Source organism: Biomphalaria glabrata, chromosome 3, assembly GCF_947242115.1.
Source record: "Biomphalaria glabrata chromosome 3, xgBioGlab47.1, whole genome shotgun sequence".
In the NCBI taxonomy this organism is placed as follows: Eukaryota; Metazoa; Mollusca; class Gastropoda; family Planorbidae; genus Biomphalaria; species Biomphalaria glabrata.
Genome location: NC_074713.1, coordinates 24203616 through 24275704, shown reverse-complemented (window position 1 = coordinate 24275704; position 72089 = coordinate 24203616). Strand labels below are relative to the sequence as shown.

General features: G+C 37.1%; 2 protein-coding genes and 1 non-coding gene across 5 annotated transcripts; 1 reads left to right on the top strand and 2 right to left on the bottom strand.

Annotated features, from left to right (window-relative positions):
* Positions 1–4793: 4793 nt before the first annotated feature.
* On the bottom strand, positions 4794–26177 carry LOC106078241 (uncharacterized). 3 transcript variants are annotated; one of them, XM_013239066.2, is made up of 5 exons: positions 25963–26177; positions 22635–22860; positions 20423–20578; positions 19149–19259; positions 4794–13988 (listed from the first exon to the last, which is right to left on the bottom strand). In XM_013239066.2, the coding sequence occupies exons 2-5, from the start codon at positions 22821–22823 to the stop codon at positions 12771–12773; spliced, it is 1674 nt and encodes a 557-aa protein (XP_013094520.1). In that variant the 5' UTR covers positions 22824–22860; positions 25963–26177; the 3' UTR covers positions 4794–12770. The 3 variants fall into 3 exon arrangements, with proteins under 3 accessions (XP_013094520.1, XP_013094518.2, XP_013094519.2); XM_013239064.2 differs by having other exon boundaries at positions 19149–19256; XM_013239065.2 differs by having other exon boundaries at positions 22641–22860; positions 25963–26176.
* Positions 26178–42557: 16380 nt separating this feature from the next.
* LOC106078242 (uncharacterized) lies at positions 42558–53510 on the bottom strand. The gene is made up of 4 exons (XM_013239067.2): positions 53317–53510; positions 50856–51548; positions 48829–48936; positions 42558–45641 (listed from the first exon to the last, which is right to left on the bottom strand). The coding sequence occupies exons 2-4, from the start codon at positions 51531–51533 to the stop codon at positions 44946–44948; spliced, it is 1482 nt and encodes a 493-aa protein (XP_013094521.2). The 5' UTR covers positions 51534–51548; positions 53317–53510; the 3' UTR covers positions 42558–44945.
* Positions 53511–70737: 17227 nt separating this feature from the next.
* On the top strand, positions 70738–70858 carry Trnal-caa (transfer RNA leucine (anticodon CAA)). The gene is made up of 2 exons: positions 70738–70775; positions 70813–70858. It is a non-coding gene; the product is annotated as a tRNA-Leu (tRNA).
* The last annotated feature ends 1231 nt before the right edge of the window (positions 70859–72089 follow it).

Sequence of the window (72089 nt, the reverse complement as noted above, 5' to 3'; positions counted from 1 at the left end):
TAAATGTCGTACTCTCAGTTTAAGCAGAAGTTGCACCTCTGCATATTGCCCCCCCCCCTTTCCCGCCATGTTTCTGTTTCCTTCCGGGAGCTGCAGCACGCGCTGTTGTCACCTCTCTTGTACCCTATTGGTCACTTGGATATATTACGTCGCTGATCGATATCTGGGTCATGGCCGGACTCGGCAGAGCAATGGCGGCTAGGATATATTCGATGCTGACGACTGTATCAGTGAATCCCGTGTTTTCATTGGCCGGGCAAGCCGTCAGCTATTGATTGTTCTTGGTTTAGCATGCCCGCTTGACAATTGGCGCTGAAAGAGAGGGGGATGGAGTGGGGGGAAGTGTAATAAAGTAAAATAAAAAAAAGTAAGGTGGCTGCTGAAGGTGGGTTCGGGGGTTCGGAGAAGTTTTGGCGGACTAAGCGCAGCATGCCCAAGATTCAGTTGATTATTTAAGGAGGATTATACATAATTTGTCAATATTAAACTATCATTACTATTGGAGGAAAAAAAAAATCCCTACATTATATATTTGATTAGTTTTAACTCCTCAAAAGTTGTTATAATTGACTAGCAACAGTTTTTTTTTTAAATCGGGTCACTGGGAAGCGGGGGGGGGGGGGATAAATTGCGAAGCATCCCTAGAATGTGCATTTCTCTGATGTTAGGGGCACGCGCACGTAGCGCGCAGCGACACCGTCATAGATAATGCAGGATTAGATATTAAGCAAATAGCCTTGACCTTGATGGCCCATTGCATTAGCTTTATTCACTTGAGTTCGCTAGTCCTTGTTTGTTGTTGTTGTTTTTTTTTGTTGGTAAAATAGAAAAGCTATAAGTGCAAGACTATACTTAGATATTAATGTCTTTATGGAAGTAACAATTTATTCACAGCAGTAGGGCCTACTTTAAGCCTCAAAAGGGTCAGCCTATGGGTGGGGCCAGACGAGACCAGATCGGCGTTTGCACACCCCCCAGTTACCCGTAAGGCAGGGACTTGAGGACCCCATTATGGCAAAACCTATGAGGCTAGTTTGGTAGTTTGGAGTCTTGAACAACAGTCCTGAATTAGACCTTAAGTCAGGAGGCACAGACCATGAGACACACCACAACGACATAGCTTGGACATTCAGTGAGATCTGACAATGGTCAATAGTTATATAAATGTATGTATATATATATATATGTGTGTGTGTATATATATGCATATAAATGCCTTTATATATTACGTAACGTTAGCCCTGATAGTGCTCGCTGGTTTGTGTACAGTTGCGACCTGCATATTTTGCAATTTTAAGAATGGATATTAGCTATATTTCAGATGAACTAATGCACTTTTCAAAATAAACATATTGAAATTTTGGGGCAGACGTGATTGTATGAGAAGTTACCTTCCCTTGTCCTGTAGTCTGTTGGGGCACCACATGTGATCTGAAAGCCGTCTCTCTCATTTCCTCTCTATCTTTTGCCAGGATTAGTCTCCTCCTTAGTGTGTCTGATGCAATCAGGAGCAACATTATGACAGATAATCTGTATTACCTGAATGAAGTATGATGCAATCAGGAGCAACATTATGACAGATAATCTGTATTACCTGAATGAAGTATGATGCAATCAGGAGCAACATTATGACAGATAATCTGTATTACCTGAATGAAATATGATGCAATCAGAAGCAACATTATGACAGATAATCTGTATTACCTGAATAAAGTATGATGCTATCAGGAGCAAAATTATGACAGATAATCTGTATTACCTGAATAATGTCTGATGTAACCACGAGTAAATGTATGCCAGATGAGGTTATAATTAGGTCAGTGAACGTTGAAGTGAGAGGACAATCCACAGACTCAGAGACGTGTAGTTTCAATCGAGTTGTAGTTTGTTTAAACTGTTCAAGATGTTACTATTTCATTTGTATGTCTACATACATCTACAATGAAGTAAAATGATGTGTATATTGTTCATAAAAGTCTTATTCATTTTAAAAAGAAGTTTATTTCATATTTGTTCAACTTCTGCATTAATAAAAAAAAATAAAAAACAAAACCTTCTACAAGAGAGAATAGACACAACACACAAACACAAAACATGGACACAACACACAAACACAAAACATAGACACAACGCACAAACACAAAACATAGACACAACGCATAGAGAAATCCATTTCTTGATGTTCTCCTTCCTTCACGTCCAGTGACACCATTAGTTTAACGATTAGCATTAGCGAGGGCTCTGTCAGATTTATTTAAAAGACAAAAAAAAACCTCTGAAAAAACAATGAACATATTTAGATGTTCAAATTGTATGATCGAGTTGTATGTAGCCTTGTCCCCCCCTGACCTAGGTATATTAGTTTATCACCATAGACCCGCAAATCACACATTTTATATTTTACAAGTTAGTAGCAGTAATCTGCTCTTTATCTACACTTTCATTTTTAAATGATCAAGTTTTAGTTCTTTTATTAAGTACTTTTTTTTTGTGAAGAAAAGAAGAGAAGGCTATTTGAAGAGATGTGGTGACGATATAATACAACCTAAAGAAAAAAAAAACGAGGTAAGAAAGTGAAAAGAGGAAAATAATATACGTTACTTTATAATGAAGGCGCGGTGGCTGAGTGGTAAAGTGCTTGGTTTCCGAACCCAGAGGTCCCGAGTTTTAATCCTGGGTTTTTAATTTCGGGATATTTAGGGCGCCTCTGAGTCCACCATTGGGTACCTGACATAAGTTGGGGAAAAGTAAAGGCGGTTGGCCGTTGTGCTGGCCACATGACACCCTCGTTAACCGTTGGCCACAAAAAAAAAAAACAACAGATGGCTTTTACATCATTTGCCCCATAGATCGCAAGGTCTGAAAGGGAAACTCAAGTTTTTTACTGCAAAGAGACAGCTTAAAATTTTGACCCTAAAATGCTGAAAAGTGCATAAAAATGAATTTTTACATGGCTCATTAAAATAATTTGCAGATTAATGATTCCGTATTCTATACACCCTATACACCTCCATGTATGAAAATCTGTGATAGACAAATATATATATATGATCAAGTGACTTCATTCAAAATGAAATGAAAATTAAAAAAGGTGAGGTAGTAGCTTGTAGTCAAACTGAATTTCCATTTGACTGGACCAATAAAAATTATCTTATTTTATCTAAAACAAACAAACAAACAAACAAACAAAAACAAATGTTTCTCTGCACTAGAGATTTTTTTTAATCTCAAAGCGGCCAACTTTAAACGGGAAAAAAAAAAGAGAGAGTAGGCCTATGGGAACGGGGTGCTGCCAACTTCAATGGGAGGCGAAGCTATCCAAGATAACGTGAATTACATACTGGGTAAAATGTTTCATAAAGGAACATTTGGATTATATATTGACATTTCATAGTGAAACTCAAGGTGTCAGGATTTATTACATAGTTGCCCGCAGTGATAGTGTTTAAGAAAAAGCAACGGAAAAGAGAGATTCAATACTGACACATTCCTGTTTACACACACACAGCTCGATGTCCACAGTGTGTTTAACGTTGATGCTTACTGTTTTGTAGATTTTGTTACACACCATTCCCAATACGATCTAGTCTGATTGTGTAGCTCTCTGAGCGTTCAGAAACAAATAACTGTTTACATTGCTGAAGGGGGCACAACTTAAATAATAAATATCCCGGTTGCTTCTCCTAGCGAACTACTACTTTCTCCCGCATCTCGCGTGCATTTCTATAAAACTCGATCGAATCAATTACAGAATCACTCTTAACCTCTGCATTCTAAATAACTAGTTAATTTATTTCATTCAAAACTCTGCTTCACATGTATGCAATGGAACCAATGAATCGTGGTCGAGAGGCTAAGTACGCTTGAACTTGGCTTGACTACCTATGAAGGGGGCGCGAGATTCGACACCCGACTCGGGCAGATTTGTGTTTACTGAGCGCCTAAAGGCAGCACGGAAAACATTCTCACATTTACACCCCTCCCCCACCCCGCTTGTCCACAAATGAGATTGGACAGCGCTCTGAGCATGCTGTAAGCATTAAAGTAGCGCTATATAAAAGCTATTATTGTTATTACTATTATCTGTTCTTCTACCCAGTCAATGCTTCGAGATCTCAATGGGGCGCAACCCCAATAGGGAAGCAAAAAAAAATTTAAAAATCTAAGGACCGAGCTTTCTTCACTCGACATTTGGTGCATTGAGTCAAGACCTTGCTGTGTTTTCATTCTACAAGGAATTGAAACTTTCAACAACAAAAAAAAAACTTCCCCTGAAAGTATTTTTTTTATAACGTGCAATACACACAAGAAATGGAACTCGAGCTAAAAAGTTGTCTACAACATGATATAAGTTGACTAAACACCACTCATTCACTTTGCTCATAGCAAAAATCATTTAGAGATTACAGCTGTAAGACTGCCATACAAAACCATTTAGAGATTACAGCTGTAAGACTACCATACAAAATCATTTAGAGATTACAGCTGTAAGACTGCCATACAAAATCATTTAGAGATTACAGCTGTAAGACTGCCATACAAAATCATTTAGAGATTACAGCTGTAAGACTGCCATACAAAACCATTTACAGATTACAGCTGTAAGACTGCCATACAAAATCATTTAGAGATTACAGCTGTAAGACTGCCATACAAAACCATTTAGAGATTACAGCTGTAAGACTACCATACAAAATCATTTAGAGATTACAGCTGTAAGACTGCCATACAAAATCATTTACAGATTACAGCTGTAAGACTACCATACCTAATGAAAAAGAAAGACGAGCAAGTAAATGAAAATAAAATTCTTTATTGTATTTCCATAAGTCAATCAACAAATTAGTTTGAGCAGAATGTGTGAGAGAACTATGTTTGCATGTTAAAGCCATTTTCTTATTTACAACAATATGGGCAGAACAGAGCAATGGGCTGATTACACACACACACACACAACTCATCATGTTCCAACCAATTGCACAAACCATGTAGTTTTAATCCATAAGATTTTTTTTTTTGAATGAGTGAATTACAAACAAATTTTTATTTACTAATTTTAATTTTAATAATAATCTTTATTATCTGTAAGGAAATTTGTCTTACAATTTGTGCATTACACCAAACAAAAAACATTATAACTATAAGAAACCAAAGTGTACATTCACACCAGACTCACTCATAATTTACATGTGACAAAGTTTATACCAGATTGTTCTTATTTAATGATTTGATTGCCAGGGGAACAAAAGAGTGTTTGTGTCTGTTTGTCTTTGCTATCGGTGTCTTGTATCTCTTTTGTGATGGTAAAATCACAAAATCCTGACACAAAGGGCGATTCTTTATTTCGAGGATCTTGTTAGCTTTTTTATAGATGTTTGTCTCAAACAACTGCCCAAATGGGGTTTGTTTTTTGCCAATGATTTTGCCAGCAGCATTTAGGATTCTATTAAATGTATACAATGTATAGAAAATGAAATACAATTTTCATTAATCTGTTTACTAAAATTGTTACATTATTTTAGGTCTACATTAGTATTCAAGAAAATGATGAAAACATGGATCGATAAATAAAATAAAATAACTAGATCTTCCTAATTTAAATGTTAAAATGTAGGCATTCAGCAAAAACCAAACACACGTTTAAAAATTATTCTTTACAGAGTTATCTGAAGTTATTATCCACAGGATTATATATTCTTAGTACTAATGAAACATATTTCCATGTTAGTTTGAAAGAATTTCATGCTAATGGTACACTCTAGTCAAGGCTCCTGTATTTTCAGGCCCAACCCCAAATTAAATGATAAAAAAAAAAAATAAAAGAAAAAGAAAATCAAACAATGGCATCTCCTTGAGTGATATGTTGCAGTGACCAAACAATTCATGGTATTCTTTATCAGATTAATATCAGACAACAAGCATCACTCATTGTATTAACACCAGACAACATGCATCACTCAGTTTATCAACATCAGACAACATGCATCACTCAGTGTAACAACACCAGACAACATGCATCACTCAGTTTATCAACATCAGACAACATGCATCACTCAGTGTAACAACACCAGACAACATGCATCACTCAGTTTATCAACATCAGACAACATGCATCACTCAGTTTATCAACACCAGACAACATGCATCACTCAGTTTATCAACATCAGACAACATGCATCACTCATTGTATCAACACCACACAACATGCATCACTCAGTTTATCAACATCAGACGACATGCATCACTCAGCCTATCAACACCAGACAACATGCATCACTCAGTTTATCAACATCTGACAACATGCATCACTAAGTTTATCACCCTCAAACGACACGCATCACTCAGTTTATCAACAATTACACATGATTTATTTTTGAAAATCCCAAATAAAACAAAAAAAGCGTATCAAAGCAAAATTGATCAAAGTTCACTAAGCTTCAACATCCGGTTCATTCATGACTTAGAGCCAAATTTTCTAAACAGTGATAGCTTGTACATTCATCATCAGAATTCAAGCTTCTAAGATACTTAATAACACACAAGATCAAAGCATTGACTCAGTAATGGCTGCCACATTTCTCAGAGCTCAAAAAAAAAAAGACCAAAATAAAAATAGAATATATAAATATATATATAAAAGTTTGTATGCCAACAATTGCAAAAAAATGGGGGTGGGGGAGATGGACAAATCTGTATAAAAAACTTTCCATTAGTTTGTTTTCACAAGAGACAAGGGCAGTAACAACTGGACTGATCAAGTTCAAAAGTGTTAGGAGAAGACAGAGTCATTTTTTGAAAGAATAGACAGATTGACTAATGCTTCATGTTTCAAATGCAAGTCGTTTCAATGACATAGTGGTGACCAAACTTTATCAGGCGGGGGCCTTATGAATTTCTTACACATGTCACGGCCGCATCACAGCCAAAAACTCTTGAAGTCCAATGGAGCAGATATTCTAAAGCTACATTGTAAACTGTAGACAGATGTTTCGAGGGCCACAGTGCAATGGGACTGATATGGTCCACAGGCTGAAGTTTGAGCAGTTTAGAAAAGTGAATTAATTTAGCAGGCTAAAAAAAGGGAGACAAATAGAAAAAAAAGTTGATTTTTAAAAACTACCCCATTGCTGCTAGCTGTTGTATCAAAGTGCTGATGTAATGAGGTAAGAAATACATTCTTGAAACAATTGTCAAACAGTTTCATTATAAATAAACATTCTTGTCACATACACAGCTAAGTCATTCAAGACTGGCTATCTATAAATAGATTCTTCACATAGTATTTCAGTTTACAGTCATTAAATTTCATGAAATTAAAAAAAAAACAAAGTAACATTAGTGCAAAGAAGTTTTTCATGTAAATTCTTATATGTTTGTATAATAATTGTTTTGGAACAACTTTCATTAGTTTTGCAAAGTTTCAGGCCATTTAATTAGGAAACAAAAAAAGTATTTTAATGCATGGTTATACAATAAGCAACTTCAAAAAAGAGAACAGAAAGAAAACAAAAAATCACTTCACAGCAACAAGATGTAGGAATGGTAGGGGAGGGTAAGGGATTAAATTGTATTTACAAACAAAACAGGTGGCCTCTGGTTTGAAAATCACAATTTTCTTTTCAAAAAATACAGAAAACTTTATAAACCATTTACTTTTGATACAATGAATCTTTGGGCTGCACTATTCTTTTTCATTATACATGAGAAATTACACTATTTTAAAATTAAAACTAAAGACCACCAGAAATTTTACAGGACAGTTTAAAGTGACCAAAAAAAAAGTATATACATATTTTGTATGTTTTTCCTGCAAAGATGCCAGGTAGGCCTTAAAAAAAATAAATAAAAAAATACATGGTATTCTATAAACTATTTTAAAACAAATAGCACATACCAATAGAGCAACATAGTTGTTAACAAAAAAAAAAAAAAAGAATATGATATAAAACAAAAACTTGTGATAGATTATTATGTTCTTCTAAACCAAGATAAAACTACTAAGCAAAAAATAAAAAAACATATGCCCTAGAGAAATATTTGCATCAACGTGAACAAAATGTCAATTAAACAATTAAAAATTAAAGGTTCTTTTTTCCCAATTGCAGAAAAATAGATTACAATTGTATTACATTTATCAGATTATACTTTGCAAGAATAGTGACACACAATTATTTTGTAACAATAAAATACTCTCATAGGATGGACATGTTTAAACTTATTAAAATTAGCAGAAATAAACAATTACTCAATTCTTATGAAGATTTTTAAGTAAGATCACAACATATAGTTCAGTGATGGTGCCATATTTCACTGTCATTGTCTTTGTATTTCATGTAGATCTAATAGTCTAGGTCATATATTTTAATATTTTTTATGTGTTCATTACCATTCCTATTTGCAATACAAATATGCTTCTATGTAAAAAAAAGTATTATTACTTTCTAGAAAAAAAAAACACAAAAAAAACTAAGTCATTCAACTGAACTACATTGGTTCAGAAGAACACATATGTCACTAACCAAGATGTTTTGCGAATAGATTAGTTTGGAAATAAACAATTTAAGAAACTGCTTGATCTGGGCACCATGTACGTAATCAATAAATATATACATCTATGCACACTAGTAAAACATCCAAAACGGCAGCATAACAAAATAAGCCAGTTTCCTAATTTATAATATCCACAAGAATCAAATTTCAAGTGTTTGTTGTTAAAATAAAATATTAATATAATTAATTTCAACAAAAGTGATAAAAATGTGTTTCTTGAAAAGGAATATATTGAATGCTATAATTCAAAGCAAAGACAAATGTCTATTAATGTATAATGCCATTTATGCTGGGCAGGAAAAATTGCAGATCAAACAATGATGTCAACAAAGTAAAAAAAAACTAGCTATAAAATCAATAAGATTTCTCAGTTATTTGCTTAGAACTAATGGAATTATTTTAAAAGAGTTATTGTTTTCTTTGCTCTATAAATAGCATTCCTTTTTTTTTTTAAACATTAAGAACATACATTTCAAATGTTAACAAAGGATTTTTACCTGTGAACAAAATATGTTTCTAGGCACCATATTTAATTATGCACATCTCTAGTTTCCAGGGTGCATGCCTACAATAATATACAAAGTTCAGAGGTGGCCTTAGGAGGTGGTGAGCAGGGCAACCACATCCCATGCCCTGCACCTTGATCTTTTGTCTCCTTCAGCCCACTGTAAAAATATTTGTGGCCCTAATAAGACAATCGCCCAGACCCCCACCACTGCTAATGCACCTCTGCAGAGTACACAATTTCCAAATGCATATATATATATATATGTATATATATATAACTTTTTTTCATGCATGTAAACAATTTTTAGAACATAACAGCTGACCGGAAAGAAACTTTTCTAGGAAAAAAAAAGAAAAACACACCAGAAAAAAAATCTCAAGCAAAAACTAATATTCTCTCAGTAACATTTGATGTTACAAACTATAGTGTAAATCTAGTATATACTTCTCAACACAAAAAAAAAAAGGTAGAAAATAAATGTACTGACTCAACTGCTGCCTGTATATGAAGTAAACTGTATTAAGTCTATTTACAGCAAAAAATGTGAAAAACTTGCAACTAAAACTCTACGAAACAATAAAAGAGCTCCACCTCAACATATGAATCATGTTTTCTTTTTATAAGTAGCATTGAATATTTGGTAAGAGTGAGTCCATAGTTTATCAATGGACATGTGACATGTACTCAATGTTGTTAGATGTAAATGTGCAGCTTGTACACAAACATTTCACTGTATGCAGTACAAACAAATTATTTCTCAATTCTAGAGTTTTTTAACTATGAAAGTAAAACAAAACAAACAATATTACAACCACTCATACATATTGGTCTTAAATCCATTTTCTAAATAAAAGTGTAATAATAATTTTTTAAAAAATAACACTACTAATAACCTTCAAATACTAATAAAAAAAAAGACTAAATAAAAAATTTATAGATAACTGTTTGCATTAGCCTATAAGATTCTTACAAATACGAAATTTCAGATTCCTGTGAGGTTAAATTTGATTGGCTTAACATGAGATTACTTCTGCATAGCAAGTAACCTAATTTAATGAACAAACAAGAAACAAACTACTCATGTATTATCAATAAACAAAAATATTATGCTAATAGTCATAAATCTAACTGGAAAAAATATAAAAAATATCCAAAATTCATCCTATACATGTCAGCAGCAAGTACTGAACAATAGATACATTAATAAAGAAAAAAACAAATAACAGTAAGTCCTAAATAAACAGATGTTTCTGTTCACTACAAGGTTCTACAAGTAGATCTGAGCATATTCATAGGTGAGCATTTACCCCACATAACTAATAATGCTAATGATAATCAGTGAATTTTTAATATGTATGATCCAGCAGGGGAGATAAATCTACTCACTCTATTTAATGGATCTAACAAAAAAAGGTTTACATTTGAGGACATTTATTGTATTGGATTCATTTCTTTAAATAGTTTTTAAATAATTAGCCTCCAGGCTGGCAGGAAGTAATATATGTCAACTATTAGCCTTCTTGTACTCTATTACCCATATTTAAATAAATAAATATTTTTTTGCAACAAACTTTGCTACTTTTTACCAAGCTCATATATCAATTTACTCTGACTGGTTAAAATCTTGTACATGTTATATCTCCCACTTTCCAGTCTTGGATCAAGTTGGCACTTGCACGATTATTCATTGTCGATGACAACACATCAATCAATCAAATATTTACACATTTTTAATCAATTTGTTGTAATTTATAAATTCTCTTTATTATGGAGAACTGTACTAAGCCTTAAGCAATAATGAGAGATATGGCAGCAATTGAGCAGTGCACCCCAACAATCAAACACAGCCGGTGATCCGTGACCCAGTTCACTCTATATCAGCGTTATTTTTAAAAACGTATATTTTACTTGTTTTCTCTATGACTTACAGTAACGCCAACATTAAGCTAGTACTCAAGTCAAATTAGGTATGCCCGAGTTCAGCAATGTCAAAGATCTGGGATCTAAAGATCAAATACTTATCCATAAAAGCTTTTGTTTTGTATTATTTCACATCACAGGTATAGCAAGTCTAATGACATCCTGACATTTGAGAAGGAACAGGTCATTATGTTAATACCACAACCCCAACATTTGTCCCCAGAAACAGATGAACATCACATTAACTTGCAACTTGGAGTTTTAGGTCTAAAAGACTGATTGTATTCAAATAGATGCCAAGCGTTTTTCTTCTAACAGGTGGAAACAATAAATGCATAAGGGAGGTAACCAAAAGACAAGAGAGATGACAAAACAAAAGTTAAACTTTAGCTAAGAATTCTTCAACCTAAGTCAAGAAAAGGAGTACAATTTAATTAGGCTAATTTTTTTTTTACTTTCTATTTCTATCCTTTTAGGGATAATTAAAAATGGGAAATAGAAAAATATAAATTCACTTAAGTTGGAATAAGTTAAAGTGCAGAAACCTATTTTGAAAAGATAAGAATGTCAGAAGTCATTCAATTGGGATACAGGATACATTTCTATATATAAACATGGGGGAAAATAGAAAAACACTATTTATTTCAGTAGCAAAATTTTTTCTTAAATTGGAAAAAAAAGACAAAAATATTAATTCTACTCTAATCATATTCTAAGATCAACTGTTTCTAACCATATTCTAAAATAATCTGTTTCTAATCATATTCTAAGATAAACTGTTTCTAATCATATTCTAAAATAAACTGTTTCTAATATTCTAAGATAAACTTTCTAATCATATTCTAAGATAAACTGTTTCTAACCATATTCTAAGATAAACTGTATCTAACCATATTCTAATATAAACTGTTTCTAATCATATTCTAAGATAAACTGTTTCTAACCATATTCTAAGATAAACTGTTTCTAACCATATTCTAACATAAACTGTTTCTAATCATATTCTAAGATAAACTGTTTTGCTTCATTTACATTGGTAATTTCCTTAGTGGCCACCTGCAGTGTGTCAGAATGTTAAATACACAGAATAAAAAAAAATTGTCACATTCAAAAATACATTGAATAAAATAAACCTGATCCAGAACCTAGGGTTTAAGAAATGCACAAACTCTTGTTAACTCTTTCTCTCCGTAATTAGTTACCACATTCTGTTGGAATCAAGGCCGGTATCGTCAGTTAGGAGAGAAGGAGTTAAGAAAAAAACAACAGAAAAAGTTGACAAGAAGTGAATGATTTATAAAGGTATATCACAAGAACATAATGAACAAAAGAAAATTGGCAGCCTATTCTTAACCAACAGTCAAACTAAGATAATAGCATCACAAAACCAAGAAGAATGTCAACATAAGAGTTGGAAATCTTTTTGTGCACTTGAGAAAACATAATCTTTTGTAAAAATAAATTAATAGTTATGCTCGGCATAGATTACTTTTGGTATCATACATCAGTTCACAATTATTGTAGCAATAGGAAATAAAACAGCTAACTTGATATGAAATACAAAAATACAGGATCTAAAGTAATACAGAAAAAAAAATATTATCGTTAATAACATTTGCACTAAACTACTGAACCAGACTTCAAATGTATGTATATTACATATATTAAAAGTAATTATTTCCATTTAAAGACATAATGCTAGAGAAAGTAACAGTTCAAGCAGTTTAAAATTCATTATAAAATGCATGAAAATTCAAAAAGTGTTATGTGTAGCTTAAAAAGAAAAGAATCATTATCTAAATGGATCCACTGAATGGCTGGAATATTTTGAAGATGTTTTGCTTAAATGCTGAGAGCTGCTACTAAAACTACTCATTTGTGACAAGTCACCGTCATCATCAGTAGAAACTTCTTTGCTGAGGTTAAGAGGTTCTGGGAAGGATGAATGGTCATCGACCGACCACCTCCTCTCTATACCACGTGCAGTACCTCCAAATCTTGAGCCAGCAGGTGGCCAGGTATCTGTTTGTCCAATGCGAAAGTGTTTCTCAAAGTCACTGCTTGTCTCTGATGTCTTTTTTACCACAAGGTCAAGAGGTGAGTCAGTGGTATAGGACTTGCTGCCTGTATGTAAAGATGGTACGGGTGTTGGTAACACTTCATAGTATTTGTATGTCGCTGTTGGTTCCACTGCCAAATTGTCAGAGGTAAAAGAGCTCTGCAGTGGCGAGTCCAAATTTGACCTTGTCTCACTGCTAGAGCATGGAAAAGAAAAACTTCGCTCCAGGGTCACCCTGGTAGAGCGAATACTGAACGATGAGGAAGATGTCTCAGATGATGGAACTTTGGGCGGGTCAGTGGACGACTGTTTCCTGTGCTTCATTAGTTTGTGCTTGTACTGGAAGAACTCTTCATCTTCAACACTCTCCTCACCCCCATGCATAGAGCTGCGCCGTTTAGGTATGGCTGAACGAGGTGCTGGAAGCAAGGGAGAGTCAAAGGATACCGATTGGGAACTAGATAGCTGCGGAGATGGACTGCTGCCAAAAGTTTGATAAGCACAGGAACTTAAAACGGGAGGGGATTCTTCTATTTTTACAGAAGATTTAGGACTAGGTTTTACTGCCACAGAATCTGCCTGAATCACCTTCCCACTCAAACCAACAACAAGCGGTGACATCTGGCAGCTGGTGAATGGAGAATAATGCTCATCTTTAATGACCACAGGTGGACTGGAACATTGAGGTGGTGAACATGAGTGCTCACCACCTGTGCTAATGTATAAAGAAGACACACCAGGGAGGTCCTGGTGCATTGAAGATGATATCGGGAAACCCAGCATTTCTAACACACGTTGAGACATGCCGACTGCTGCATTCTGGGTAGCTTGATAATCTGAGCACTGCTTCATGTGCTGCCTCAGGGTATCAATGATTCTATTTCTTTGTTCTGTCAGTCCCCCTAAGATGCTAAACAATTCAGAGTTCTGTGTTTGAAGTTTACGAATTTCCTAAAAGAACAAAAAAAAAAAAAAAAAAAAAAAGCGATTAAAATGAGGAATAAAATAAGAATATTATCTGAAACATTTGATAAAAAATTCTTTTGACAACCAATACTTAATTGACCACATCCAATATTTTGACCCACATCAGCACACACATTCCTACAAAGGATAAAACTGGAGCAGTTATGATACTTATGCTGGGTTGTTGTAGTAGTAGGCTCCATCTGAGGTGAATAAAATTGGGGAATTGAAAGAGAGAATGACTGACAGTTTAGTAAGGGCATATCAATATTAACAAAGCTCTAGATCTGAATTCCGTTTTTGAAAAACATCTTTTTAAAATTATTAATTATTTTAAAAGGAATATCCTAAAGCCTATACTCATGCTATTTTAAAAGGAATATCCTATAGCCTATACTCATGATATTTTAAAATAGTGGTATAAGCTAATTAGTTTGCTGGAACATTTTTATTTATCCTAAAATAGAGCAGTCCCTTATTATAACACCCCACCCAAGCATTTTTACTCAGTATATGGTAAAGCTTATAATACCCAGCAACTCAACATTCTCAACCAAAACTTACAAATACAAAACCACAAACTAATGAAATACCCAAAAAGACACCAAGAAAAAGGCGAGAGGCAGTCAGAGAAAGTGATGGAAAGACAACTCAGAGGAATGGACAGGCCAGCCATTGAGGGAGATTCAGTCCACGGCAAAAGATAAGAGAGAAATGGAGAAGGATGGTCAAAAGATCTTGTGTGGTACCCCAACAGACCAAATGTGTGAAGTGTTCTTTTAGAGAAACCACTGGTCTAAAGGATAGCTGAAGGTGTAGATTGTTTAAAAATCATGAATTATCAATCTTTATCTGGTTTATGTGTGTTTCAAGTATTTTCTTCTGTTACTGTTGCAAAAAATCCTTTTCATCAATTTTTTTTTTTAAATGTGCAATTTCTTAAAACTATTTTAATTCTCTCTTTAATATTGCACCTGGTTGAGAGTAGAGCAGGTGCAGCAACATCTTTATTGTTGTTATTGGGCCTGGGAAAGTCCTAGATAGAAATATGGACTTTTTTTTTTCAAATCACATCTCAATAAAACAGAAGTGAGAATTAAACGATATTTATATACACACTTTTAGCTTAATTTTTTATAATAATTATAACTATTGTTTTTAAAAACAAAAAAAAACAAAAATATGCTTACCACATTCCTGACAAATATATGCTAATTAATTGAATACAATAATTTTATTTTTAACTATGCCTGACACTTCTTTTTTTTTTTTTTTGATAGATAAATTGGACTTTTCAGAAAAAAACAACATAACTGCACAAGGGGATAGAATTACTCAATTTAACATACCTTTTTCATTTTATTTTATAATCTAACATATTTAAGGCAAATGAAGAATCTAAAAATGTTTAATATAAATATAATATTCAAGAAAATGTGTTTTCATTTAAACTCAGTACAGAAAAAGGACATGTATATAAAATTAATAATAAATCAATATACTGAAATTTGGAACTTAATACATATTGAAAAATGATCAAAGAAAACACATTCCGACACTTAAAATGTAATAATAGATGAATCAATGCACTAAGATGGTGGATTTTGCAGTTACTTCAGTCCCGTAAATAAACTTTTAAAAAAATAGAGCCACTAAAATGATGTTATTTTTTTGTAAAAAAAATGTGTACTTCTAGCATCCAATTTACAACTAAAACAAAGAATAGTCACTTCAGAAAATAAAAAGAAAAAAAAGAGAATTAAATTTGTATAACATTATAAGGATAGTGAAACAAATATTATACATCAAGTTGTGGGAAGCGTGGTCGAGATGTCAAGTAAGCTTGAAAGTAGCGCTTTATAAAAGCTGAAAGAGTTAAACTGTTAAATAATCTAATCTTTTTAGTAAAGAAAACTAAACATTTTTACTTTTAGTGTAACAGGGCTGATAAACATCTTTGTTGGAAAGAGATGTCCAAACATTTGTTTGTTTGTTTTACATACAGCCATCCACTTTTTATCAACTCTCCCTTATCATACAAAAAAAATGTATAACATATTAAATAAAAAGGGAAATAGCTGAAACAACTCTTAGAAAAAAAAATTAATTAACACTCCAAAAAAACATAATTGGCCCCTTTTTTTTTTAAACTTAATTTGCATTATACATATATATGTAGATAGATTAGATAGATAGATGATTAATAGATATTAATAGGTCACAGAATGATATACAAAATACAGTAACATTCTCAATTGAGTTTTTTTTTTTCAACTTTTTTAATGTGTAACAAATATGATGGAAATATTTGTAGACTAAACATACTGTTGTATTTTTTTTTTGACAGAATAATGAGATTCAAAAACCATATTTAAACTGACTTAACCCATTAGATCCTATTTCAAAAATGTTCATTATACCCTATTTAAATAGACTTTTTAAAATTTTTTAAAAATGTTTACTTTCAATATCTTCCGAATATAAAAAAGCTTAAAGAAATACTTAATGTCTCAGGTAGGGCAGGGGCTATGCATTAGGGTATGGGCACTTTCATTTTTAAAAAACGCAGAAAAAAAAAAAGCTATACACATCTTGTTTTCACTTCTTGTTCTGACGAAAAGTGGGCAAGCCTAAGCAAACCTGGAAGGGGTCAGTCATCAGAGAAACTGAGGATACTGGAATGACAAGGGTTCCACGACAATTCGTTCACTGACATTTCGTTCACCGACAAATCGCTCACGACTTTTCGTTCACGCGACTATTCGTTCACCAGACATTTCGTTCATCCGACAATTCGTTCACGCGACTATTCGTTCACGCGACATATCGCTCACGGACTATTCGCTCACAGACAACTTGTTCACCGACAACTTGTTCACCGACAGTTGGTTCACGACAAATCGTTCACGCGACTATTCGTTCACGGCACGGACAAATCGTTCACTGGATAGTAACATATTGTTTATATTATATATTCTCGTCGCGTGTTTAATTTATTTACATTAAAACTTTAGTAGCTATTATTTCCAAATGCAAAAACAATTCTATAGAGATCAGGTCAAATCCGAGTTTATTTAATTTCGTAGTTGTTGTTGTTGTTGTTAATATTTTGTTGATGAGGACAGTATGTGATAAAAATTATACTTAAAATAAAAATAAATAAATAAATAAGAGATCTTACAAGCTAGCTGAAAAATTTTAACGGGCCCTCACTTTACTATAGGTAACATTTTTACTTTCACCTTTAATATACCTTTACACCCCCCTCTTTTTTTTCATCTACCGGGAATTTACCCATTCATCTGGATACTCTAGTTAACACCTAGTTGAGTGCTAGACAGACTGGCTCCTCTGGAAGTCATAAAACTTTATTGGACATTGCCTATGCACATGTTCAATCTGTTAACATTGAAAATATCTACTAGACACTAGTATAGTACTTTCCATCAAGTTTAAAAGAAGTTTTATTTTATTTTTATTTTAGTTAACTTGTTTCTATATGTGACCACCCATTGGTAGACTAATTTGATTGCTTGGACTTCAATAACAAATTTATTGAAACAATTTTATTTTGTTCTATTAAATTGCGATAAATTTATAACTTTTTGATAGGGAACCAAAATATTTCCTAGTGTTGTAAATGTAATTTTTTTTTTCCAGATGTCTTAATTGATAAGTATTAACCTTAGATCTGTATCTAGTATGTGACGTTCAGAGTTGAACAGTGAAACCATGTATTGTACCAAATCTAGTACCATTGTTAAAAATCTAAATTATGTCTCGTAAAAACACTGACAGGATTGTGGAAAAAATACTAGTGTGTCTGAGCTAGCCAAGAAAACCAGTAACCAGAAACCAGAAATTGAGTAATTGGTTAATATGCATGACTGAATGCATGACGCGTAGGACGTAATCATCTTCTTTTTTTGAAGAAACGTCTGTATTATATAAGATAAGATTTGTTTTTGTTAATAAAATATCAATAAAATGGGTATGTTAATTAAACATCTGGACCGCTATTAAGAAGATAAGTAAATATGGGTAGGGCGAACAAGACTACAAGAGTGTAAAAGAAGGCCTACATGTTGAAAGTAAAAATGTTACCTATAGTAAAGTGAGGGCCCATTTAAATGTTTCAGCTTGCTTGTAAGATTTCTTTTTTCTTTTAAGTATAATTTTTTAATACATACTGTCCTCATTAACAAAATATTAATAACAAACAAACAAAAAAATTAACAAAGAATTTCGGATCACGCCCGACTCTGGCAATTTTTTGTTTTTTGAAATATCCAGTGAACGATTTGTCTGTGAACAATTTGTCTGTGAACGAATTGTTAATGAACGATTAGTCGCGTGAACGATTTGTCGTGAACCAACTGTCGGTGAACAAGTTGTCGGTGAACAAGTTGTCTGTGAGCGAATAATCCGTGAGCGATATGTCGCGTGAACGAATAGTCGCGTGAGCGAATAGTCGCGTGAACGAATTGTCTGGTGAACGAAATGTCTGGTGAACGAATAGTCGCGTGAACGAAAAGTCGTGAACGATTTGTCGGTGAACGAAATGTCAGTGAACGAATTGTCGTGTCCCCAATGACAAGGGAGCAGATGAAGAGAGCTGCTCATAACTGAGTACAATGGAGAGGTGTGGTTGCAGCCCTATGCTCTCCTGGAAGTTCACAGGATAAAGTCAAGTCTCATTCTGAACAAGATATTATGAACTTTTCTTATTTGAAAAATTAAAAAAACTGCTACTAGCGTCCTAACGAAACTTAATGCATAAGAATTTACTGTAAACAATGCATCCTACCACGGTAGGAGCATATGGGTTAAATGAATGAATATAAGATTTTTTTTTTTTAAAGTTTGAATAGACTAAATTAAGGTAATTAAAAATAAAAAGAATATTAAATTTTTTTTCAGCTTTAGATACATCTATTTTTGTTCTCCATTAAAACAATTTTTTTTTTCTAAAAAAAAAATAATAAATTAATTCAATGTTAATTTAGCTTAAACATTAACACATTAAAAATTATATCTAAGCCACATTTTAACCTTACTTAGTGTGTATATTTGTCAATCGTCAATATTATCAATGACATGTTTATAACCAAAGAATGTTGAAAATATACGAAATGACCATCATACCTCAACCAACATGTCTTTTCGTTTTTGACCTTTTTCTCGTGACCTTCGAGCTGCCAGCCTGTTCAGCTCTCTTCGACGTGCCCTCTTGGTCAATTCTTCTAAAGTTAACTGCTGGACAATTTTATTTAAAAAAAGAAATTTAATTTCATGAGCAAAAATATCAAGAAGTTGATGCTTGATATTTAACTACTTTACAAGAGCAATGCAACTTCAAGGAAAGTCAACACCAGATTAGGAGTTTGAAAAGAATCATGCCCTTGCAAACAAAAAGAAAGAATTACATTTTACCAAAGGATTTAAAAATCAAATATAATTTTCTTGATGTCCTATTTGGTGGGATGAACCTTCCTGCCTAGTTATCATAAAAGATAAAAGAGAGCTCTTTAAAAGATTAGATAAATGGTCCATTGATAAAAATTGATATAATGATTTTTACCTTAGAGCTAAAAATAAAGTCAGTGTAACCATCATCACATGTGAATGGGGGCTTGAGAATCTCAAATCCTCTCTTCCAAAGCCCTGGACAAAAACCCTACTTTGTGTCACCTTTCAAGTAAGGAGAATGTGGTTTTCCAGAATTTTCTAAATGAAATTCACCAAGTCTATGGTGTCGTGACTTGTTAGTACATTATTAGAAAGTTAAGAAGTGAAGACATGTTTTCACCATTATCCAGAAAGTGAGGCGGAAGTGATCTAGTTTAATGATGTCATGTATTACATAAATATTTATACATTTGGATGCAACAGATTACAATAATAATTATGATAATTCCTCCTTGGACACTGACAAAGGAATTACAATGAATTTTGTTTCTCTTTAAAGAAACTCGACCCTGGCAATGCCAGAGAATGAATACACAAAGAATATACGACAAGGTTTCTCAACGCAGCATGGACACTGCAAGCCAAAGTTCGGCTTTAACCATGCTAAACAACCCAATGGAACATTGGCTCACTCAGCACTGTGCAATAGTAGTACACTCCTAACTAGAGAAACCTCTGGAACTTATTTCTTTCCAACACTAAGACAACAACATGATTACAAGTCATGTTACCAGATCAGTCTCAACAACTTGGAAAATCAGCAAGTGTCAAACCTGTATTGTCTAGTTTGCTTTTTTCCCCTTGTACATTTGATTTCACCATTTAATTCACAGTATTTTACCCTTCAAATTTTATCACATCCAACTATTTATGTTGTGTTATTATTTACCCAACCCCCACTTTGGTATCGTCATATTCACAGTTCTTAAATAATGTTGTATGACTCTTACCTCTTCTTTAACTGGTTTCTTGAATTCTACCTGCAGTTCTGCTTTACCCTCAGCTTTCCGTCGAGACTGGATGATCCATTTCAGATCTTGTTTAATCAGGTTACTTGGGTTGCCAGAGTCTAGGGTAGCTAGAGTAGCCACAACCAGTTTCTCATCCTGTAAATAAAGAAATAGTAATAAAAAAATGGTCAATACTTTCATTGACATCTAAACTTCAATTGTGAACCAGAAGTCTTAAAAACATCTCAAAAGGAATGTGGTTACAGTGAAAACAAAACTCAATTTTTATCGAGTTGGTAAATAGATGGAGAATATATATATATTGCCTTGATCAATGGTAAATAGATCATATAAACATAAAAGATTATATCATGATTGTTTGAATTAGGTTGAGGGAAAGTTTAAACCCGAAGTATTTCGTAAATGGGGAATGGCATTTGTGTTATTCTGGTCCTGATACAATTCAGGTGAATTTTTGTTCAACAGTACCCAGAATTAGCATGGGAATCAAAGGAGCAGTAAGTCAAAGTGAAGTGATAAGTCTCTAGAGACAACTTTGTAGATCAATGACTTAGCAGTGTTAAACATCAAGCCATTAGAAGAGATTCTATATCCAAATATCCAAAAGACCTGAAATGGTAATTTAACTGTTCTCCTCTTATAAGTAGATACACTTACTGGCTAACACCCCACCAAAAGTAACTTAGTAAAAAGTTAAGACATTAAAACATATATATCTGGCTCAAGTTTGTTTTAAAAGAGTTTATCACAAATTTTGTACTATCTGTAAAAACCATGAATTTCAACATTAAAAATTACTAAATAGAAATATATATTTATATATAAATATATATATTTATGATATTTATACCATTCAAAGTTCATGCTTTTCTAACAGTTGGTTAATGAAATATCAAAAAGACAGAACAATAAATACGAAGTATATTAAAGATCTACTACTCTCTATTTTGAAATATGTTGAAATAGCAAGCATCAACAAGTTATCACATTTGATGTTTATCTCTACAATGTAATTAAAGACAGTAAGTACAAAGAAAGAAAAAAAAAATGTGATAGTGTATCATTAGTTTCTTGCTAGCCATCTCTCGCAACAAGCATACACTTGAGAGTTGATTATTACCCCAATGTAACAGATGCACTTGTTATTAGAAATACTGATAACAGGCTACTAACAATCTTCAAAAAAAGTCAAGATAAGAGGCTAGAAATTGTAACTGACGCATACAAATGAATCATTCAAAAAATGTTATTGAGTTTACTTATCCTGAGTTTTAATCTAATGCTTACCAACATACAATTGATTAATGTTCAATTTTTCTTCTTCAATGCAACATTTTTCTGACTTTAAAAATATGCTTAAATTTAGAAACCATTTAATATATCAGCCTGATCTTTTAAAGTGAGGATTCAGAACCATAAGTAACAACAAATTTCTCTTTCAAGGGAGATTTCTTGAACAATTTCAGTCCGTATTATCTGGATCCAAAAATGGAGTTTTCCAGAAGAAAAAAAAAATTTGGGGGGGGGGGGGGGGGGGGGGGTAAAGTGTACTAGAACTAACCTAACTTTTTTATTTTATTATATAACCTATCATGTGTGATTTTATTTTCAAGTAAAATGAATTGGCTACAAAAGTGTAATAGATAAAATAAATTATTTAACAAAATATTTCTTTTAATAAGTTAAAATTGAGTACAGCAAAACAAAATGTATAAAAAAAATTGATCAAAATAGATATTCTGAAATATTTAACTTTATAATTCTACATTTAATCCATAAATATTGACAAATCACAAACCTAAACAATATTTGTCAGTTTAAATTTAATACAAGATGAAAAAATGCACGTTTTCTTTTTTAACACTAACCAATTGGAAAAGAAAACTATTTTGAAAATGGAGGCATGGATAAAGTTTACATTTAAAAGTTTGGATTGTAGGCATAGCAGCCTGGTCATGTGGTATAGGCTTTGATGGTCCCAAATTCAAACTCTGCCCACAGTCATCACAACAGAAGCTTCCAAAACATTTGAAATTTCTAAGAAACACAAAGTTATTAAATACTGTGATTTTTTTTTGTTATGAGTAGTAGAGATCCAAATCTTATGAGAAATAGAATTGTTCTTCTTTCAAAACCTATACAATTAAAACAAAAGTTACTATGAACAAAAATAAAAGATGTACAAGATCACCTGTACCAAATTTCGTGAATTGAGTAATCCAGACATGCCTGTCATGGAGACGGGGGAAGACAGCATCGACCTGGAGGTGTGTGATGGCATGGGTGAAGTGTCGCAGGAGGTATCTGAGGCATGGCTGCTGATGCTGCCTTTCATAGAGACGAGGACTGATGTGGAATGAGTGGTGACAGAGGTGGTCATGATGAGGATGAAAAGGATGAACTGTAAGATCAGGCATCTGGAAAGACAAACACATTGAGAATACATTTATTAACATTAAATAACAGCAGTTTTCAGCCACTAGTTGTAATAGCCGTGTTTTCATGGTGTTTTCTTTCACCCACTCACCACACGGCAACTTAATGAAGAAGAAACTAAAATCAACCAACTTTATTAATTAACTACAAGCCTTTATATAGATTCTAGGCCTACATATTCCTAGCACTTTCCGCTTCGAATATAAACAACCTAGACTCTAGCAAAACATTTTATCAGTTGAGCCAGTCAGCCTGTGTTCCCACACAGGCCATTAAGGTCAGACAGTAGACATACAGATGTCATAATTACTGCTACACTAATCATTCCATGGTAGATGCGAGCCAAATAAATTGATTTCAAGAGACATAGATTGCATCAAACTACAACAAGAGTTGATGAAGATCAGGCAAAAAGAGTAATTCAGAAGACAAAAAGAAATGATAAGCTTAAAAGCTTTATTTTTCTTTTTATACTAACCCATTGCAATGTTTTTTACAAACTATTCTAAAAGCCTCTTAAAAGTACAAGTAACTATTGTAAGTATTTATAATGAATGTGTTAAACATCAACATTTTATGACTTAAAAAAAAAATCAAGCAGTGATTGGGCTCATTGCTGTACGAAGAAGAGGACAACTCTGGCTCTTGTCCATTGAGTATCAACGTGTCAAATGTCAAGTAATGTTGACCTATTGTTGCTTATGCTGGCCTCTTGTCCATTTTCCTGGTAATTTACTTTGCAGATCTATGTCTTTAAAAGTCTTCCAGAAAGTCTTGGCTTTGGACACAAGAAGCTAAGTAATTACACCTAGATATTGCTTCATATGGGAAACTTTACAGCAAGACTCTTGTAAGTTACCATTTTGTTCACACTGTGAGCTTAGGGGAAACAGCTGAGTCAGAAAACCATCAGGTTTACAAACTCAATGGAATTGTTAATTAAAACTGATTACAAGGTTCTTGGCCTGCAATGTTTAAAAAAAAAAATATTTAAAAATTCAACTAAATCTTTGAAATTATTTTGATAGTTTGAAGATTTTTTGTGTATTATTGTATTGGTTAATATTGTGATTATTCTAAAAGGCATGCAGATGCTGGCAAATGTTTAAATTTAAATAAAATTCTTCTGGGGTTTCAATAAAAATAATAATATATAAAAGGACACTGTCCAGAGAGAAAGATGTAAGCCTAATATACATTTTAATATAAGCAATAAAAAATGAATAGATCTCAAAGTATGGTGCCATTCACTCAACACAATGAGCAAAAAATTATTATTAAGTTGGTTTTTTTTGGTGACAGACAGCCTTATTTGACAGGAGGCTATCATAAATATTTACTTGATTTACAAATATAACTATTTTCATCATTACTATATGTTCACTTTAATAAATAACGTTTTCATCATTCAATTTTTTTTTTCATTTCATCTGTATCTAAAATGATGACAAGATGGCACTAGACTGCATTACCGTTGCTTTTAAAAATAATTTTGGTATTAGGTTCACTCAGACTCTAGTCATTGTGGTGAATTAGAAAATATATAAAGTATACCTTTAAATTCCTACCAAAGAAATCATATTCCCTGATACATATTTTATTACTTGGACCCAAATCCAAATCAAGAAATGCTGTTCAATGTCCCAGTCAAAATTTAAAATAAAAATGTTATATACTTTAAATGATAGAATATTTTTCAACTTGTTTGAAACATAAAATAGTATAAAAAATATTCTTTTTGTTTAATTAATCAGGAATAAAAAAAAAAAGAAGAAGTTCTTCAAGTGTGCATATATCTGTGTTAGAGAAAATGCCAGGGGTTCTTGAACAAAAACCTATGTTGACTGGCCAGAGAATTTAAACCATCATTTTGTTTATTAGTTCTAGATAAAAAAAACAACAACAATATTTTAACTTCTTGCTCAAATGTACAATTTTTCAAGCCTTATCACTAGTATATATATTATATGATTAAGATATAGTAATGTTTTATAAGAAAAAAACAACATACAATTTAAAAATTTGGTTGATTCAATAGTTTGTAAAGAATGCTTTGTTAAATGTATAATCTAATGCCAGATCTACATACTTGCTACAAGATATCATACAATAAAGTTTTTAAGGATGATATATATATATGCTAAGAAGCAGTGAAGTATTGATGAAACCTAGAATAGAAGTACTAGTCTAATTAGCATTGTAATTAATCAAAGAAAATCTGGTCAAGGTTATGTATATTTGTTACTAATGATCCTGCAGCTAAAAATAGACCTACTGTATATAAAAAATAGTTTCAATGAAAGAGACTGTCTCTAAAAAAAATTAAAAAAAAAAAATTCAGGTCTAGGGCTATGGAAAAGAAAGTGTCATTCCCGCCTTCCTATTACTCAGTCCCTGTCTGAATTATTTTTTTTTTTAAACACTCCACCACACCGCTTAAAAATAAGTGTCACTGGCGAGGTGGCTAAAGCTGAGCTGTCTGCAACAAGTACGGTATATCATATGTGTATGCCTAAGTAAAGCCAGTCAAATACTAGAGAGGCAGAAAAATAAGTTTAACAGGCTTGGGGAAAAAATAAGGTCATTCATTCTGAAACATGAATAGAGCTGCCGCTTGTTCACATTCCTATCTTGACTCATTATCTAAAAATAGCCATGAGATAACTGTTAGAAGGAATCCGATTGGCTTACACTGTGTACCAGTGTGTCAATCATGATTTTTTTTTCTCTCAAAAGCAACGACATGTTCAGCCGGGGAGCAAAGAGCTGAACCTATTGTCGATTATGGCAGTTAAAGTGTTAGAAATGATTGTGTGTACAAAGCGCTCATTAATATTTCAAAATTTAAAATAGAATGTCTGACTGTTAAAACAGAGCTTAAAATGGTTGAACACATCGGGGGATGTGGGAATGCTAAATTTATCGATGATACGTGGGAACACAGTGATCTCCCCTTTCCACTACGGCTTGTGGCGTAGTACGTGTGTGCCAGGACGGCGGGGTCGATAGCAGCCGAAAGCATACAAACCTCGAAATATCGTATTTTTACGGAAGTTTTGAATTTAAATACAATCTCTACTTACCAATGCTAATGTCAGGATACCATTATTCAAGCAATTTTGCTAAAAGCAAGACGTATTTTGCAGATAACATTGTTTCTTTGCACCGAAACAACGCCAGACGCCTTTCCACGAATCACTAGGTGGCCGCGCTAAAGGGGAGAGCAATCTCGTCGACGTTTTTAGACTTTGCAATGAAAACAAAACCCAGTTAGGTCTAATACATTAGCCACTAGTCTAGCCTAACGCTTACCGTTTTAAACTGAGAAGCCAATCCGATAACTTGAATTTGAAAAGCCCTTGACAAGTTGTTGGTTATTACCGACTCTGTACCTCAGGCCTACCTTTTTTTTAAAAACATGACAGTAATAGTGTCTTTAGCTGAAATGAATATGACTATTTTATGACACTACCCGCACAGGACAGCAAAAAGAAAATACAAATTTATGTAGATCTGCATTCATTAATTCTATTTATTTAAAAAGAAAACGTCTGTTGTTCCTATCGTTACTAGATCTAGATCCATTATTATATATAGATCTATTAGACCATCGAATGGGTTGTCTGGATCTGTCGGAAAGTCATATTGATTAACATGCATGATCAGATAATTCAGATTGAAACATGGATATATGTGTAGGACATAATTATCTTCTCTTTTGAAGTAACGTTTGTAATTTAAGATAAGATAGATTTAAATAATTCGTTAATAATGTTGCCAACAAAATAAGTCAACAGCAGCAGCATAACTTGTGAAAATTTTAACTTGATTTGCTGCTATAGGGTCAAAATTGAACTTTTTCGGCTAGTCGAATCTAAGTCGATATAATAGGCCTATATATGCATATAGGCATACAGTTATATAATTACAGCAATAATTTTAGTAGGCAAATTAATAGATCTAGCACAGTCACGGTCGCTTATGGATGGTAGATCCAGACTTGATCTAGCTTCGCGGTAACCTATGTTTAAAAAAAATGATTTGTTCTAAACTCTTATTAGGCATATACCCATATATTATGACAGTTCATAGTGCCTAAAAATAAAATAATTACTTAATATAGGCCTATCCATTTGTAACTCATGTATGGGACAACATATATCTCAAAATAAAAAGATCAAGAATGTTTATTTGTCTAGATACTTTGTGCTAGATCTACTTTCACGTGTAGAAATAAACACTTAGTCTAGGCCTATATTATATGTTCAACACTGTCCTTCTATTAAACGTATTCCTATTTTATTTATTCTTAATCTAGCTGTTCTCAGTGTATTCTTATAAATTCGCTAATCAAACCACATTCAAAAACAAGAGTAGGCCATACTATTATTGTATAGTTTACGTCTGTGCACAGAAAAAATAAGAGAAGCCAAACGGGAATGGAATCGTACACGTAGTCCCTCTCTAAGGGGTGGGGTCGGGGTTAAGTTATCCCCTCCCACCTCAGCTTCCTCAACTGCTTCCATATTTCCTCCCGCCTCACACTCCCTTGTATGTTGATTCTACTGTCTTTGAAACCCATTCTTAATAGTGCAAGCACTGAATTCCCCAATGGCTTTCGTGTGTCGGGCAAGGTTGTCAGTCGTTCATTCATACAACTAAAACAATCTGAATGAAAACAGAGCGGATGTTATGAATGAGTGGCGATCATCTTGTGTACAACTGTGAATGTTATGAATGAGTGGCGATCATCTTGTGTACAACTGTGAATGTTATGAATGAAAGGATGGTCATTAGATCGTGTACACGACTGCACACTGTGGGTGTAATGAATGAGTGGCCACCAGCTCGTGTACACGACTACACACTGTGGATGTTATGAATGAGTGGCCACCAGCTCGTGTACACGACTGCACACTGTGGGTGTAATGAATGAGTGGCCACCAGCTCGTGTACACGACTGCACACTGTGGGTGTAATGAATGAGTGGCCACCAGCTCGTGTACACGACTACACACTGTGGATGTTATGAATGAGTGGCTATCGACTAAAGTACTTTACGTTTCATCCCGCCAGCTATCACTAACCTACATAAGAGCACCTCTCCCACCCCACACCTTCTAGTCAGTCTTCAAAGTTCTCTGCCAAACAGCTGCGCATGACGTGGAGTTGAAGTCCAGAAAACTATCTGGTATTGGCGTAGCTAGTCAGCGACTCTAAAATTTGATGTTTGGGAAAACTGAACTGCACCCTCTTCAATCCACGACACTGAGCTGTCCCCCATTAATTCCATGATCAGGCACCGCTAACAAGGATGTACTTTTTATTTTCTCTTGTTTTGTCAAATGTTTTCCATGTTTCGGATGTTCCTTCAGAGTTGAAGATAATTTACTTCCTATTCTAAACCTCCCGCAGGACTATGGGGGATGGGAACGGGCAGGGTTTGAACCCGGGACCAGCGATAAGTCCGAACGACAGTCCAGCGCCCAAACTGCACTACCAAACAGCCATCTTGATAGATATCAACTATCATTTAGAAAGGAACAACTTTCAGTGGAAGCGAAGGCGTAGCCTACAATATGGGCTTTTTATTTTCTCTTGCGGGCTATCCACTATCATTTTGAAAGGAGCGATTTTCAGTTTGAAGCAACGGCGTAGCCTACAAGATGGGGCTTTTTGGCATCCTCTTGTTATGGCAGTCTCGAATTGCATCATGGTGACAACACATCGCCCATATACTGCACAGTTGTGTGTCGTAAACGTCTTCAACGCAAACTCCGTTTACATTAATCTGCAGCAGCATTTCATGAAGATAGACAGGCCTGCAAGAGATCCTGTACCCTCTACCTCAGCTACCTCTCTAGATACACCTGCCAAGAGAGGCCTGCAAGAGATCATGTACCCTCTACCTCAGCTGCCTCTCTAGATACACCTGCCAAGAGAGGCCTGCAAGAGATCATGTACCCTCTACCTCAGCTGCCTCTCTAGATACACCTGCCAAGAGAGGCCTGCAAGAGATCCTGCACCCTCTACCCCAGCTGCCTCTATAGATACACCTGCCAAGAGAGGCCTGCAAGAGATCATGTACCCTCTACCCCAGCTGCCTCTCTAGATACACCTGCCAAGAGAGGCCTGCAAGAGATCCTGTACCCTCTACCTCAGCTGCCTCTCTAGATACACCTGCCAAGAGAGGCCTGCAAGAGATCATGTACCATCTACCTCAGCTGCCTCTCTAGATACACCTGCCAAGAGAGGCCTGCAAGAGATCATGTACCCTCTACCTCAGCTGCCTCTCTAGATACACCTGCCAAGACAGGCCTGCAAGAGATCATGTACCCTCTACCCCAGCTGCCTCTCTAGATACACCTGCCAAGAGAGGCCTGCAAGAGATCCTGTACCCTCTACCCCAGCTGCCTCTCTAGATACACCTGCAAAGAGAGGCCTGCAAGAGATCCTGTTCCCTCTACCCCAGCTGCCTCTCTAGATACACCTGCCAAAAGAGGCCTGCAAGAGATCCTGTACCCTCTACCCCAGCTGCCTCTCTAGATACACCTGCCAAAAGAGGCCTGCAAGAGATCATGTACCCTCTACCCCAGCTACCTCTCTAGATACACCTGCCAAGAGAGGCCTGCAAGAGATTATGTACCCTCTACCCCAGCTGCCTCTCTAGATACACCTGCCAAGAGAGGCCTGCAAGAGATCATGTACCCTCTACCCCAGCTGCCTCTCTAGATACACCTGCCAAGAGAGGCCTGCAAGAGATCATGAACCCTCTACCCCAGCTGCCTCTCTAGATACACCTGCCAAGAGAGGCCTGCAAGAGATCCTGTATCCTCTACCCCAGCTGCCTCTCTAGATACACCTGCCAAGAGAGGCCTGCAAGAGATCATGTACCCTCTACCCCAGCTGACTCTCTAGATACACCTGCCAAGACAGGCCTGCAAGAGATCATGTACCCTCTACCCCAGCTGCCTCTCTAGATACACCTGCCAAGAGAGGCCTGCAAGAGATCCTGCACCCTCTACCCCAGCTGCCTCTCTAGATACACCTGCCAAGAGAGGCCTGCAAGAGATCCTGTACCCTCTACCCCAGCTGCCTCTCTAGATACACCTGCCAAGAGAGGCCTACAAGAGATCCTGTACCCTCTACCCCAGCTGCCTCTCTAGATACACATGCCAAGAGAGGCCTGCAAGAGATCCTGCACCCTCTACCCCAGCTGCCTCTCTAGATACACCTGCCAAGAGAGGCCTGCAAGAGATCCTGTACCCTCTACCCCAGCTGCCTCTCTAGATACACCTGCCAAGAGAGGCCTGCAAGAGATCATGTACCCTCTACCCCAGCTGCCTCTCTAGATACACCTGCCAAGACAGGCCTGCAAGAGATCATGTACCCTCTACCCCAGCTGCCTCTCTAGATACACCTGCCAAGACAGGCCTGCAAGAGATCATGTACCCTCTACCCCAGCTGCCTCTCTAGATACACCTGCCAAGAGAGGCCTGCAAGAGATCCTGCACCCTCTACCCCAGCTGCCTCTCTAGATACACCTGCCAAGAGAGGCCTGCAAGAGATCCTGTACCCTCTACCCCAGCTGCCTCTCTAGATACACCTGCCAAGAGAGGCCTGCAAGAGATCATGTACCCTCTACCCCAGCTGCCTCTCTAGATACACCTGCCAAGAGAGGCCTGCAAGAGATCATGTACCCTCTACCCCAGCTGCCTCTCTAGATACACCTGCCAAGAGAGGCCTGCAAGAGATCCTGCTCCCTCTACCCCAGCTGCCTCTCTAGATACACCTGCCAAGAGAGGCCTGCAAGAGATCCTGCACCCTCTACCCCAGCTGCCTCTCTAGATACACCTGCCAAGAGAGGCCTGCAAGAGATCATGTACCCTCTACCCCAGCTGCCTCTCTAGATACACCTGCCAAGAGAGGCCTGCAAGAGATCCTGCACCCTCTACCCCAGCTGCCTCTCTAGATACACCTGCCAAGAGAGGCCTGCAAGAGATCCTGCACCCTCTACCCCAGCTGCCTCTCTAGATACACCTGCCAAGAGAGGCCTGCAAGAGATCATGTACCCTCTACCCCAGCTGCCTCTCTAGATACACCTGCCAAGAGAGGCCTGCAAGAGATCATGTACCCTCTACCCCAGCTGCCTCTCTAGATACACCTGCCAAGAGAGGCCTGCAAGAGATCATGTACCCTCTACCCCAGCTGCCTCTCTAGATACACCTGCCAAGAGAGGCCTGCAAGAGATCCTGTTCCCTCTACCCCAGCTGCCTCTCTAGATACACCTGCCAAGAGAGGCCTGCAAGAGATCCTGTACCCTCTACCCCAGCTGCCTCTCTAGATACACCTGCCAAGAGAGGCCTGCAAGAGATCATGTACCCTCTACCCCAGCTGCCTCTCTAGATACACCTGCCAAGAGAGGCCTGCAAGAGATCATGTACCCTCTACCTCAGCTGCCTTTCCAGACTTACTTGCGCCAGTATCTCCAGCACCTTCTGAAGCTTCTTCCTTCCACTAAGCCTGTTCTTTCTTTTTTTTTTTTTTTTTGTACAAAGCTAATATCAATTCACTCTGTCTGTCTGTCTGTTTTGTACAATATTTGTACACGTTATTTCTCCCATACCCAATCTCGGATCAAGTTGAAATTTTGAACAATTATTTTTGTACTTGACAAAATTATAATCAATTTTTAAAAATTAATTAATTAGTTAACTAATTATTGTTAATTAATTAATTTGTTTGATATTGAATAAAGATAAAGAAAAGAAATTGTACTTGGCAGTTGAATAAGACCACTTAAACTTTGTGTAGATAATTAGATCGTCGCTTAAAAGTTTGAAACGAACAATAGGTAGCCATGAGACCTTTTTCATAAGCACTTCACTGGCACAGTGGTTGAGGAGACTTAGCCATCGAGTTCGAATTCAAGTCGTTCAACTTTTGTTTAATAAGATACTTTTAAAAAGCGATCACGGTAGACTTCAGAAAGATACACTCTTCTTCCCCCCCCCCCCTTTTTTTTTAAATTCCCGACTAGTCCAGACAAACGATCAAGGCATATTGAGAAAGTTAAAATGAGATTGGGCTAAACAAAATAATGGGTAAAACTAGTTATAATCGCACAGATTTATTATTGTTAATCTAGATCTATTACAAATTTAATTACATTACTGATCCAAACTAATTGATACAATTACACTTAATATAAGCTTTATTTTTTTGAAGTATTTTTTATTTACTTATTATGTTTTGTTTTTTTTCTTCCTTGATGTGTTTATCTGCTAATTACCCATGGTACTGTGCTAGGATAGTGTGCTTCCTTGATGTGTTTATCTGCTCATTACCCATGGTACTGTGCTAGGATAGGGTACGTGATAACGTACAGTAGGTTCCAACCTATACACCGATGATTGGTTGACGACGCGACGTAGGAACTGGTCAACATCGTAACCCGAGGACCCACTGCCTGTCTTTCATGAACACATTGCTGGGCTTTAGATAAAAGGATTCTAGGATCATGCCTCAGGGTACCTTACCTTTCAATATCTTGCTGATCTCCTCCAAAGGAAAACTATGCAAGACTTTTGGCAATGTTTGGTTGCAGGTGTTGTCGGTAGGATTTAAGCCTGAGCATCCCGAGGAAGTGGACATTGGACATCAGAGTACCCCTCTCCTACGTGATTTGTATTACTAGGCTGACAAGCCGAGACCAATCTGTGACGTGGCAACGAGCTATTGGCCGAAACTGTCCACAGGTTGTGACGTTGCGGGTCAGTGTCGATGCCTTTAAAAACGAATGGTCTTGGACGAGCACCATTAGTCCGAAGTTTCGGATTTAAAGACAAGCATCCTGTCCAGCAGGATTTACAAGCCAAAAGAGAGGGTTGTGTGTTCGACGTCAGAGGCTGATACATAGAATATCATTTAGGAGGATTAACGCTTAACACTGTTGAATGCCTTTGAGACATCGCGCTGGATAGGCTATTAGTGCATCAGTTATTGATGTACCCTTAGCAAAGTTCTAAGTGAAACTTAAGTTTTAACTCTGTAAAAAAAGTAATCAAATGGGGCCGGATTTCACCTTAAAAAGGACTGGATATGAGCCGCAGACAGTTATCTTGATCAAGGTTGTACATCACTACGAATTTTGGCGTTCATGAAATGTTTCGTAAACAGGAACGACATGACCCAGAAGAGTTTGAATTTAATGGGAAGTAATCCAGCAATAAATTATGGTTACCTTTCGAGAAATAGTTGTCTTCCTTTGATAAAATTGGCCTCTCTCTGAACTAAACATTAAAAAACAAAACATTTCCTGTATTTTTATGCGACATTGGAAAAGAGTCAAAGGACGCCTCGGAAAGTTTAACCTGGCTGCCTAGTGGTGTGAATTGCGCTACCATTCCCCCGTCGTTCTTCGGGAGGTTTGGACTAGGAAGTGTGTAACTTTTGTAACTCTGAAGAAACATCCGAAACATGCAGAAAAAAAAAAAAAAAACAAGTTTTTGGGTGCATTGTATTTGCATTGTAGTTATTTTATATTTTAGTATTAGTAAGGTTAAAAACTACATCACTACCTAATTTTAGGAAATTTAATGATTAATTTAAGAGGCGTCTTTCATCTTGAAAGTAGAACCTTTCTCAGAATGGTCAAAATTCTCTCAAGTGCTTACCATCGTTAAGTTGACGACCTTTGTGTGACAAAAACTAAAAAGTTCGCGGCAAGGTTTCTTACTTAACAAAAAGATTATCTTAGCTTCTCCCACTCCTTTATACTTAAACATTGACATGGGCTCTTCTTACTACGGGAAGACAAATACGTTGCAGACGCCAGAGAACGAATGCATGAAGCTAAGAACGAAGGAAAACGCTTGGAGGAACTCACGGCGCTTTCCCAGACTTGCTGGATGTAGAGGGAACCCGATGTCTCTCTGGTACTTTCTGCACAAAGACCTTTTTCGGTTATACAAAACAATAATTCATACGGATGGAGAAACAGTAGTTCAAAAGCCGCGTTATGGACTAGTCATGTCTTAGTTGAAGTACCGATATAAAATGCTTTATGACCTAGTTGACCTAACGATATAAAGCACTTTATGACCTAGTTCAGGATTCGATCTATCTACACTATCCATACACAAGGTGTATACACGAGGTTAGGGCGCACAGACTATTGTCAATGGAGCTAAGCAAAGAATAAAAAATAACTCCCTCTAATGCATGCCATGTACCTTAAATTCTAAACGAAGAATTCGCCGTCTTATTGTATTCTTTGGAGGAAACATATCATGCTGAGATGTAGCGACGTACTTGGATGTAGAGATTACTGCAATGTTACTATGCCCCAAAAACATTGCCCCGAATTATTTGTATGCAGCTGTAGAAGTCTAACTGTTTAAACACAGACCTCTGTACCAACACAGGCTAACGCAAAGACCATTGTTAACTCAAGCGGGACAACAATATTGCTGACATGTCCTGATTTGATTAAACTGAAATCAGACCAAAGTACGGTGTTGCATTGTTTTGAATAGCAAACTACAGAAATGATCACCCAGTGTGGGAGGATAGCGATCAAAAGTCAAGGCAAAAAAGATTCGAATAAGTGTTGTCAGCATATCCGTTTTTCTTCACTCTGCCTCTTTTTTTTTATATACCGTACTAGACAGATATTGCCCGCGGGTCTTAACTCGCGTATTGCTGATGTAGTCACCGGTATTGTTGCATTGTTTTGAATAGCAAACTACAGAAATGATCACCCAGTGTGGGAGGATAGCGATCAAAAGTCAAGGCAAAAAAGATTCGAATAAGTGTTGTCAGCATATCCGTTTTTCTTCACTCTGCCTCTTTTTTTTTATATACCGTACTAGACAGATATTGCCCGCGGGTCTTAACTCGCGTATTGCTGATGTAGTCACTGGTATTGTGCATTAGAAACATTTAAAGAAAATAATAATGTTATAAGTAAAGCGAATGCATGAATTAATGAATAAAAAAATATTATGAATGGAGCTAAAAATAGATAATTGACCTGAATTCAATTTTTTATGAAAATATTGGCGAACGAATGTAGATCTATGTAAAAATGCTTTAGAAAAACAAATTTGAATGTTAATTTAATTAAAATATGAAATGAATGGACTATAATTAATATATTTATGTGTTTAATTATAAAAACTATCTTTGCGAAGAGAAATTGTATCATCTTAGAGTGGATTTAGTTTTAGACCTAGGAATAGAGAGATGTGTAACATTTCGCGTAATGTCTAAAGAAAGAATGTTCGTCAGGAATTCTAAATTTGCAGATATAAAGAACGAATTTATGTAAAAATGCTTTTGAAACACAAATTTGAAGGTTAATTTTATTAAATAATACATCGACATCTACCCATAATTTGAAAGTTGTTTCCCTTATTCGATATCAAACAAAATAAGTAATTACCAATAATGAATTGCCTAATTGAGAATTTTTGTTAATTGATTCATGTGTTGTTAATTAAAATAAATAATTGTTTAAGGTATCAGCTTGATCCGAGAATGCATGAGAAAGAAATAGTTTATCAGTTATATGAGGGGACTAAACCCAACAAACTTAGCCCTATCTATGAATAGTACTAAAGCATTAGTTTCCCTTGTTGTTATTAAACAAAATAATGAATTGTCAGTAATTAATTGTCTCATTTGTTACTTTTTTTCATTGACTCATTTCTTGTCTATGTCAATGAATAATTGCACAAAGTTTCAGCTTTTTAAAGAATGGGTGTGGGCGACATAACGTGTTCCCACTTGTTACCAGACAGAGTAAGTTTCAATAAGCTTTGTAACTAGCAACCACTACGTCGTAAAATAAAGTATCTTTAGTTACAATACGCATACAAAATATAATCTTCCCATTCCCTTAAAACAGGGGTTCTCAACCTGTGGGTCGCGACCCCCTTGGGGTCGATTTACCATTTGCCAGGGGTCGCCTAAGACCGTCGAAAATATGGATTAGTATTGTCTACTCTTCAATTGCTGTATGTGTGTCTTTGTGTGTGTGTGTGGGGGGGGGAGGTGGTCGCGGCAGAGTGGGGGATTGTAAAAAGGGGTCGCCGAGTTTAAAAGGTTGAGAACCGCTGCCTTAAAATATTGCAGAAAGTGCTTATAAATGTGTGCGTTTTGTGTGTGTGTGTGTGTGTGTAGTAAGTATATAGAAGGGGACCATTTTTTTATTTAAAAAATACTTAATAGTTTTATAATGTATAAATATATTTTATATTTCAAGTTAAACAAACTTTATGTTGGCCTAATGGCCTAATTATATTTAAAAAAAACAACAACAGCACAATCTGTATCAATCTATTTATACTCTACTAAAATCTAGTTAGTCGATCTCTAAGTTGGCAACAATTCCTTCACATGAACAAGACCAATGACTATCCTAGAATGGTTTTTCCAACCGTCCTTGTATTCTTTGGACTCGTTCTAAAATACTCCAAAGCAATATCTGCCGTGGTCGTACACTAGGGATCGAGGGCGGATCCGACACGTTTTTAAGGCTACATACACATTAAACAAAAAAAAAAGAATATCAATTCTTAGACCTAAATAGTTTAGGATTATTTGAGATTTTCAGATAAACTAAATAATCTTAACGACGCATAATTAAACCTCAGACTTGCAAACTAAATAAAAAAAACAATTAACTATGTTATTCAGTGCACTAAGGAACATTCGAAATACGTAACACATTTAGCAACATTTTTTTTTTGCCGATTTGTTTTTCAATACGTTTAAAGTAATATAGTAAATGCTTTCTTTACACTGAAGTTGTTGCTTTTAATTTTATTTGTGTTCTACACACGGAATAAGAGGTTTAGAGAGAATGTAATTCTGTCGTCTGCTAGAGGAAGCGAACAAAACTTATAGACGTTTTAAAGAAATACACAACTAGTCAACACTTCCATTATTTTGTACACCGGTTACACCAAATAAAGCTAGCTATTTATACTTTTCCCCCCATGTAGGAACATCGTTAATTGGAGACTTCCATGATAAACTAAACTGGGTCAAGGACTCTAAAAATTGTGCTTTAAAGTTGGCAACTAAATTTAAGTTACCAAACGAAGAGTTTTCAGTAATGCTAAAACAATGCTCAAATATATGCCATTACATCTAATAAAAAAATATCGATACTTCCGATATTTTGTATACCGGATACAAGTCTGGAGGCGCGCTGCTGAGCGGTAAAGCGCTTGGCTTCCCCACTGTGGTCACGGTTTCGAATCCTGATGAAGACTGGGATTTTTAATTTCGGTATTATGTCCACCTAGCTCTAATGGGTAACTGGCATTAGTTGGGGAAATAGTAAAGGCGGTTGGTCTTTGTGCTGTCCGCATGACACCCTCGAGCTGTGGGCCACAGAAACAGATGACCTTTACATCCATAGATCGTAAGGTCTGAAAGGGGAACTTTACTTTACTTCACCTAAATTTAAAGATTTAAAGGCATATCATTGAAATGATTCAATTAAAAAAAAAATAAAAAACATGTAGTCAGCCGAAGTGAATCTATAACTGAGTTGTTTATTAAATTTAAAGCTGCTTTAAGTTTATTGAAAGATTATCTTAGCTTTGTTTATATAATATTTTTAAAACATGCACAATTATTATTATTTTTTTGTTTGTTCATCAAATGAAAATTGGCCTATACAAACTGAATGTATACTTGATTAAATCATTTCTAAACCAAGATTTAAAAGGCGGATCTTGTTAATCAATAGAATTAATTAATCAAGGTAAACACAATTTTAAAAAAGCTTCTATGTCCAGGTCTAAACATCCAAAAGACTCAGTCAGAGAACTACCAAACTATGACCTAATACTTCTTATTCTGTATTGTTTTTTTCTCTACATATATCATTTCGAATATTGATGGTTGAGTAAGTTCAATATTATGATGTGCATTTCATTTGTTGATTTATTTTCTTCTTTATTGTCATTGTAAATGTCCGTAGCGAGAACAGCCTACACCAAAGGCATTGCGTCGTTTGCCTGAACGTCACTGTGCCTTCGAATTATTGACGTCATCAGTTTGCGCCTACATATATATATATTTTTTGGGTTGATGTGTTAGGTACGAAGAGGTACTTGACGGTAGCGATCACTAGCAGTAGTTTGTTATCTAAACTCCTGATAGAGTATGGACGATAAGATAAAGATTTATCTTAAAAAAAAAGTAAGGTCAAATACGATAGTCTACATTTCGAATCCTGTTCTGTGTTGCACGCCTTTGAAAGAATAAACAGAGTAGATGTCTGGTCGTGTGGTATGCACTTTGGACTATCATTACGATGGCCCTGAGTTTGAACACCCGTCAGCTGCCTTCCAGCCGGATGTTTCAGACTAGAAAGTGTAGGGTGGTCGCTAGATAAAAACAAAAATGGTCAAACAGCTATTTATTTATTTGTTTGTAAAGGCGTGTCTTATATTACACTCTCAGATAGTCGTGGTCGTTCACTTCAGAGCAGCGTCTTGACCTAGAACTCCAAGCTCGTGGAGCGTTTTGAAGGATAATTTGTAAGATATCGTTCCAAGCTCTTTCCAAGCTTGTATTCAAATCATCAATAGAGTTTCTGTCACATCGACAATTGTGAAGCTTTGTTAATACCAAACCCCAAACGCAGTGCTCCATGACATTTCAATGTCTGGACTTGAAGAACTTGTTATTCACGATCTCAGTCTGACCCTCACATTTCTCGCTTGTCTTGAGACCGTAGGAGTCATTCCTGTCACGAATGTCCGAAAATTTTAAAAACATAAACAAAATCGTCAAATCAAATGATGAATCTTATCTTATAGATTGCAGACGTTACTTCAAAAAAAGAAGATAATTTCGTCATACGCATTTCGTGTGTCAATCTAGTCATGCATGTCAACAAAAAGAAAAGTAAAGTTCCCCTTTTCGACCGTGCGGTCTATGGGGCTATGTAAACATCATCTGTTTCTGTGGCCCAGGGTTAACGAGGGTGTCGTGTGGCCAACACAACCACCAACCGCCTGTACTTTTCCCCCCACTAATGTCAGGTACCCATTAGAGCTGGGTAGGCTAGGAGGCTCCCAAAGATCCCGAAATTAAAAATCTCAGTCTTCACCATGATTCGAACCCGGGACCCCCGAATGATAAGACAATGACTTTTCATACATAGGGGAAAAAAAGGGGGGGGGGAGTTCAGAGAAAATAGTTTTGGACGTTAAAGACTAAGATTTTAAGTTTCTATGTCACATCGTGACAATTAAGGTCATGTCATGCCCTTTGTCCTTCAAGGACCGCCTCCTCATTCAAGAAGTACAGTAGGAATGTTAAACATTCTACACAATTCTACTCAAGTGTTAACCTAAGCTCATATAGTTTGCTTCATGTTGATCAAGGAAGCTTGCGAGGGGTCAAGGTTCACACTGAGACACGACACCGTTATAATAGAGTGCTTCTCAAACTTTTACTGCCCCCCTCCCCCCCCCCCCCCCCCAAAAAAAAAAAAGAAAAGAAAAAGTTTACCCCTCAATCAGCTAGAAGTTTTTGCTCCTATCCTTTTGCATTTCGAGCCTCAGAAATGAGTTCTTCTGACGTCCACAGCACATTGGTTCTATGACAATGGATAGTTCAACTGAGAAGAGGGTGTCCCTTTCTTCCCTAGTGCTATTAGAGCATGGAATGGGTTGCCTGAGCTAGCCAAGAAAACCAGTGACTTGGCAGAATTTAAGTCATTGGTTAATATGCATGACTAAATGCATGACGCGTAGGACGTAATCATCTTCTTTTTTGAAGTAACGTCTGTATTATTTAAGATAAGATAAGATTGGTTTGAAAATTCATAGTCCAAACAAATTCAACCGTTAAGGCGAAAGAAAGACGGACAGAATCGTTTTGGCAGACACTCAATGAAATGTCTTCTTCAAAATAGTTGTTTTTTTACGTCAATCTTGTTTCAGACCCCTGTCTTGAAGACAGTAAATAATGAGGAAAATCATGTCTCATAGTTCATATTATAGTTGTTGTTTTTTTTAAGTTGGTAATAATCTGCCCTTTTTTTTACTTGATTAATGATTTATTGACTTATATCAACAATGTTAATACATGAGTTTTGCCCCTTGAAAATTACCGCATCGTCAGTGCTAACCTCTCCCAGAGCTAAAGAAACGCTGCCATATAGCCTTGGGGGAAAATCTATATCGATACCAAACTTATCGATCTTTATTTCGAGTTTGCCGGTATCGATATGGTCACGTGACAGTGTCGGACAATGTAGTATCTATATGTGGATATGTGCAGCCAACTCCTATCCGCAGGTACGCACTCACACACGCTAACATGCTCGATTAAGCACACACAATAGCACATTATGTAACTCGCTAAAAAGAATCGAATCTCTATTGATTTATAGTTCTTTAGTCGTATTAAATGTTATTTCTTCAGTGAATAGCAGTGTTAAGTGTACTACCTTGGTTGGCTGTAGAATAAGGACTTGGCACAGGGAAGGGAAATGGAGCAATGAAAAGGTTCCCGTTCTTAGCGATAGCGTCAAGAAATGTCTTCCAGACATAGATGTAAGGTGTGTACCTACCGACGGGTTTAATTGCTGACTTTGATAACAAAAGACTTGGGGTCACGTGTTTCATGATCAGTTTTCAGACATTCTTCAATCCTCACTTTTGTTTGACACGGACATAAGAAAGTCTTAATTTTCTGTTTCACAAATATCTCAATTCTCTTTCATAAATACCTTATTGCTCTTTTTCCAAAAGACCTCAATTCTCTATTGACTTGAATGATGGATCTACACTCTAAAGGCTCTGTTTAACTCTCTTTTGTTTGACTTTGTTCTAAATGTTTTGTTTCAAAAATAGCTCTAGCTTCTCCGTTTAACACGAATCTCAATCCTCTGTTTCCTTCAACTATCCCCTAGTCTGTTGGACCGTTGGGTCACCACACATGATCTGTTAACCATCTTTTTCCATTCCTCTCTGTCTTTTGCCTTGGATAGAAACTCAATGACTGACCCGTCCATGCTTTTATGTTTTATTTCCATCGCTCTCTCTGTCTGCCTCTTCTTTCCAGGCGCTGTACACCAAAGGAAGGTATTTGCTCTGTCTGCCACTTCTTTCCAGGTACTGTTCACCAAAGGAAGGTATTTGCTCTGTCTGCCTCTTCTTTCCAGGCGCTGTACACCAAAGGAAGGTATTTGCTCTGTCTGCCTCTTCTTTCCAGGCGCTGTACACCAAAGGAAGGTATTTGCTCTGTCTGCCTCTTCTTTCCAGGCGCTGTTCACTAAAGGAAGGTATTTGCTCTGTCTGCCTCTTCTTTCCAGGCGCTGTTCACTAAAGGAAGGTATTTGCTCTGTCTGCCTCTTCTTTCCAGGCGCTGTTCACTAAAAGAAGGTATTTGCTCTGTCTGCCTCTTCTTTCCAGGCACTGTACACCAAAGGAAGGTATTTGCTCTGTCTGCCTCTTCTTTCCAGGCGCTGTACACCAAAGGAAGGTATTTGCTCTGTCTGCCTCTTCTTTCCAGGCGCTGTTCACTAAAGGAAGGTATTTGCTCTGTCTGCCTCTTCTTTCCAGGCGCTGTTCACCAAAGGAAGGTATTTGCTCCGTCTGTCTCTTCTTTCCAGGCACTGTTCACTAAAGGAAGGTATTTGCTCTGTCTGCCTGTTCTTTCCAGGCACTGTTCACCAAAGGAAGGTATTTGCTCCGTCTGCCTCTTCTTTCCAGGCACTGTTCACTAAAGGAAGGTATTTGCTCTGTCTGCCTCTTCTTTCCAGGCACTGTTCACTAAAGGAAGGTATTTGCTCTGTCTGCCTCTTCTTTCCAGGCACTGTTCACTAAAGGAAGGTATTTGCTCTGTCTGCCTGTTCTTTACAGGCGCTGTTCACCAAAGGAAGGTATTTGCGAGCCCAGAGAACCTTATGATATGGCCAGGGTCGCCCTTATGGCCGATTGCTCCCAATAGGGCCCCGCGCCTGGCTTGGCCCCGTAATTTACACTTATTATACATCAGTCATGGCTCTGGTCAAAGGCTTTTAAAGATGTAGGTCTTAAAATGTTAAAATATTTAGTGAATCATACGATTAACATAACTGTAACCCCCCTGATGCCTATTGCATTTTTCCCTTCCTATGCACGTTGTTTAATTAATGATGTAATGATCTAATTAAAAGTAGTAGTTGTTATTGTAAACCAATTAGAAGAAGGCCCTCGCTAGAATCCATCAAATTTTCAAGGCCAGTCCTGTATATGGCCATAGAGTTTTAGCTTGCGCTTTATGACAGTGGTTGGCAGACAGTCGTGGGGTCCAATGGCTGTACTAATCCCATTTGTTATCTCCTCGTTTGTGATGCGGTCTTTGTAAGTGATAACTTTGTGACTAATAACTTAATGTTCTGTCTAAACATAAATCATTCTAGCCTCTGTTTAACGTGGAGCTCAATACTCTTGTTTTAAGAAAGACCACTACCCTTTCTTTAGCGTCAATATTTTAAGAGTTAGGCGAATTAAAATTTAGTCTTATTAATTTGCACGATTTGGTTAACACATGGATACTCGCAGGATGCAATAATCATTTTTGTTAAAGGAATGTCTTTAACTTATAAGATAAGATATAATAAATTTTAGGAAATGTTAAAAAAAACAAAAACAATAAAGACTTTAAAAGCTATTTTTATAATTTTTGTGAACAGATATATAATGCCATTCCTCTACAAGTGTTAATATCTGAACAACTTGACTTTAACAATTTAGAAATACAACACAAGAGACATTTATCTACGATCATACATAAAAACAGCTTTATATATGGATAAACAAATCAAAAGTATATTTAATAAAAAAAAAGGTAAGATTTTTAGAAAAACGTTTCAACTGTCCATATTATGCGCCAACAATGTCAATAAATCACATCTCAGATATAAAAACAAAACACTGCAAGCATTCGCAAGCTAGGTAACACTTATTTGTGCACTGATTCATAATATAATTTATAAAAGTGATAAATCTTTCATTTATATTGAAAAATTGTTCAACGCTGCCTTTTCAACAGATTAATGAATGATGAATACTCTTTCTTCAGTATGTGTACGTAATTGTAACCAAATGTGTTTAGTATGAGATCTATAGACTATATCGAGATAAATACACCAGTAGGCCTATTTATTTTCAGTAATTAGGACTAACAGCTACAAAAACATTCAAACAAGCTTCCATAAACAAAGAAGACAATAATGTTACGAATTAACATCGTTTTGAGCATTAATATTGTTGCGGGTAACTTTTAAACACTGCAGAATGAAAGGGAAGGTAACTGCAAATTAAATACAGCAGTTGTCTACCTTTATACATTTTTAACAAAATCAGATCTGTGGTTCAACTACGTGACACTACCACGAGGACAGCCTGGTGGTCTACAGAAAATAGTACTTATAGGGAAGAAAAAAATGATATCAGCATGATATCACGTCAAAATCCTTGATGTATATATTTAATTGTTGAAGTATACGCCTAAACAACAGCACAGCAGTCTGTCGGGAAACTGCCACATGTCTGTTGGGCTATGGGTCATCTCTTTAGACAAGTTGTGCAAGTCTCATTTGTTGGTATTTGGGTGGGGTTATCACTAACTCCATTTTATTAGGGTGTTTAAAAAAAAAAAGATTAGTTGGTTGAACCTTTGAGATAATCACGTGACTTTGACTTGTACATAACAGACCTGAACTAAAAGAACCTCAGTACAGAGAAACCACTCTATAGAGATAGTTGCATCTGTATTAATAAAGTATTACCCTGATGTGATAAATATTAAAACTAACTTTTTTTGTTTGTTTCTCAAAGGTAGAGAGTGACACTTGTAGTTGACACCTCACATACCTATCCACATTGACTAGTAGTTTGAATAGCCCTAAATATTTTCTTTAGTTTGAAATATTTGCTTGCTCAAATACTTCACTTAAGAAATCTGGCAACACACCCACACCCAGTTCAGTGTAAAAAGAAAACTGGGTCTAAGAATTCTGCCAGGTTGCTTTTCTTTTTAGAGTAGGAAAAAAAACCCATCTATATGGATTTAAGTTCTAGTTTGGCATTGTTGTTAAATGCACATGTGCTATGATTGTATGAGATATAAGTCAACACTATTTACACTATCGATATAAAATCTATTAAGACAAACGAGATGTGTGGATCACATCTCATGAGAATTAAAGGTTTGGGTGAAAACAATCCGATTTATCATTCAGCTATAACAGTTTCAAGTAACAATGAAAATAATTCTTTAAACATTTCCTTCTGTGCTCAGTATGAGCCAAGAACAATTTGCAATGAACCATTTGTTATGACCAGTTTGTTTTGACCAAGTATCCAAAACACCAGAGTGCTCTGAACAGGTCAAGCCAAAGAAAAGTCACATGATTCAGCTGCATGGGCATTCATTTAGTATGGCTTTAAAAGAGTTTTTTTTTAACAGCATGGCACATTGTATATAAGTTGTATATAAGCTGTGTTTAACAATTTAAACATTATTATGTCATGGCTTAATGTCAAACCAAAACTACATTTAGCTGATAGAAGTTTCCAATATAATGTCAACAAATCAATTTAACTTTGTCCCTCTTAGTTTTCTTTTCATTCTTATCCATGGCACTATTTCAACTCAATGTTTATACAGTTTCATTGGTTATGTTTGGATTGTAACTAAACTAAATAGTTAAAAGCAAAAACTAGTCAGTGAAACAAATAAAACAAAACACTTTTTAAAAATAAGCAATATTCAAGATAAAAGAAAAGTCTTCCGCGTAGAATGAACTTGATTTCTACCACAATATATTCGACTCTATTTTAAGACAATAACAGAATTTTCCAGCTTTTTTCTTCTTCACGTGTGCTAAATTTGATACCAGCAATTAACCAATGAGATTGATTTAATTTAAAAGCTTTTCGCTTAGTAAACTCTCAGTTGTTTTGCTTTCTTATCAGAATGACAAACCAAGGGCCTGGATGTCAAGGTGAGCCTTTCCTCCGGATGACTAACTAGTCTGCTGTCAAGAGCTGCTGTCGTCTGCTGGGAAAAAGTCTTCCTCGGGGTATAGTTCTATGCCGTCAAAAACGTCGGAGGATGTAGAATCTGTGTGGGCCCGGGAATGAGCATAGTTAGAAGAGCACATCATGGTTGCACTGTTCGATGATTCGCTGAGGTAGCTCATGTTGTCGGCGGAGCAAGACTCGTAAAAGGACCCTGTGTGTGAGCTGGAGCACGAGTCAGATCTGCTGTCATACTGCTGGACGTCTCCTTGACCCTCCTCCACCACCTCCTCGTAAAACACATCAATCGGTCCGTTCTGCTCAACTACCATGCTACCTTCAAAGCCGATTTGCGCGGGGTCAATGACAATGCCGTCGAAGATATTGTTCTCTTGTTTGACCCGAGAGTTCTCTCCCGCAAAGGTAACGTAGGAAGATTCAAGGTCGTGGTGGAGTGAAGGTTGAGGCCCGACTCTATTGGTGCTTTGAGCTGGCGTGGTGTATAAAACCGTAGACATGGCAGTATTGGTGCTTTGAGCTGGCGTGGTGTATAAAACCGTAGACACGGCAGTATTGATGCCGACATTTAACAAAGCTGAAGTGTTGCATACAAGAAGGTGATTACGCAACATTTGCTGTAGCTCGTCTCTTTCGTGTTTGAGTTTCTGCAGATCCGACACGAGAGTCTTAGACGATGTTTCTAGACGTTTAATCTTCTGCAATGAGAAAACGTTGAAAATAAATATATTCGGTTAAGATTTAGAGTTTCAGTGAGAAGTAGGCGATAATTTTCTTCTTTTTTGAAGTAACGTCTGTATTATATAAGATATGATAAGATTTGAAGTTGGTTAGACATGTATTATCAAAGTATTGTATTGTAAATGATGGTACTATTTCCAATAATATTTATCTACATGCGCTATTCGTTCCAATGGAGATCTAGATCGAAATGGAAAGAGGGGAAGAGAAATAAAAAAAATTAAACATTGGGACAAAAAAAAAATGGGGTGAGACCTCGTTGAGTCGTAAGAAGACTATAATTCATCCTAGGAAATAGCTATGGTCGGAAAGTTGCCCCCCCCCCCCCGCCCAGCTGTAGATACAGTGAAACGGTAACTTAAACGGTACAGGTTGGAACCAAGAGCGTCACAACTTCTGCCATGGTGAAACTCTATGTGTTGCAAGCTTCCATTCCACATTTTGACTCATAAATTCGGTGCCTGGTGGTGAAATTAAACGAGCCCGACCCATGTTTCAGAAAAGAATCTTCCGACCAGGAAGGAATTTATTATACTTCCTATGTCCGAACTCCGAAACAGTACTTTGAATACAGGTTGTTATTTTCGGTACGGGCAGCCAAAGTCGACCACATAGCTACTATAGACGAGATACACGAGATACACGAGATACACGAGATACACGTACTCTAGCACCTGAAAGAGCGGACAACGTAAAAGATTGGACCGGCCTCTCTCTTGATATCCTGCTAAGAACAGCTGCTGACCGGGAAAAGTGGAGGGATTTGGTGACGTGAACTGTCACAGCACTCCTACGACGAAGTCAAGGGACAGATGATATGATGCTGAAAATCCTTGATTAATACAGCTATTCACATTGGTTTCTTTGTTAACATTAGGTTAGCTTTGATACGATAAGGCTTATCCTAGCGTAACTTTACAACTGGGCGTAGACGTTAGAAACACGGAGGTAAACGTTTTTTGTATTTCCCATTGGCTGTTTACCTGGTTCAGGTGTGCTAGTGATGGTAAGAAACGTCGTTGGTAGGTACAGTCACTGTCCCTGTTTACCCCAACAATTCAGTTAGTAACTAGTCAACACAGACAGTTTGACATGGTCAGGCAAGTAAACGTCTCGCTTCAGTAAACTCTTCAATCGGATACCAAAATTGACACGACGCACACGATCGATCTTACTGATTTACAGGCTCCACCTGCAACACACCCTCAAGCCACGGATACGCACCGCGATGCACCAATTAAAGTTTATTTTTTAATTAGCACTTTAAAACAAATATAGTAGAAAGAGTTTGATATTTTAAAAATTATGCTATTAGACTTCTATTCATTCAAGGCCTACCTATATTACTACAAGTATCTCTAAGGGGAGATAATAAAACTGTAGAACTATGTAATTATAAAAAACAAGGGATCACCTCACGGTAACCTGCAGAGTAATGTTCCCCTAGAAAATGTGTCCACGGATCTGCATACCACAGCTGTTCAATGATCCGACACATTGGGGTCATACTGACATAAACTTCAAGGCCATTTCTTTGACTACCATTGTACTGCGCCTGTAATATATCTCTAGACCAGTGGGACAGTTTTTCCATCCTTGAGGGAGGGGGAAAAATAAATAATACAGTTTACTTGGTGTTTTAACTTGCACTGATTGCAGCCCTTTCGACCAAAAGTAAAGAACCCCTTTCAGACTTTGCTATCTAAAGGGCAGATGATGTAAATGTCAATGGTTAACGGCCATTACAATGACAAACCGCCTTTACTTTCCCCAATTAATGTTGTTGCAGTCCAAAATCCCAGTCTTCACAGATATTCGAACCCGCGACCCCTCGGTTCAAAAGCCAAGCACATTTACCACTCAGCCACCGCTTACAATTCTAGAATGTTCATCGATTACTGGTTAGCCTTAAAACAAAACAAAAGCCTGGTAGTGAGTTGAGTGAAAAGCTTACGTGCTAGATGTGCGCTTCTGTTTGGATCGGGTTCTCCTTGCAAGTGTTTGGGAGATCGCTCAAAGATTTACCGTCGCTATTAGGGACATAATATTTGAACGAGTTCCTCCTGAAGAATAACTGAACTTAACCCCCCCCCCCCTCCCCCGCAAAAAAAACAAACCGAATAGCTTTATTTCTTTAATAATGACCCAGATTGTCGCATGACCTCACCCCCTTTCCTCACACACACACACGAAAGAACTAGATCTAGACTAGGTCTATATGATATTCTTTGCAATCTTTGGTCTATATTGGGTATAGACTACGTGAAATGAAGCAAGTATATTTAGTTTTGGATTACATTTTAAAATTTGATATATGTGTACTCTTGCGAGTGTCTTAAGTTTTAAAAGTGTTTATGACGTATTTATTTCTTAAGCATGCTGCAAACGTGTAGGCCTAGAGTTAGGTTTAAAAAAAGGTTCGGTGTTTAACACTATACACTTAATTCACTTGCAGGCTTTTTTAAAAGTGATCCAGAGACAATCAGTAATCGATGAAGATTATATAATTGAATGTGGTGGCTCTTGGCTTTCAAACCTAGGGGTCGCGGGTTCATAACTTTGTGAAGACTGGGATTTTGACCTGCGAGTTTTAGGACACCCCCGAGTCCACCCAACATTAATGGTTACCTGACAATTAGTTGCGAAAAATAAAGGCGGTCTGTCAATGTGCTGGCTGTTAACTGGTCTGAAAGATGTACTTTACTTTTTGTGAAGATAGCCAGTGTTAAATTAGAATTTTCTATTGTGTCATGAGTAATGATGTCCTGTGTGTTAAGATGTGTTGTGTAGAAATGTTTAGAGGTGTGCCTTGTTCACAGTAGTGCACGTGAAGGCTTGTGTTGTGTTGACAACAATCAGTGTTACTAGATATCAGATAAGTTAGACAACAACACATAAAAAGTAAAGGCTTTGCTTTATCATTATCTAGATCTCGCAGTACAGAGTTACACTTAGCTGGTTTTACCTTTTGTGAATCACTCGAAATTTATCTTTTAAGACTTACATCGATAGATCTAGGCTACTTCAAGATTGTAACACAGACACACTCACACAACACACATTGTTCAACAGGTGACTTACTTTGGTCAGATATTTTAACACAGACACACTCACACAACACACAATGTTCAACAGGTGACTTACTTTGGTCAGATAGTCTGACGTGTCCTTCTGTTTCTGTCGGAACCTCTGGGCAGCCTCTCTGTTCTGCTGTCTTCTCTTTACTGCTCTCTTTCTCTCATCCTCGGTCATCTGTGTCAGACATACACGTTAGTATCATTGGTATTATTATTATTATTATTATAAAGTAAATAAACTAATATTCATTTTCTGGCACTGTCAGGGTCGAGCTTCGTTAGAGAGAAACAAAGTAATTGTCTCTTTAATAGGAATTTTATTATTATTATTAATGAACTAATTAATTAATAAAATATTTATTATTATTATTATTTTGCTACTATTTATTAGTGTTCAATTCAATGACAATCCTTTAAGCTTACTTCGGGTGACAGCGGATGGAACCTATTATACATTTAAATTCATACGTGTCGAAAAATTTAGATACCAGGAAACTGAAGAGTAAATGTGCATATATCTCTTGATTGCCGAGTCAGAACTCCCCTGGTTGAAACACTGAATAGACATTTTACTCAGGGATTAGAGCTAACAGATTGAGGTGCCAGAAAACAAAGTAACCAGGACAGACTCAAAGGGAGAGGCAGACAGAGAAAGCGATGGGAAGACATCAAAGAATGAACAGGCCTGTCATTGAAATTCTAGTCAAAAGACAAAGGAATGGAGAAAGACGGTCAGCAGATTTTATGTGGTGTCCCAACGGTCCACCAAAACAAGGGATAGGGGAATGTGAAAGACACCTGATTCTCCAAAGAAAGCTTTACATTTCTGCTTTCTGTATTCAGTAGTAGGCCTACATCATTTTCAGAGGCCGGCGTGTACAGCCCTAAAGATGTCACAACCTCATCAAAGTTAGGAAACAATGTATTTGACGAGATAGATCCATCTGCAGAGGTTAGCTCGCGTGGTAAGCAGGTGAGATTCGGAGAATACATAGAAACTATTGGGACATTTTTTTAAAAAATAGATGAAGCTTTTTAAAGTAATTTACGTCATCAATAATAGTTCGTCCTGTGAGCAAGATCCGTTATTGTAAGAAATTAGGTCGGTTTCTTGGAAGTCAGAAAATTTATCTAACCAACCCCTCATCTTTAACCCCCCCCCCCCCCCCAATTTCGTTCTCGTGTGACCAACCCAGACGACAAGGTGAAAAACATGACATTCCTAAACTTTGCTTTCAATGTGAACATCCTCTTAAGTAAAATGAACTAGATCTAGGTTTTACAATACACAAATAGTGCTTATCCAAAACTCAAATTCCAGATATTAATCTACAGATGCTTTTTTTTTTCTAGCACACAAAATGTTAAGAAAATTATCCGAAATGTCTGTTTTTAACCAAATTGAATTCCAGCTGGTTTACGTCACTTGATCTTCCCAGTGGCTTATAGTGTAACTATTCACTTTCAAAGTAGCTTCTTTCTTCAACAATAAAGACCTACTTAAATGTAAGGGCCTACTCATTTTAGGATCTATAATTTTAGCGTGGACTTCAAAAGGAAATGGCCATCTTCATTTTGAAGATTCAGTCAATTTAGGGTTCTGGTGAAGTTCTGACTTTTTAGTAAGCCAAAATTTATTCCCAGAAAAACACAAAATAGTACATTTAGAATTACATATGCTAGGACAAATTAGTGCAAGTGCATTACAAAGCATAAAGGGTTGCATGAATCAGCCAGGAAAAACAATGATTAGCACAGTTTAAAGCCTCTAGCATGCACGGCTAGATTAGCACACGGGTACGCATAGGTCGACTAGTTGACTTTTTTTTTTGGTTATTGTTCGTGAAGGAACGTCTGTTATTTATAAGATAAGAAGATAAGATATTAAATAATAGGCCAGACGTGTGCTCAAAATTGACTATCGTGAAAAAGGACGAAAAAAATATGGAAATATATTTGTAGCATTTAAACATATTTGAGGTGGGTCTATAACGCTCATTTTCATTAAGTGAAAAACTCAAAGGGGGCAGAAGTTCATAAAACTGTCTTTTAGATAATATGGTACAGGATTCTAGATTTTACATATACACTTACATCTTTCTTCTTTGGTGGGCTTTTAAATTCTACCTGCAGTTCACCTTTTCCCTCTGCTAATCTCCTACTTTGGATAATACACCTGAGCTCCTCTTTGATTAGCGGTGTAAGTGTCCCACTCTGAAACGCCTTGAACGTGGCGTTAATTATTTTCTCGTCGTGTTCGTCAAAGTCCATCAAAATAGCCTCCGCGGCGCCCTCTCCACCTTCGTTTGCCAAGGGCGCTTCCTCTTGATGTGGCTGTTCTCGCATTGTGGTTTGATGTGGGGAGGTCGCCGTGTTGTTGACGGGGCTGATATCGGATACGCCGCTGAGGGCTACTGTTGTAGAACCAAAATGAAGAGGGTGGCACAACAAGCGATCGGAGATGACCTCGCTGGACTTGACCTGCACTTCGTCTCGTGGTTTGTACTCGGGTAGCTCGAGGTTAACCGCGGAGAAGTCGAGACCCCCTCCCAGCTGCCAGTGCACGGGGCTTCCCCCGTCGTTGTCCCCAGCGTGGCTGTAATCGAGCTGTGAGCGATCCAGCACGCACAGTGGCTGATCGGTGAAGGTATCGGCCTGATCCGCAGGTGGAATGTAGGCGTCGATTATGACCTGCTGGCTATAGTCGATTGCTTTGGTTCCCAGCTGAGCGGAAAGATGTGGCTGAAGTAAGTTATTTATCATGGCAACCATGCAAATCTAGTCCACCTGAATTGGAACAAACAAAATATTTACAAATTAGGTCAATATGGCCTACAACGTAAAGCGATACCACATTAAAAGGATTAAAAATACCTTTTAATATTAATATGTATGCCTATATTTCATCGATTCCAAGAAAGATATATTTAAAATGGTATCGATTCTATGAGAATTGTATTAAGAAGCTTACACACACACACCTATCGCAACGACCTTGACCTTAATATTATTTTTTAAAAATCATTTGCAAATTTGATGTCAAACACCAATAACAAAAAGCGGAGGGAATGCTCCGAATGCACTGACTATTCCAGTTTTAGGGACACACAATATTAATAATAATAATAATAATATCCACCAACTCAGCTGACTACTTTGACCGTGATACGAAACTTATAAGATATGACTTTTTCATAAATGTAAACATTATTGGCCTTGAATTTAGAAAAAGAAAGAAGGGGGGGGGGGCAATGTCAGATGCCGGAATAAGGCAATACTCAGGTTTCATTTTGGACTGATAGGGGCGCACTTGTGAAAGTGGTTTAGAAGTAGCCACTAAACATTTCGCCCAAATCACCGTCTCCGCTAAATGTAGATCCAGTGAACGCTTCACTGGTTTGGTGCAATCCTTTAATCAGTTTTAAAATACTAGATGACAAACTCTTGGAACATGTGATCACTTGTTGTTCTCCTTCTCCTAATGGTTTGAAACACGAGCCACGAATTGACACTTCTCTTATCTATTGATTGAGCAAACAAGAGAAATGGCTGGTTTCAGTTAAAATGTTTAATCAGCAAACTTAACAATTGTGAACACAAAAACTAGAAATAAATCAACTGTAAACTTTCGTGGAGCAACGAGGGTCAGGGCAAATGAGGCGACGGGGGAGGGGTGAGCTGAAGTGTTTCAACATTAACATAGGTCCTACCGTCAAAGTTTTAATACTCTACATCAGTGCTTCCCAGACTGTTTCCTGAACGGAACACTTCGCACATTGTGAGTAGATCTATTTGGTTCATTTTGTTTAAAGAGAGGTCAATTCACGGGTGGCTTAATAATTAATTAGTTCAGTTTTTTTGTGGAACACTAGGGTTCCGCGGCACACAGTTTGGGAAACACTGCCTCTATGCCTAGACATGTACATCACTTTAACAACCCCCCAACATCTCTTAATGTAATATTATATATCACCTAAACTTTCCTAAAGACTAAACATCGTCAAGTTGAGAGACTATAAAAACCAGGCTCGATACACTAAGCCCTAAAAAAATCTTTATAATTTCTAGACACTTAGATCACGTGGCTAGTGCTAAGACTTAGCGCGCGCTTTGTTTTAGGAATGCTTCTTTCTACACAACACTTCAAGTTTTTCTCTGTGTTTACCTAGTTGTATCCTGAATAAGAACCGGGATTAGATCTTTAACGTAACCTGAACCTATTAAAACAAAGTATGTTCTGGGTGACTGACTGACATGTAGATATTTAGGCTACTTTAATTCTCTATGATAATTTTACGTAGAACTAAATCTAGTGATCTAGATTCTATATTCTTTATGGATCATTATAAATTAAAACTTAAAGTTAGAACTTAGAAGACGTTAGAGACTTGTTACGTTGACAAAACGATTTAATAAGCATTAATTAAAAATAGTTTACTGCAACATAATGTAAAGAGTCATAATTATATTAAATCTAATAGGCTTAAATTGTAAAATAGACTATATTTAATAAAAAAAATTAAAAAGTGTTTTATAATGTATAAAGTAAAATTACCTTAGACAAAAAAATATTCTTTTTAACAGTATCACTAAGTATTAATTTGAACTCAGTATAGAGGCACTATATCCAGGCCTGTTAGCTGAGTTCCCAGCAAGCACTCGGTGTGAACAGAACGTAACCAGACGTTGGACTGACGTCCCATGTAGCCTTGTTTACCTTACGTTTGGAAATGATTGCATAGTCTTGTGACACCATCCATTTTATAGCTTGGGGAATACCACTCTATTTTTAGACGGGTTAACCTGGCCAATCAGAAAAAATAATAAAAATATCTGCAGTCGGTACCGCCAGTCGCGTGCGTCGCTGGTTCAGCGAAGCAACATTGAGAAGGTATAAATAGATTGAGAGATTTGTATAGTTGTGTAGCGCCTATGTGATGCAGACGGTTCACGGTTAGTTGATTCCATGTTCGGTAGACTTATACTTTATTTTGAAAGATAAATAAATGGCTTAGGATTTCAGAAGTTATTATTGTGAACATTATTGTACTTCATGAGAACTTATGTTGGTTTTTAGAACTCTCTCTCTCTCATCTGACATTTCTTCTCACCCCTCTCCCAGGAAAAACAAATGAATGAAAAGTTCGTAAGAAAAATTCAATGACGACTAAAAAAAAAAAGATACACATCGACACGCACACAGACACTCACAAAAAGAGACAGGGACGTACATAGAGACACGCAGACACAAACACAGGGGATTGACACACACTCATACAGAGACACTAGTAGAGACACAGAGTGACGTCATCCGTGCGCGTGCAAATAATAGATGAACTGAAGCACAGCACATCCTCATTTTTTAAAACACATTTAGATGTAACCTCTGCATACACACACACTATAGATCTATACACTAAGTACAAGTTTGTCATTTGTCCCATACTATAACTTCACCTCCCCCCCCCCCCCATCTTTGAACACAAAAAAAATACATAAAAAACCAATGCAGCGAGAAGTCCACTGAATGAAAACTGGACTCTGATATTTTCTTTCATCGAAATATAAATCCTAAGGAAATCATTTCAGAAATAAAATTGAATACATTTTAATTTTCCATTTTTTTGTTTTCGCTTCTACAGTGCAATATTCCCCCTTCTAGAATGATCTCCACGACAACAGTAACATTCAAGGCCTACCAGGTTCAAAACATGACGTGTTATACATCCACACAGACAAACTATGATCCATGAGACTAGCAATAGTTTGCAACGGTTACGTCAGTTTAGTCCCAAGCAGACGGGTGGTTTCCTCTCCTTTCCCCAGAGACATGTTATTCTGTTATTTCTCCGCGAAGTAAAACAGGTAGCTCGTGGCAACAGTAAACATCATCGCAGACGTGACCTTCGGTTAACGTCTGCTGGTTGCTTGTGGTTTACTTAAATTGATCTACAATTTTAAGTTTAATTACATAGATCTAGATCTGGCGAATAATTATTACTATCATAAGCATGAGCTAACAGATTATTACAATTGTATTAATGATTATTACTTTTATTTTGTTGAAACTTGAGAAATGCTAATGGGTTTGCTCCAGTTTTTTGTAGTACAGAAAAGAATGGACTAAATTCTAGTTTAATTTTTTTTTTCAAAAGACTTACAAATTAATATAACTAAAATTTAGATTTTAAGAAGATTCGAAATAGTCTAGTCTAGATTAACCACGATATCTGCACGCTGGATATTGATAGTGTAGAAGGGAGTCTTTTCATGGATAGCTGCATGCGCGCTGGACTGTCGTTTGGTCGTCTCGATGGTTCCGGGTTCAAGACCTGCCCGCTGCCATCCCTCCTTCTCCCGCGGGAGGTTTGGGCTAGGAAGTAGATTATACTAAAACTCTGAAACACGTAAAACATTGTATCCGAAACACATAGAACATTTTACAAACATTGTACAAACCATGCAGGATCTGTATAGGGAGGCGGGCGGATCATTTTCTTTTCAGGGTGGAAAGTCTATTGGACGATTGGGGCACCATAGCTGATTTATCAAACAGATTCCTCCTTTCTTCTCTCTACCTTTTTTTATCGTTTCTCAAAACATTTTCTTTTCCTTGTAAAATTTCTTGCTGAATGTTCCTTGCAATAGGAGAGGATGGTCGTGCCTTTAAGTCAATGCTTTCTGACCGTGCTCAAGTAGAGATCTACTTTTCTTTAATAAAAATATACCAAGGTTTGACAGTTGTACAAATTTGTAAAACTTTAAAATAGTAGCAGCTAGTAGCTGCTAGCATCAATTAAGACTATTCCATCCTCAATAGTTTCTGCCATGACATTTCAAAAATCTTTTATGCCATATCAGCATCTCCATCAGTGACCTACTAACAGTTGCCATGTTTCCCCTGTCAACAAACATTTCAAGATCAGGTCGGTACCAATCAATAACTAAATAGGTCAATGCTGTAAAGGAGGAAAAAATCAAAGATCTATTTGGGTACTATTATTGTTTGTTTGTTTTTTTAAAGTAGTTTTAACGTTAACTTCAAGTGCTTAAAAACACTACATCGATATTTGACACGAAGAAGAAAAAAACAACATAGTTTTAAAGTCATTTCCCTTCTGTTCTATAGTATTGTTATAACTCTGCCATGCGCACCGCCACCCAGGCTAGTGCTAGATGGTGCGCACTGTGATAGACTAGACCTAAAAGGATGTCAACATTGGAGAGGAGAACGATTTCCGCCCAAGTAGAGAGCCAATATGGAGAGATTGTGCCTAAGATAGATGTTGTTTTGTGTACCTGTGATGTCGTGTAAATAAACGTCTATGTCTCGTTGAGTTGCCTCACTTATGTTATTACAATATTACACCCTAATAACTTATTGGCTCTCTACTTGGGCGGAAATCTTTCTCCTCTCCAATGTTGACATCCTTTTAGGTCTAGTCTATCACAGTGCGCACCATCTAGCACTAGCCTGGATGGCGGTGCGCATGGCAGAGTTATAACAGTATGTAGACCAAGATGTCTATAAGTGTATATACATATCACGATAATGAAAACGTCTTAGGGTCAACCGTCAGGGACGGGGTGGTAGCGCGACCAATCGTTATAGAAGGCCTCAACACTGACCTGCAACGTCACAACCTGTGGGCAGTTTAGGTCTGTACAAAGTGACAACGAGCTATTGGTCTAGGTAGCAGTCAAAGCACGTGCTTCAAGGATCTCCTGCGTTGCACTTTCAATTGTGTGAGTTCAAGAAAATAAGTGAACTGGACAAACTGTAAAGAATTGATTGGCCGACGGACATTTTATTTAAATCTGCAAAGAATAGGCCAACGGACATTTTATTTAAATCTGCAAAGAATTAGCCAACGGACATTTTATTTAAATCTGCAAAGAATTAGCCAACGGACATTTTACTTAAATCTGCAAAGAATTAGCCAACGGACATTTTATTTAAATCTGCAAAGAATTAGCCAACGGACATTTTACTTAAATCTGCAAAGAATTAGCCAACGGACATTTTATTTAAATCTGCAAAGAATTAGCGAACGGACATTTTATTTAAATCTGCAAAGAATTAGCCAACGGACATTTTACTTAAATCTGCAAAGAATTAGCGAACGGACATTTTATTTAAATCTGCAAAGAATTAGCAAACGGACATTTTATTTAAATCTGCAAAGAATTAGCGAACGGACATTTTATTTAAATCTGCAAAGAATTAGCCAACGGACATTTTACTTAAATCTGCAAAGAATTAGCGAACGGACATTTTATTTAAATCTGCAAAGAATTAGCCAACGGACATTTTATTTAAATCTGCAAAGAATAGGCCAACGGACATTTTATTTAAATCTGCAAAGAATTAGCCAACGGACATTTTATTTAAATCTGCAAAGAATTGGCCTGCGGACATTTTATTTAAATCTGCAAAGAATTGGCCTGCGGACATTTTATTTAAATCTGCAAAGAATTAGCGAACGGACATTTTATTTAAATCTGCAAAGAATTAGCCAACGGACATTTTATTTAAATCTGCAAAGAATTGGCCAACGGACATTTTATTTAAATCTGCAAAGAATTAGCCAACGGACATTTTACTTAAATCGGCAAAGAATTAGCCAACGGACATTTTACTTAAATCGGCAAAGAATTAGCCAACGGACATTTTACTTAAATCGGCAAAGAATTAGCCAACGGACATTTTACTTAAATCGGCAAAGAATTAGCCAAATGACATTTTACTTAAATCTGCAAAGAATTGGCCAACGGACATTTTACTTAAATCGGAAAAGAATTAACCAACGGACATTTTACTTACATCTGTAAAGAATCGGTCTATGGACAATTTATTTAAATCCTTTCTCCAGAGGCATGCATTGTAATTGATTTCATTTTAGTACAATTAATAATCTAAAGCTTATTTATCAAAGTTAATATTTAGTTAAAGTGTGCGTCTCAAATTTGACTAGTACTAGAGTCTTACCTGTTTTATTTCATGAAAATAAAAACAATGACAAAAAGAACATGTCCTTTGATATTGTACAGAGATATCTATGTAGTACATTTGTATGTAGCATTGATCTTGAACCCCTTTGTAAGATGACCATATTTGGCGTTGTACCACCTTGTCAGTTCATGTCTAAATATGGCGATTAAAAATAAAATGACGGTAAAATATTTGGAAAATGAAAAAGTAAAAAAATAAAGAAAAAAAAAGAAAGAAAAATTGAAATGAAAACTAAAAGAAGGGAAAAGAAAACAGAGAGAAAGACATCAATAAAAAGAAAAATTAGAGCGATTTAATAAAAGAGAGAGAGAGAGAGAGAGATAGAGAGAGAGAGAGAGAGACAAAGTTGGAAAAAGAAATCAATAGACCGTAAGAGAGAGAGAGAGAGAGCCGCAGACGGAGAGGCAGATCAGTGCACACCTAACCATGTAAGGTCAAACAAACTTCTATTATCGACGTTACGATGTCTGGAAAAAAAAGAGAAAGCTACTCTGACCAAATAAAGAAACAACTCTAATAATAATGTGAATTCAAATCCATCTTATGGTTGAATTTTTCTCTATCCGTGCCCGTGTATTCACTACGTATATGTGTGTGTATATGTGTGCGTGTATGTGTCTATGTGCGTGTGAATGCAAATGTGTAGATGTATTTTAAACTTCTGACGGTCTGTCATAATTGAGTGTTGACTTTTTTCTGTTCTTGTTACCTAATAACATGTGGATAGGCGACACATTGGAAACATCTGTCTGTTGTCATCTCTGTGTCGATAGACTGGACAGCTGCCAACCACAGAGAGAGAGAGAGAGAGAGAGAGAGAGAAAGAAAGAGTGAGGGAGTGAGAGCAAGAGAGAGGGAGAGTTCGAATGGGAAGACGCAAGATTGGGGAGGGGGGGGGGCTTCAAAATAAATTGACGTTTTAATCAATAAAAAAAACCTTTAAGATATAAACGTAGGCCTGTATAGTATAGAACAAATCTTTATTTTAATTACAATGCAGTGGTACATAATAAGATACATTATAACTACTGAAAATTTTTTTTTTTAATTGATAACAGATATTCTTAAAATTATATATTTGGCCGTGGCCTTCTTTCTTTCCATGTAGTATCAAACCCTTTGAAAAGAGTACCTAAAGTACATTTAGGAACACATTAAATGTACTAGAATCATTTTCAGAATCACTAATAATGAACACAGACTAATTAAAAACAAAAACAACAACAAAAAACAACATGACAGACAAAATAAAATTGTTTTTGTTTTTTTCCATGGCACGAGTCATGGGCAGACAAAAAGAGAGTTCTCTCCCATGACTCAGACGGACAGTGTCCACGTCATTTAAGAAGTGAAGGCCATTCTCTCAGTAGAACACCCTGGAACTGCTAACGTGGAAGGTGACTCAAATAGTTTCCCGGAAACACTGCCCAAAAAAAGTAATAAAGTAGGTCATGTGACGCTGAACTGTGGCACACTGCGTGCACCGATGACAGCCGCCTCTCTCTTGCGCTTATCAAGGCATATACACACATGTCGAGCCACTTATCTCTATAGATCTAATAGATCTGTAGTAGTACCCCCAACACCCGCCCCACCCCGACTCCCCCACCTGTATTCCACCAATCAAAGCGTTAAGTCCCTTTTTCTTTTTACTACGTCTTTTGGTCCCATTACATTTTCAAAAGGACTCCCCATAAGGTCAACAAGGTCGCTGACCTTGGAAATGCCAAGAGTGACAACACTGCAGGACACGTTATCATTACTCATTTAGCAATAGAGAGAAGTCGGTCGGGCCACGCGCATTGATTTCCAGCCTCAACGCTCCATTTCCAATGATTGCCCCTCCCCCCCCCTGATACTTATATATCTTACATTCACTCTAACTGCTAATTCTTAATTAGAATCTACCGTTTGCATTCATATGAACGCCAGCCTAAGTACGGACCTGCCTCTCAACTACGTTGACAAAAAAAAAAAAAAAAAAGAAAAGAAAAAAAAAATTACAAAGTAAAATGCGAAACTAATGCGCTCAGAACAACCGCCAGACTAAACCAGTTACTTGTAGGTTGAAAAGAAACACAATGATGAGATTTGACCACCACGCAATCAGTGTAAATTGTAAAATGTATGGCGCAATGCAATTCATAACTCACGGGACCCCTCAACGCTCTCTCTCTTTATTTTTCCTAACAGCATGTTATCATTAAATCCATTTCAAGCAGGACGCAAACACACATACACGATGACGCTCACACACACCATGCCACTCCGTTTTTTGAATGTAGGGCTAAGTACGATCTACTGACACATAAAGTCAAGCGCTGACTGTACGATCATTTACTGTAAAGTAGCTGTTAGATGGGGCTTTAATCTGAGAATGATGAGTCCGAATATTAATGAGGAATGCAGTAGCCTATTTCCTGTGGCTACGCAGCACCACCTGTGACCTACATATATTGCTATATCCAGAGCAAATAACCATTGTCCGCCGGTGGTCGATTAAGATTTTCTCTTCGCCGTCTATGTCTGTCCTCGGCAGCGGATTTACTTTTGGTCTCAAATGTGTATCCCGCGGCCTTTGTTAGTGACCACCAGCTGTCTCGTTCTGAAGCCGCTTGCAACCAGTTGCTCTCTTTTATGTTTGCTAAGGCAAGTTGGTGCCTAAACCGATCTTTAAAGAGTTTCCTTGGGGCACATCTGTTACGTCGACCACCTTTTAGTTCACAAAAAAAAAAAAAAAACTGATTTTGGCATTCGATCGTCCTCCATACTGAAAACTCTGAAAATACCGGAAACCTTTTGAGTCCTGCCTGAGCAGATTTTGAGTTTGTATTTCCACACAAACTGTCTTTGTAATATGTTAATTATATCCTTTGTTCTTAGTTAATTACTTTTTTTTATAGCTTATAAAAGAAATCCTTTATGAATTGTTTTTATCCATATGTCAGAATTGTGTTCATGTTACCTAATCCTCTTGGTATTCTATTGATCAATTAGGTGTTGCTGGGGCAGCCATTTAATATTTCATTGATATACTATGAATCATGGGCGTAGCCGGGAAGGGTTCTTGGCGTTGAACCCCCTCCCCGAAATGAAACACCCCCAAGGGGGGGATTTTGTGACTGTTTATTTTTCTTTGATTTTGTTTATTATGGGTGAGATTTTAATATTAAACCATAACTTGCCCAACACAGCCAAAGGGGGGGGGGGTGAGTTTAAATCACTTTCCAGGGATTTTGTCGATTAACCCCCCCCCTCCTTAGATAAAACAAAAAAAAAAATAATGCAAACGAAAATCCCTAAATTCCAAGAGCATAGCCAAGGGGGATTTTGATTTTAAACCCCCCTCCGAAATTTTTGTTAACGATATAACCCCCTCTTCAGATATAAGACTAAAGCATACATCAGTCACCAGATTCTATGTGCGTAGCCAAGAGGGGTTTTGTGTTTAAAACCCTTCATCCAGAGGGCTTTAAGTTAAATCCCCAATCCAGAGGGTTTTGAGTTTAACCCCCCCCCCTCCTCCAGCGGGGTTTGAAGATAAAAGGCAAATTACTCACTTCAATCTCTATGAGCGTAGCCAAGGGGGTTTTGTTTAAACCCCCTGCTCCGGAGGGGCTTAAGTTTAAAACCCCTCCAGATGGTTGTACAGATATTTTTTAGTTTAAAACCCACCAAAAGATGATTTTGACGATAATAATTCGATGTAAAATCTTAAGCAACTACAGTCACCAGATTCCAAGAGCGTAGCCAAGAGAGGTCACACATTTCTACCAATCGCTGTGCTCCATTAATTAAGTGCAGTGAATAGCATGGGAGTCATCTGCCAAAATGACTAAATGTGACTCAACAAAGATGGGAGTCAGTTATAGAGATTGGGTCTCAATCAAGGAAATCCTATGCCGCACTGGGAGTCGACCATTTAGTGAGGTTCTGATAGAGCGTCGCATGAGGTTTGCGGGACATATTCTCTGACAAAATGAATTACGCATACCAAGAGTTGCGATGACATGGAGGCCATTACGAGAAAAGAGGAAACAGGGAAATCTTAGTATAACATGGAGCCACAATTTAAAGGAGGACATCAGAGCAGTGGACACCAGGTGGTAAGAGGCTTTAGACATTGCCAGTGATAGATTTTGTGGAGACAGCTTGCTGCCCAATGCGCCGAACGGCGCGGCAAGATCTAAGTCCTAAGTAAGTAAGAATAGCAGATTAAGTTTTTGTACTAAAATTTTTTAATAGCAGGGTAATGCACTGTAGTACCTAAGAATATGCATTTTTTTTTTTTGGTTTTAAATACCGGAAATAGTGTTTGGCGGTGGGGGCTCTACCCGAACCTCTATTCTAGGGTAAAGAGGACGTTTTCCGAAAGAATGAATTATCAGAATGTAACAATGATTAATTATGCACACACACGATCACACACACACACACATATATATATATATATCCCTCCTCAACCCCAACCCGAAAAAAAAAATCCTGGCTCCGTCCATGCTATGAATTGACAGGTTTGTAACTATATTCACTACCCAGAGACATCAGCAGATTTGTGTAGGACCGGCCCTAATTGCAAGGAACTTTTTACTTTGACCTGGAGAAGGATTTTATCCCGATGGTCTGGATGAAGGATTGGCACTAAACCGACCATTCAGACGGGTGCTTCAAGTCAATATCCATTTTCATGAGACACGATTCCTTGAGACATTGTCATAAGCTCCTTCTCTTATGCGAAGAGACGCTCCATACAGGGCCGGTCCTACAAATTGCCGGGCCCTTTGCGAAACGATTTCGCGGGGCCCAGTCTGGGTAGGGATAAGGATAATAAGTGAAAATTAAGATTTTGTATTAGAAAATAAAATTCGTCTTTGCATTTAATTAATTCTTTACTACGTACAAAATCACTGTCAATTCAACTTTACGAGCCATCTACAGTAGCTAGTAGTTTTCCAACAAAAAGCCGATAAACATTCAGATCTGCCTTTTAGATTTACTATCGATAAGCAAAATATCGCTTTTCTTTTTTTAAGATTTCGAGATAAATTTAGATCTATATTTGTATGCCAGTGACTATTGAAGTATATTAAGTATCAAACTTCTTCTTTCATTTATAATTCGCCTTATTATTACATTTTTATTAAATGAAAGATGACAATTCAGGTTTTTTTTAATCGCGAGTAGGACTGGCGTTTTCCATATTGAATGACACCCCGAAATGACAATTTTGTCTGTTTTTTAAGGAGATTTGCATTTTGCATGAGTTTTCAGAAGATTTTACTAATTATAAGAGATTTTCATGACTTTTTCGTATATTTTGCAACTTCATAAGAATTCCAGGAACCCTTTAACAATAAATTAAAATGGTTTAATTTAATAATTTACACCTAGAATTCGCTCGGGGCTCACTGCTGCCGCATAGGTTGCAGTGACCTAGAACCGGCCCCGGCTCCATATATCTAGTATACCGTGGGAGTGCCATCACCGGAGAATGGAATGGGGGTTAGGGGGAAACGGATGGGTTTATGGGACGTTCGTAGTGAGCCTCTCTTTCATTCTTACCAAATAGATTCGCTAGACCATACGATGGAAGGTCATGTTCGCTGTCCTTATTGGCCTTTCCCATTCTCCGCTCGGAAGTTTCCAAGGAGTAGTCTGAGTGTACAGAAGCTGGCATTCCCCGCTCCTCTGAGGCCAGGCAGTACTAGGAATTTTGCAATGCCATTAGGACCACCTCTTATGCCTACTGCATAAGGCGCATGGTCCAATACAAACTGAAAGAGGCTACTCTAACTGATGCTTTTAGGTAAATACAACATGCCACACGCCCACTAAAAGGTCGATTAAAAAAAAACAATATAATAGTTTTGAAAAATCTACAATTATCTATTTAAATAAATGAATAAATAAATAACTAATAATAAAAATAATTTGATTGGCTAGGAGAGGTGAAATCAGATGCGTCATGCTGCTATTTCTCCCTCTCCAAGTTGCCACGCGCCACAGCACAGGCCTATGACTAGATTGATGACGTGAGTCATTCAAGACACTATTCAAATCTTTTAAATGACAAAGAGTTTTATTGTTTTTTTGTGTTTTTTTTGTTTTTTTTTTGCATGACACTAAGATAGTGTTATGTTATTTGCTGCCTGGCAGCGGCGCAGCATCCATGGCGCGAAGGGGCTCACTGAACCCGGGCCCACGATCATTAGGGGCCCAAAGTCAGCGATTTACCAACCAAGGAAAGTTTGGGTTTTATTGCGTTTGGGGCAATGGCTCTTGACCGATTGGGACCCACATGAACCGAATTAAAACTTCTTGCATTTGAATGTCTTTTGATAAATATTCTGCGATGGTGGACATTACATAGCCAGCACTGAAGTTTGTGTCCCATGAGGGCCTCAAGCGGAGCCCAACATACAAAGCTTATATTAACAAATGTAAAGTCAGTTGAGGAGCGAGATGGGGCTCTGTCATACCCCCCCCCCCCTTCTCGGACCAAACCCTCAACGTTGGACTAAGATGAATCTTAATATTACTTATAAGCTTATTGGCTATATTTTGAAATATTTTTCTTTAAGCACAACCTATACATAGAACTTCTATTTCTTTTGTGTCCAGACATATCCTTTAGTATGAAAACTTACAATGTGCATAGCCTATAACCTCTTAGTTATCCTAGCCTTCAACAAGCACATAATATATCATGTCTTCCAACTCTCCACAAACCTAAGATGTCATCTGTTGCGTTTTTTTTTTCGAACAGATTTGGCCTTGAACTGTACTCTGGGAAAAACGATGGAAGAAGGGGAGTGGCAGGATACTCCAATCATGTGTATGAAATAATACAATGGATTTCTCAACGATGACTAATAAACCATAATGACTTAACATCATACCTAAAGGTTTCAGTCTTTCACTTCAACCCCCCCCCTCTAAACTTACTAAGCTGTCAAGAATAGATCTGCTTGCTTTCTGTCCTGGGCGTAGCCAGGATTTATTTTCGGGTAGGGTTTTGGCCCGGGGGGGGGGGGGGAGTTAAGCGTTTCCTCCCCCGTTGGGCTGCGCTCATAGAACTTGGTGACAGTACTTTGCTTTAGTTTTATTGAAGACGGGTTTTTTAACCTCAAAATCTGCTGCAAGGGTTTTTAACTTTAAGTCCTCTGACATGGGGTTTTAAACTCAAAACCCTTCTGACTACGCTCATAGAATCAGGTAACTGTTGTTTGGGCTTGTTTTTTTTAATATTTATTTTAACGTCAAAAAATTCTGGAAGGGGGGATTGAAACTCAAACCCCCCTTGGCGACTCACATGGAATTTGGTGACTGTCGTTTGCCTCATTTTTTTTTAAATAGAAAAAAAGGGGGGGGGGGGGGGTTAACCTCAAAACCCTTATTGGTTGATTTATCATTAAAATCAATAAACAAAATTAGAGAAAAAAAAACAGTCACAAAATCCCCACCTCCCGATTTCATTTTGGAAAAGGAGGGGGGGATGAAACATGGGCGTAGCAAGGATTTTTTTTCGGTGGTTCGGGGTTTGGGGGGGGGGGATTTTTTCTTCCCCCAGCCCCCCCCCCCCCCCCCCCCCGCGAAAAATATATATGTATGTATGTGTGTGTGTACATAATTAATCTTTATTACATTCTGACCCTTCATTCTTTCGGAAGACGTTTATTGTGCCCTATAATAGGTTCTTCCTGGAGTTAGTGGAAAAAATGAAGACTCCCCGCCCTGGCCAGCAAGGGGGTCGCTCCCCAAGCGCGGGGTGGAGCCCCGCCGCAAAGCACTATTTTCGGTATTGAAAGCCAACAAAATGCATACTCTGAGGTATCTACAGTACATTATTCTGCTATTCAAAAACCCAATGTGCTATTCTTACTGACTTAGTTCCTCCCAGGCCGTTCGGTGGATTTGGCAGCAAGCTGTTTCCACAAAAATCTGTCGCTGGCAATGTCTGAAGCCTCTTCCCACCTGCTCTGAGGACCTCCATGAAAGTGGCGCCAAGTTGTAGGCCTACTAGGATGTCATCGCAACTCTTATTATGCGTAATTCATTTTGTTGGAGAAAATGTCCCGCAAACCTCATGCGACGCTCTTTCACAACCTTACTAGGATTTCCTTGATTTAGGCCCGATCTCTATAACTGATTCCTAAAATCTGTCTTAGCCATCTTTGTTGAGCCACATTTAGTGTTTTTCAATTTCGGCAGATGACTATTTACTGCACTATATTAAAGGAGCCCAGCCACTGGTAGAAATGTGTAACCTCTCTTGACTACGCTCTTGGAATTAGGTGAGTGTAGTTTGCTTTAGATTTTATATCGAAAAGGGAAGTTTTATCGTCAAATTCATCTGTTGAGGGATGTTTTTTTTTTGTTTAATTCAAAACCCCATTTAGTTACGGTCATAGACTTTGGTGACTGTAGTTTGCTTTAGAATAATATTGATGAGAGAGGTTTTCAACTTCAAAACTCTCTTTAGGGAGATTTTAAACTCAAATCCATCTGGAAGGGTTTTAAACTTAAAAAAAAAGTCATCTGGAGGAATGGGGTTTAAACTCCCCCCCCCCCCCCCCAATTGGCTTGGCTACGCTCAAAGAATTTTAGTTTGTAATTTGTTTTTTTTTTATATTGAAGAGGTATTTTTTAGTTTCAAACCACGATGAAAGGATGGGGGGGTTAAACTCAAAACCGCTTTCGCTACGCTCATAGAATTTTGAGTTTGTAATTTGCTTTTTTTTTTATATTGAAGAGGGGTTTATCGTAAATTTTGGAGGGGGTTTTAAAATCAAAATCTTCCTTAGCTGTGTTCTTGGAATTTGGGTATTTTTGTTTGCATTTTTTGTTTTGTTATATAGAAGAGGGGGATTTAACTGCAAAACCCCCTGGTAAGGGGTTTTAAACTAAAAACCCGAGTTAAAAACTCCCTTGTCTGTGCTGGGGCAAGTGATGGTTTAGTATTAAAATCTCACCTAAAATAAACAAAATTAAAGCAAAAAATCAGTCACTAAATTCCACCCCCCCCCCTGCGCGGGGGATTTCATTTGGGGGGTGAACCCCCCCCCCCGGCTACGCCCATGGGGTGATCCCCGACCCGCCCCTAGCTACGCCCAAGCTTTCTGCATACAGCGGTGCCCAACCGTTTTCAGGCAAAATTGCGACACGCATTTTAATGTCAGCACGCTTTAAAAAAAAATGCACCTAGTCTCTGCGTGTTCTTATGCATCCGAAGGCAGAATTGTATTGGGGCTGGATATGGTCCGCGGTTAGTAGTTTATGAATCACTGTCGTAAAGTGGTACAACTTTTAGTAGATCAGTGTAGGACTTCTATTATTATCTGATCCAGGGGGAAAAAAAAAGGATCAGCGAAGCAATGTTGCTAAATTAATCCACCAATAAAAAGCTTCATAAACGAATCTTCTTATCCCCCCCCCCCCCCACGGAATTAAACTATTTTTAGAAAATTTCGTCGCCATACTTATAAAGCCACCTAATAAAAGAACCAAGGCTTTATGCATAGCGTCACAGCTATTAGCCCTGCTGATAATTTTACAGCCGTCTTTATGGTGCTTGAAATTGTTACAGCTGCAAAAGAAAAAAAAATACAATTAGATTTAGGTCATCAAGTATTCTAGATATGTGATCTTCCAATAGAGTCATATTGTTAGAATATGTATTGAATGCGTTGGCGCGCACACACTTGAATCACTGCGGACATGTTAATAGCTACATAATTTCTCTCTTCATAGTGAAACACCCCCTAGTATTTAAAGAGATCTATTTAAATAAAGGGCTTAACCCTGCAATCAGGGCCGGATTTAAGGGAAGGCAGGAGGGGATACAGCCTAATGTTCTCTTCAAGTAAGGGCCTCCACACAAAAAAAAGCATATTTCAGCGGGTCAGCAGCTTTACGTATATTTTTTTTCGCATTTTTACCGACACTACTTTACATCTTAGAATTGGTAACACTGTCCTGGTTAACAGGTGTCCTCTTAGAGTGTGCTCTTAGTCTCGGATTTACTACATCGCTAAACACACACACACACATACACTATTTTTTTAATTACTAGAATATGCATTTTAAATGATGTTTTTAAACGAATGAAAATTAATTTAATTTAAAAGTACTCTCTTTCTTTTGTAATAGGACATGCTTTTAGGTATTTGTATTTTTTTTTAAATTTAATAAGTGAATTTGTATTAATTCTTTAAATCTTATTAACTTCTGACCCCGGCGGCTCCATATACTTAAATCCGGCACTGCCTGCATCATTTAGTCACACGTGGTTCAATCTGATTAGTCAGTTTTCCAGTGAAACTTTACATCTCTCTCTCTTTTAACCTGTGTGCTCGTAAGGAACCACTGGCCTGGTTGGTCAGGCGTGACGCCCCCCCTCCTTTACCAATAGTTTACCTTAAAAATCTACTTCTTCTTATAAATATAAATAAATTATAATCATAAGGGGAAACAACCGCGTCAATATTGCAATGCTATGAATGTATAGGAATGCTAGTTTTATGACGTCATGCTCTTCAAACTGGCCTAAACCGGTGTTACGAAGTACCAGTCATGCTAGTCGCTCGGCAGACGTTATTATCAGTTTGATACATATCTCTCTCTTTTTTTAAAACATCTTCTGTCAAATCATTTCGCAACATTTTATTATTATTATTATTATAAACCTAGGCCTAATTAGCATTTTTTAAAACAAAATTATTCATTCTTTAACAAAATTGCTCATGTACTTAGTTGTTATCTACACAATAAAATGTGTGATTTTACGTTGACCTTGTAGTGCACCTAGCTCGCTTAGTTTCTTTCTATATTCGATAATATGTTTCTATAGTCTGTGTAGATCACAATTCTATTGTCGCCCTCATTGGGTAATCTCAAGGACCTTCACCTATTCCTTAGTCTGTAGGCCTAAAACCATTGGGGCACCACACATGATCTGTCGACAGTTTTTCTCTATTCCTCTCTTTTGCCTTAAACAGAATCTCTTTCAGGGACATTCTTCCCATCGCTTTTTCTGCCTGCCTCTTCTTCTTTTCCCTGGTACTGTTTCCTAAAGGAAAGTCTTTGCGAGCTCTGGGGACTACTGTGATATGGCCATGCCCAGTTTACGTTCCTAGACAGTGGTCATCAGGACATCGTGGGGCCATTGTGATCGTGTTTCGAATCTCCTTATTTGTAATGCGGTCTCGGTAGGAGACACACTGTGTGCTACTAATTAATTCCCATGTTAAGGCTATGAAGGTTCCTGGATGTAACACATTTAGTGATGCCCAAACCAAGGACCGCGGGCCAGATCTGGTCCCACAAATCTTCTGCCTACGTCGCATAATGAAGCCGTAGACTTGACGACGTTTTTGCGCTGATACGGCACGTGATAAATGCGTGGTAAAGTTATAAGGCCTCAGGGCTGTAACAGTTTAGGCATAAAATCAACTAGGCGATGAAACAACGTTCAAACAACGTGTGGTGGGTGCACCCAGTGCTTTACAGACTAGAAACAAAACAAAACAATTCCTTAGGAATTATGGTTCCACTAATAAAGAAATTACAAGACTGGTAAACATAACACCCCGACTGGGCCGGCCTTACCTAATTGGAGGCCCTATGAGAAGGGAATTTGGTGGCCACAAATAAAATAGAAAAATAAAAGTATAAACTTTTAATTAAAACCTAGTGTACTCCAAGGCACAAGTTTCTTCTCAAGAGTCTGGTGTGAGGCCCCACCAACCCTGTATAGATATATATATATACATTGCTTTTTTTTTGTAAAAAAAATAGGTGACGGTACTCGGTGATAGATTACCTAACTTTCAACTACTAAAAAATTAATAATAAACGTTAAAATACAATAAAAGCAATATTTTTTCCCCACATTGAAAAAGGTCCCTCACTCCGTACCGTCACACACAAAAGAAAAGTAAAAACAATGTTCCCCTTTCAGACCTTGTGGCCTATAGGGCAGATGATGTTAAGGTCATCTGTTTCTGTGGCCAGTACAACGACCAACCGCCTTTACTTTTCCCTAACTAATGTCAGGTACCCATTAGAGCTGGGTGGACTCAGAGATTAAAAATCCCAGTCTTCACCAGGATTCGAACCCCGCTCCCCGTTTCGGAAGCCAAACGCTTTACCACTCAGCCACCGCGCCTGCCTAAGGACGACCTTGACCCCGGTGTTCATGAAGTTTCGAACCCCAAACCACAAACTGCATGGGCAAGCCCCCAACCTGAGAATACGTTAGGGAAATAACGGCGGTTTATCGGTAGTGCTGTCCACATGACACCCTCGTTAACTGTCAGCCATTAAAATCTTATCATTACATCATCTACCTCTAAGTCTGAAAGAGAGGTACATTTGTTTGTTTCTAATGTAACACCAACAACATATAGGCTCACAATAGATGGAATAGAAGGAAAGCGGCCTAGAAGTGACAATACACACGCGGGGTAGTTAAACACACAAAAACAAACAACAGAAACGATGGTGAGTAAGAAACAGCGCATTTTGTGCCCATCTTTTTTGTGTGTGTGTTAATTTCTATGAATCCAGTGTTTCCCAAACCTCTTCCTTAACGGGACACTTGGCACATTCTGAGTTCATTGTTCCAGTAGTTCGTGAAACACCTATTCAGGGCTTTATTGGAACACAATTTGGGAAACACTGTTAATTCCTCTGTTTAATACCTCAGAAACTGTTTCAAGGCCGTCTAAAAGGGTAGACTACACTTTGGTGGTATGACGCTTGGAGTGTCAGAGTATTGCGCCAGACTTGAGCAAGTTACTAAAAATAGCACGATTAATAGGGAATTTCACATTTAGCTACTACATACCGGGAATTTAAAATATCCTGTAAATAATTAGATATTTGAAAAGAAGAGTAATTAAGAATAGAGAGGGACTAGTAAACCATTCAAGATTTAAGGGTTTAATAAAACTTATGGGCTATGTCAGGATGGCCGAGTGGTCTAAGGCGCCAGACTCAAGGTTTAAGAACCTTACCATGCATCCATGGGTCAGAGTGTTCTGGTCCACGAAAGTGGGCGTGGGTTCAAATCCCACTTCTGACATTATTTTTTGTTTAATTCCTCCACCAGGATCTAGTTTTTTTTTTTTTTTACACTTGAACAGCTAAGTTAATATATATATATATATATATATACAGTGGCGTAGCTAGGGTATTTGATGCCTAGTGCGGCATCTCCTCGTGATCCCCCCCCCCTCACTCGGATATAAAACAGCGAAAATACGTTATTAAACGTGATTAAAATATACTATAAATAAAGATTACGAGCTTTCTTGGTCTCAAAACTATCAATAATTTTATCGAAATCTGTTTTCCAAAAATTGCCTAGCAAAACAAATTTCGTTTGGAGCAAAAGAGTCCTCACCAATTTGGCGCAATTTTTTCACAAGGTTTTGCTCTTAATCTTAAACAAGGACCTTTTTAAAATCTTGAGTTTAAAAATAAATAAATAAATGAAAAGATATCAGCTAGAATGCCATAAGATGATCCACTAGATGATTCAGTTCTAAATATTGTCTAAGTATGCTAATTATTCGTGATGCCTATTGAATGCCAGATTCTGTTTTGAGAGTAAAAGAATCATGTCCAAAATTCTCTTCAGGTAGCATTATCACATTTTTACATATTTCTGACCATTGCGGTATGTGTGGCTATATGCGAGCGAAGTTTTTCAGGCTTAATTAAGTTGAATTAATACCAATCAGCGATGCTTTTCACTAACTAGGCAAATAACAATCTGCCTACTTAACAGGTAATGTATCTCCACCCTGGGACGAAAGCTCTCTTCCTACTATAAGAGATCATATTGAAAATATAACCAAAAAAAATATCTGACTACATTCCAACAGAGATCAAGGAAATGGTGAACTCATTATCCTAGCAATCAGTGGATCAGAGTTTACACGGAGGGCTCACCCCATAAAGCCGACACAAATGGAGAAGCTGGAATACTCATCGAATGACCCGATGGAGAAAACTAGAAAAAAATCCATTGCAACTGGAGTGCTCTCTGACAGCCACAAAGCAGAAAGGGAAGCATCAGAACTAGCTGCCACCATGCTAGCAAATCATCCAAGTTCCCCACACAGTCAGATTGTCTTTCTAACCGATTCAAAAATAACCATCCAAAGCTTGGAAAACCCTGATTCCTCCTATATAAAACGACTTAGGACAGCACTTATAAAGCTCAACTACAACAGCAAAAAAAAAAAAAAAACCCACTATTATTCAATGAATACCAGCACATATTGAATTAGAAGGAAATGAGAAGGCTG

Bases quoted from the DNA above. Each gene is read 5' to 3' on its own strand.
- LOC106078241 (XM_013239066.2), bottom strand. From the start codon at position 22,823: ATGACCACCTCTGTCACCACTCATTCCACATCAGTCCTCGTCTCTATG. The intron at 20,579-22,634 runs GTGATCTTGTAC...CTTTATTTACAG, and splicing joins ATTCACGAAATTTGGTACAG to GATGAGAAACTGGTTGTGGC. The intron at 19,260-20,422 runs GTAAGAGTCATA...AAAATTGTCCAG, and splicing joins AGAAACCAGTTAAAGAAGAG to CAGTTAACTTTAGAAGAATT.
- LOC106078242 (XM_013239067.2), bottom strand. From the start codon at position 51,533: ATGGTTGCCATGATAAATAACTTACTTCAGCCACATCTTTCCGCTCAG. The intron at 48,937-50,855 runs GTAAGTGTATAT...TGTCTGACACAG, and splicing joins GCCCACCAAAGAAGAAAGAT to ATGACCGAGGATGAGAGAAA. The intron at 45,642-48,828 runs GTAAGTCACCTG...TTCTCATTGCAG, and splicing joins CGTCAGACTATCTGACCAAA to AAGATTAAACGTCTAGAAAC.